The following is a 72,089-nucleotide window of genomic DNA, read 5'->3' on the forward strand; positions in this document are numbered from 1 at the left end:
GCGCCCACTTCTAAAAAAGCCCACTCTCGACCCCACGATGCCTAACAATTACAGACCTATAACAACTGTCCCCTTCCTTCTCAAGATTCTAGATAAAGTGGCACACAGCCAAATCCAACTATACCTCGAATCTAACTCCATCCTAGGCACCAGACAGTCAGGCTTCCGCAAAGGTCATGGAACAGAGACTGCTTTGCTGGACCTAAAAAACCAAATAACCAAGATATTGGACAAAGGTAAACCCGCCCTTTTACTTCTCCTCGACCTCTCTGCGGCATTCGACCTAGTGGACCACAAGACCCTCACCTCACACCTCTCCCACTCCGCACATTTCTCTGACCAAGCCACCTCCTGGATAACCTCATTTCTTGAAGGGAGGGCCATGAAAGTCTTTTCAAACATTTCGAGCGCAACACCATCCATAATACACTGTGGTGTCCCTCAAGGCTCCTGTACAGCACCTACGCTTTACAATCTATTCACTAAGCCCCTATTCGAGAAACTTGATGCACTTGGGATTGCCTACACCAACTACGCCGACGACACCCAAGTGCTCCTCCCTCTATCAGGCTCATACCACAAAGACGCCCTAGCTCTAAAACTCATATATGCCACCATTCAAGCCTGGATGGCCACTAACGGCCTATGTCTTAACGGGGATAAGACTGAAATCCTTATCCTCGGCCAAAAATCCACACTGGCCAGGCTAGACAGCTGCTATGCCAATTTCAACATCGACAACTGCACTATCCCAGTCCTATCCTCTGTGAAAACGCTAGGGGTCTACATTGATGCAACCCTGTCCATGGACAAACAAGTTAGTGCCATTGTCTCCGCATCTGCACTAAGCACTAAACTCATCAACGCCATTAAACCATTCCTTTCCAAAGAAAACTGCCTTTCAATAGCAAGAGCTACCATAGGCGCTAAACTTGACTATTGCAATGCACTTCTAGCCGGCACCTCTGAAAAAAACCTAAACAAACTCCAGGTCACCCAAAATAACGCTCTAAGAGCAGCATTAAACATCTCCAAAAGGGACCACATCTCACTGGCAAGGCATTCAGTTCACTGGCTCCCTGTCAAAGAACGCATCACCTTCAAGGTACTGACTACTACCCACAAATGTATCCACCACACTGCACCATCATATCTCTCAGACACCATTCTCAGACAGACCTCATCCAGACCTACCAGACTCTGCTACACTAACCAACTCACTGTACCACGCATCCACAAGATTACAGCCGGGGGGCTGGGTTTCCCCTACATAGCACCAAAACTTTGGAATAATCTCCCCCACGCTCTAAGAGCAGAAGGCTCCCTCACAGCGTTTAGAAAAAAACTCAAAACCTCTCTCTTTAACTAAAATTCCTCTACCTACTGCCATTCAGGCACACACTGCTAACTATTGCTACTGCCCAAACTGTATGCATGTATGCCTCTGTATGCTGTAACTAAGACGCGCTTTCCCTGTAACCAGCGCTATTCTGTAACCAGCGCCACGATGCCTCAGGGCTGATTCTGTGCGCTTAACAAATGCGAATAAATAAATAAATAAATAATAAATTGTAATGCTCCCGTAAGGACCGTTCCCATGCACTTCCAAGTACCTTCCATCTGTACAGTAGCGCGTTGCAGTACATGCACAATACAATGCCCTTTGCCGGGTAAGGGTCTGTAGCGCGGCATATGGTTTGCAAAGGTTGTTTTTTAAAGCTCTGCTGCCCTACAGGAGTGCCCCTCTTGTTGCCAGCAGCAGATGTGGCAAATGCTATACATGAAAGTACCCTACGTAATTGTTGGAAGAGCGGTAGCCTGCCCACTGGTCCCCTGTGCTTTCATTTCAGTTGTCGTCACATGAAGTACAAACACTTTATGCTACGCCATTAGTGTTAGGGGTAGCATTCACGGATATACATATATTGTGGAATATAAGAATGTTTACAACAAAAGGTGTTCCTGACTGTTAGTGAAGAAAAGCACCTGCCCTACTTATGGTAGTGACCAAAAACAGAGGGGGCCACACATGTGATGTCGTCAGTGATGTCATGAATGAGATTTGTGATGGTATCTTTGATGTCATGGGTTTTAGTCCTCGCAGTGCACACTGGTGGCACGAGTTATGGTTGGTTAACTTACCATAACTGTCGAATTTCGTTTTTTTTCACGGTTTTACCTGTAACCATAACGTCCCTGTAACAATGTTTTTCCATGGAATTTCGTAGGTTTTTGCTAGTGCAACTTAACCATAACGTCCCTTTAACAATGTTTTTGTTAGTATATATTACATGGACGTGGTAGCGTCCATGTAGTTATGGTTAAGTTGGTGTTTCAATAGGAAGAGCATTTTTTGGGCGGCTTATAACTTCACTCCCTCTGGACGAATCCTCACCAAACTTTGCAAAAAAAGTATATGGCCCACTCTGCAAAGTTTGGAGAGGTTTGGTCCAGGGGGCAAAGTTATAGGGGGGGTCCCAAAACTTTTGTTTTTTCCATAGACATAATGGGGAAAAAACTTTGCGCACGCCTACAGCCCAAACCGCTGGACGGATTTACACCAAATTTATGGCAGGAGTGGGGGCTTGGTCCCGAAAGCGTGCTTTTGCAAATTTGGTGTAAATCCGTCCAGTAGTTTTTTTTTAAATGACCAAAATGTAAGGCAAAAAAATTAGTGATATCTACATTCGCTTTGCGGACGGACTTCCCGGTTCGCTCGCGGACAGTGCCCTGATTGGCCGAGCGGATTGCGCGATGTCCGCGGACATCTGACGTGTTCGCTGATTGGACAGCGTGGGGCATGAAGCACGTCAGATTTTCTGTGGCGCCCACCATCTTGCATTCGCGGACGACCGCGGACAGCGCGGTGAAACTTGGATTAAAAATTGTATTTAATGGAGTGTGTTGGTGTGTAAGAGTGTTTGCGGAGGGTGGGGGAGTATGAGATAGGTGTAATGTTGTATTTTTTTTATGTGCTAGATGTTTTTGTTGTGTTCGATTTGTCTGCGGACAATACGGCTGTTCTGAAATATTCTTAAATAAGCAGAATGGATTCGGTGTCAAGTTGAAAGTGTTCTAAGAAGACTCGTGGGGTCCTGGAATGTTCGCAGGGGGTGTCCTGTAGACGTTGTCTGTATTGTTCGTTGTCAAGCTGAAAGTGTTCTAAGAACTCTTGCGGTGTCCTGAAATGTTCGTACATAAAGAAAATGGGGGTGTTCTGAGGACGTTGTCCGTATTGTTCGCTGGCAAGTTGAATGTGTTCTAAGAACACTCGCGGTGTCCTGAAATGTTCGAAAATAAACAAAATGAGGGTGTTCTGAGGACGTTCTCCGTATTGTGTGCCTGCTTAGCTGTATCCAATGAGGGACTGGCACAGAGAGTGAAGTGGAAATGGTAGAAGGGCTGTCTAAGAGTTATGCGGTCTGCGGTCAGGGCGTGCTACATCCGGGGTTTTCCAGCAAATACAGCATGGGAAGAAGACTGTAGGGATCAGCCAATCAGATGTTGAGGTTGTGGATTTGTGTTCAAAGAGACTGTATGTAGTGAAGATGGCAGAAGTGGAGAAAGTCAGGGTGTTGGTGCTCGGGGATATGTATGTGCATGGTTTACAACAGTATGCTCAAAGCAGGCATGTTGCAAAGAATTTCGATGTTAAAGGAGTGGAGGTGTTGGCAGATTTGGAACACTTGACATTTGTGATGTCATCTTTGATGTCCTGGGTGTTAGTGTTAGCAGTGCACGGTGGCGCGAGTTATGGTTGCTTATTTTACCATAACTGTCGAATTTCAGGGGTTTTTTCGGTTTTACTTTGAACAATTACGTCCCTTTAACAAAGTTTTTTTACTGAATTTGATAGGTTTTTAGTAGCGAAACTTAACCATAACGTCCCTTTTAACAAAGTTCTTTCACTGAATATATATATATATACTGAAATATATATATATATATACTGAAATATATATATATATATATATATATATATATATATATATATATATATATATATATATATATATATATATATATATATATATATATACATATAGTTCAGTTTGTTTGTACCGTGTTAGCCAAGGGTTGAATGGAATGTTGATCCAGAAGAAAACAACAAGCCAATACCTTAATCAGGATAACAAAGTCATGTACTTAGCATATTTGTGTGTTTTCGTGGAATGTCTCCACTTCCTCAGGCAGAGATGGAATGAAGCATTTGAAAAACGTCACAGCATCACAGCTTTCATAGGCCCTCCTGCAGATACCCTATTATCTGTGCCAGTATATTATATATCACAAAACCAAACTCAAAATGGAGGCACAATACAACAACCATAGATAGGCGGATGCCACTGTGTGTGAAAACACACTGATTTAACCCAAAACCAGGAAAGTAATGAACCTAGGAGTGCACCCGCCCCTGGAATATATATGAGAAACCCAAAGCCAAAATGTAGGTACAATACAACAACCACAGCGAGGCAGATGCCACTGTTTGTCAGAGCACACCGATTTAAACAAAGACCAGGAAAAAGTCAAAACACACCGATCTAGATGGAGACCAGAAAAGTAACCAACGAAAGGAGGGCACCCATTCCTGTAATCTACAGCAAAACACTGCAAACCAGTACCAAATCCGAAATGGAGGCTATAACCTACAACCATAGTGAGGCAAGCACCACCATATATTACAGCACAATGACCTACCACTAACCCCAAAAAGGAAATCAACCCAGGAGCACACCTGCCCTGGAATATACCACAAACCAAAATCCTAGACCAAGACATCTGGACCACAAACATACCACAATATAAGAAGGACAAAGAAATAAGAATGGAAAACAGAAATAGGAAGGACACCTCACCCCTGTGTAATGGAAACCACCTACCAGAATTAGAAACACCTAAAAATCCCCACCAACCACCACTTAACAGAATAACGATACGGACCAAGACAAGAACAAAAACAGAATACATGTCTCACTGCCCAGCAGACTGCCAACCGCACACCACAACACACAGAAACCAGCAACTCCAAAGACACTTTCGGTAAGACCCCAACAAGAATCAAAGCCAAGCTAAAATCTCTAACCATCCACACCCCTTACATAAACAAAGACTGGAAAAAAACACACCTACAAACAAACAACCCACTACTATTAACCAGAACAAAGAAACCCATCCCTCAGTTTAATCGAACTCCTTAATGAAGAACCAGATGCCACAACCATACTATCAGCAAATAACAGCCTCATCCAACAGAGAACCGAAAACCAGACTGAGACGCAGGAGAGGATATGCAACAATAATCAAGAAAAGTCCACACTCCTCACTAAAGCCTACTCAACGCAAAATCTATGTGCAGACATAAAACTGAAATGTATGACCACCTAAGTTATGGCGGCACTGACGCAGTCTTCTTCAAAGAAACATAGCTATCAGACAATTACAAAACAATTACCCATGAAGCCATAGCAGACAACTTCAAAGTAAGTAATACATTCCAACAGAAAAAAACAGAAGAGGAGGTGGAATCAAAATAATGCCCAAAGACCACATGTGCTCCACGCCACTCTGCCCAACTGACATAGAAGACAGCAAATCACTCCTAATCAACATCAACCTCAATGACCAAGCCAACCTACTGTGCCTCCTGATCTACAGACCGCCATCCTACAACCCCCCCAAGGTTGCAATGAAGCTCACTGACGCCATTGCCAACCTCTCAACTTATCATGATAACATAATTTACATAAGAAAATGAAACCACAACAAACTCCCTCAATAACCCTTCACTTCAAGCCAATAGTAAAAGAATACCCACCCACTGTGCTGGACATGCCTCAGAAGCAAGTTACTGCAGAGATGGACTCTCCAGCACCGACCCACAGGTACCAATCATATGGGGTGATCACCACTTGATCCCATTCACTGTCAAAATCCCAAACCGCATGATGCCCAGAAACGCAATTCTCCATCCTTCTAACAAAAGAAACTGGAAAAGTCTAGACCTGGAAACCCTAACAGACCTAATGGATTCAACCAACCAAACATCTCTGAGCAAAACAGAATGACCCCGGAATCAGCTCAAGTAAACTTGGCACCTGGATCACAGAGGCCCTGGACCAATTAGCACCTGCAAAACTCTTCAAAGCCACTGCCAAAACAATGGCAGCAAGATGGTTCACAGAAGAACTGACGGAACTCAAAAAAACAAACTGCAAACTGGAAAAACAATGGAGAAATCATTACAACCAATTGGACAAAAACAAATACTGACAACTCTGTATGTACAAATCAGCAGTCCAAAACGCAAAAAAACATACTACACCACAAAAATCCAATCAGCAATAAACCCACAAAAAGAACTATTCAAAATCATCGAGGAAATCAAAACCCCAACATCGTGCAACAAATACATCGTACCATCACAATCCCTATGTGACAACATCACAAACCACCTGTGAACAAATAAAGAAGCAATTCAACAGACCATCCATGCAAGCTGCCCTACAAAAAACACAACTCTAGAACCACCTAAAACCATCCCACCACCAACCACTACAATACTCGAATGATTCAAACCTATAAACAAAGAAACCTTCAACAAACTAATAAAAGAACCCAACCTCACCAGATCTCTCAGTGACCAATACCCACCCGGCATCTTCAAAGAAATCCTCAACCACATAACTCCAGCATCATACTTCTGGCTACAAATGATCCTATCCTTAAACACAGGAATAGTACCCAAAACTTTAAAATCACCATACATCAAGCCCCTCCTAAAAAATGAAACAGGAAATGTGGAATACCCCACCAACTACAGACCTATCTCAAACATACCCGACCCAGCAAAGCCGCTTGAGAACCAAATTTACAAAGTAGTACTCAACCATGTAGAAAGCAACAGAATACTCAACCACCCTCAAGTCGGCTTCAGACCCATGTGAGGAAGGGAATCATCACTTCTATCCATATGCAAAAGCCTAAAAATAAATGCAGGCAACAGTACTCAATCCACCCTCAAACTACTAGACATATCAGCTGCTTTCGACACAGTCAACACAGTCCGATGCACAGTCCTAATACAGAGACTGAAGGAATAAGGCATAAAAGAACCTGCCCTACAACAGCTGAAATCTTTCCTCACCAACCAAACTAAAAGAACATACTTACCACTCTTTCAGATCTAACACCAACAACATCACCTGAGTGTACCACAAGGATCTAGCCTTTCCCTACTTCTCTTCAACATTTAAATGTCCCCATTAATGAAACTCATTCAAACACATGGAATGACCACCTACAACTATGCAGACAATACCCAACTTATCTTCAAGATAACCTCAACCCATGACCTAAACAACACCCTTTTCAAATGTCTCACGGACATGTAAACCTGGATGACAATCAACAATCTCAAACTAAACCTGACCAAAACAGGAATTATGAACCCCCCTCCCCAGTCGACAATGCAGCACATACATACCTGAGCTGGCCACCATGCATGGGAACTCAACCGGAAACATCTTTCGTGATAATCAAACCTGGGAATTCTCATGGACATGGACAATGGACTCACACTAGAACCACAGGTTAGCGCAATAGCAAGGAAATGCGGTTATCTCCTGTGACTAATTAGAGTGATACTCCCATACCCCACCTTCCCACATAGAACCCTCTCAATCATCTCCATGGTGTGAGGAATTTGACCATCCGCACAGTGGGCGTGGGTTCGCCTGGGCTTTAAAAAATATGTTATTAAATGGATGGTGGTAGTCTGACCTCAGGAAAATGTGTGGGGCTAATCAACACACATTGGCCTATGCTCACATCAGGACAAATGCATAGACATGTGTACTCTGGCATGGGCACAGCCTGCAGGCACACTCTGCTGATGTCATATTTAGTTGGAATGTGGCAGCAGAGGAGGGCACAATGTCATCCCAAGGAGGGAAGGACAAGCTTCCCTCTGCAATGGTCAGCCTGATAAACTGACAAAGGCTTCATTGAACCATCCTGCTCCCTTGTTAGGCCCTGCAGCTGGTGGCAGCAAATATACCATCAGTGAGCACTTCAAACAGCACGGGACCTGGATGCAGAGGATAACAAAGGAGATAGGAAACCCAATAAACAATCATATGTAACATTGTTCAACCAGAAGCCAGCTCTCACTTCTCAGTATAAATGACAGTGAACTGAATTGTCTGGGTCTATTGTTGCAGTAGGCCACCCCGCTAGGTGGACCCAATTCATAAGGTGTGCAAATATGGTTTGTAGGAGCCAGAGAGTCTGGTCCCTCAGCATGTTCAAGGGAAACCCACTGCCTTCAACAGGAACCACCCAGGAAGGACCATTAACCACTCTTGACTCTTGATCACACCATACAAGCAGATGGGTGGGACTCAGTAAAACAAGGGAGTGAGCGCAGAGCTCTTTCTGCTGAGAGAAAGGTTCTGCCATATTAGTTCTGGGACAGCCCTTTTTCCTGTTTCACCCCTTTACCTTTTCCTGTTGCAAAGCATTCTGGTTATGATCTCACACTGACACAAACGTGTTGGTAGGGACCCCAGGATTGGTTCACTAAGGTAGGCTCAGCCTAAACCAATCAGTGTTGTCCATTCAGGAGCCCACTGCAGCACCTCCTTAAGCAGATCATCTGAAGACTTCAGAAGAAGCAGCAAGAAGAACTCATCCTTGCACCCTGGATGAAGGTACAGTCTGCCTTACAGCTTTTGCCAGTGAAGGAAGGCCAGGAGTATCCAAAGAGGGAAGCACAATCCCTCACCTTAACTTCTCCCAGGAACAGAGGGAGAAAGGAACTCAGAGGATCCTCCAGCAGATCACCTAACCTTTAGAAAATGGCTGAAAACCAATGCACTGAGACAAGCATAAAACCATGCAACACTACAACTCACACCCCGGGCCCAAGGCAATCATGGGACAGTATGGATTGTGGATCCAACAATAAAACAACCACACACCCTAAGTCGAAACAAACTAACCTACTAACCATCCCTGATCCTTGCCCCTCTCCAGAATAAGTCTGACTTACCACACATGCCCAAAATGCCAGCCATACGACACACAAAATAACACAAGCCAACATTCTCCACAAGAACAAACAGCCACAAACAACAAACAACCCAGACACTGGATGTTACCCCTCCATATACAACAAGCCCAGTGCACACAACCAGAGCACACTCAGAAAGCCGACATGCATAGAAGCCAGTTTCTCCTGGTTCTGCAATCATCAACAGACGAGCGCAACCTCTATCTCATTCCTCTTTGCTTACTGAACTACCCCACCAACTTTCTGACAGAGCCACGTGAGCGCCTGCAGGCCATGCAAATGACATCAGCGCACAGTAGAAATCAACATAACATCTTCAGGGAGACTTGGATGGGACTCACCCAGAAAAATGGTCAGGAGCAGCGGAAAAAATCAGCAAAGCGGACAGAAGTCCACCAAAGTGGTAAAAAGAGGACTTTTTACCTTTAGATCCTGTTAATCGCTGCCACAAAAGGAAGTATGCAGCAAGTGCATGGCCATAGAATCCCAGTCCAGATCCATATCATCTTGATCACTTTATCTCCCCCCAAACAAAAGCGGTAGGAGAATACTGTTGTCCCACCGCTCCCTAATGATACATCCATTTTAATTAAATAGTGTTAATTTCCACACCTCCCATTACACAACAACTTCTGTATCCCTATCCTTTTCTTATCTCTAGGACCGCCAATGTCCCACCACCAGTGAAATGTTGTTTGTTGTGCCATTTGGCTTTCAGGCTTTAAAGAGACTGCAAGTTCCAATGGTCCATCATGAGAAGGCAATAAATAAATAAATAAATATATTAAATACATAAATAACAAAATACAGAAACCATGAAAGAATCAATATTCAAATGTAAAAACCCACTTAATGTTTGTATCTATATAGTCAATTGTGCCTCATCATAGCCTTGACGGTATCCCGGTGGTAATTGTGCTGGCATACCATCAACGCTATTAGTGTTACCACTACTCGGTCCGGCGCTATTAGCGCTGGATCCCAAGTAGTGGTAAGGCAGTAATTCCAGATTTTTTTGAGAGTCCATAGGACTCTAAGAGGATTTTTGGCACCGTTACCTCCGGCGGTAATAGCGCCAAAAATGGACAGGAAGCTGGAGATTTACCTACAGCTGGGAGCTGGAGGCAAATCTCCAGCGCTTTCCAGCCAAACTCGGGATTGGGCAGAGAGGTAATGCAGCAGTAATAGCGATACTGCCGCATTTCTGACGCTCTGCCCAGCCCCTGATGAGGTATCTGCAATGACACATTTGACAAAAAACAGGGCAATTTTTCACAAGCTCAGGCTTTCCAGGCAGGCTGCAGACAAAGGTCAGAAAAAGGAAGAGAGGGAGTGCAAACAAAGCCTTACAGGTGGGAACCAGCAAGTGACTCGGAAATGATCCTGGAAAAATCCTATTTATCTATTACATTTAATGTTATGTGAATGTTAATGTTAAAGGATATTTGTACCGCGCACTATCACCACCGGAGTGGTCCCCTGGTAACGCCCAGACCCGGGGGTATCACAGCGTTTTGTACAGGGGTGAAACAGCGCAGGGTACTTCTTCCCAGTCATTACAAACGCTACATTGCTTTTGCTCTGACAGGCAAAGGGAAAGAAAACAAACACATGATGATGGCTGACATCCGGCATGTCACGCATGCAGCACTCATATCTCGCGCAGACTGCAGCGCTTTCAGCCGACGTCTGCAGCCCCCGGCAGCCTCCTAACAATGCAGATTGGCATCAAAGTCTGAAGCGTTTTTTATCCCAACAGACAACCCAGCCACAAAAGCTTGAATCATCTCCACTTATCTGCCTCTCCTGCTGCTAGTGGCTCTAACTCACTGTTCGGAAATGAATTGTTTCTAAATGTAGTCAATGCAGCACTGCAGAACTATTACAAATCATATGCAAGTTAAAAAAAGAATTGTCTAGTGTGAATCCATTTCTTTGAGCAAAAGGGAATATTGTTGGTAAGACATGTCTGGGAATAGTTGAGGCCCCTGGAACCTTTGGTTAATTTGGCTGAAAACATTTGCGATTCAACTAAGCAAGTGACATGTGCATGAGTGATGCCTGCCTTCCATTGTGGTTCCCTAAAATATGCCCAACTGCTCTGTGTGGACCAGGCAAGTACTTTATAGTTTGGGTTATGCCACCTGTAAGCCAAAACTATTGCATTAGAGTACAGATAGGTAGAAATGGCATATGAGGATGGACACACAGCTTGTAGATGTTGCTTGGTTAGTTGACCACCCATTGACTGCCCGTGGCCATGCTAATCCCTATGGCCATTCCCACCCAGTCCCTGCCCCTCATCGCCCCCCAAAACTCCTTAATGGGAAATATTTGAGCTTGCTATCATGAAGGCTTACAATCAAAGTTTGCACTCAAAATGCCTGCCAGTGTTTTTTCAAAGCAGTCTTCTGAGAGTCAATACAAGTGAGCCGGTCCAGGAAAAAGGTGCTGGTAGAGACTGTGAACTACCATCAGTCCTGACCTGATGGTAGTTCAGGCCCCTAACGGTAGATAATTCACTGAAGTGCCGGCACAAGTGCTCCCATTCCCGTTGAGTCGGGAATGGGAACTTACCGTTCCTCCAGCGCCCCTAATATCCCTGTAGGGATATCGGGCGGCTGAAACAGTAAGCTGCGGTTGTCGGTAGGCCACCAGTACTACTGGTGGCTGACCAACAACCTCGTCATTTATTTATTTAGGTATTGTTTGCTTGTTAGGTGCTTATACAGCAAGTAAATTCTGTTTTAGAGCGCCCAAAGGGTGACAAGAAGCAGACATGGGGATGGGAAACATTAAAATACATTAAAATATGAAATACAGTGGGGGTAGGGAGGACAAACCTACTATGCCTTTTGAGTGTTCAGAACGTGCAAGTGCAAAGGGAGGAGGAATGGGGGTAGGTGCTGGGGTGCTTGTGGGTGAGCAACAGGTGAAGTGCGATGTCTGGTAAGTGCGAGTCTCCAGGAAGGAGGGTGTGCCAAGGCAAGTGCTGAGCATAGACAGAGGCTGGGGCAATTCAGTGTGGGAGGTCAGGGTCCTAAGGATGCATAAGGGCCCTGGACACCAACCAAGCAGCTGTGAGATTAGCAAAGTAGAGAAGGGGGGAAGGAGGACGTACAGAGGAAAGTCTTGAGGAGCTTCTGCAATTTAAGAAAGTCCTGCTCAAGACGAAGAGGCTGTTCCAAAGAAGGGAGCCAGCTGAGGAAAGCAATCAACCTCCTGCCCTCTGTTTAGCGAAACGCTTTACACACAAAGAGTTGGTGGCAGAGGAGCGCAGATGTCTGGGGGGGAATATTTAGTGAGAGAGAGTTGAAGATAGAGTGGTCCCCAGTCCCAGACAGCCTTGTAGATGATACAGAGGGATTTGAATTGAGTCTGTGAAGCAACCGGAAGCCAATGGAGACCTTTTAGGACAGGAGAGATGCAGTGTCGGGGTTTGATGCCAAGGATAAGTCTTGCTGCCCTATTCAGGATTAGCTGGAGGGGTGGCAGAGTGGGAGAAGGTTGATTCAGGAGGAGGCTATTGCAATAGTCAAGCCTAGAGAGAACCAGGGCTCGGGTAACATTGAGCTTCTGGGGGAAGGTGAGAAAAGGTAGAAGTCCTTTGAGAAGGAAGAACTGAAAGTGTGAGGGAGGGAGGAAAGAGAGGAATCAAAGATGACTCCAAGGTTTCTGGATTCAGAAGAAGGAGCAGGTTAGAGCCGATGGAGGAAGTCCAGAGTGAAGGGAAGAAGTCGGAAGCAGGGGTCCCAACGGGAAAGATCTCCGTTTTACTGGCATTGAGGAAGAGATCATTGGAAGTGCACGAGGCCTGGATGACAGATAGGTAGTCAGGGATGATGGAAGGTGCAAGGGGGTCAGCAGGAAGTCTGAAGAAGAGTTGTGTGTCATCTGCATAACACTGTAAACTGGGGGAGAAGGAGGAGATGACGAGTGCCAGCTGAGTATGGTAGATGTTAAAGGGCCAAGGCGAGAGGATAGAGCCCTGGGGGCCACAACAGGTGGAGGAGGAAGTAGGCAAGGAGAAGGTGCCCAGGATGACTTGGGAGGAGCGGTCAGATAGGAATGTGGTCAGTCAGTCCAGTGTCCGCTCCGAGATACCAAGGGTTTTGTGGAGCCTTTGTAGGAGGATTGAGTGGTTTACTACGTCAAAGGCAGAGGAGAGATCCAGAAGGATGAGGACAGCTGGGGAGTTGGAATCCAGGGATGCAAGCAGTTCTTCACGGGTGTTCAGAAGAGCAGTTTCAGTGCCTCTGGATGCTCGAAATGCAGATTGATGGTCGTGGAGACCACCAAAAAGTTCAGTGTGAGAGTTGAATTGAGGCAAGGAACTTATCCAGCAGTTTCCCCAGGAAGGGGGTGATGGAGATGGGGCGGTAGTTGGCTGGACAGGTAGGGTCTGCTGAAGATTTTTGAATGCGGAGGCACACAAGGTTGTGCTTGAGGTAGGAGGGGAAAGAACCAGTGCCAAAGGAGTGGTTGCAGAGATCAGCGAGTGCAGGGACAAGAGAGCCAGTGTTGACCTTGATAGTTCTGGATGAGCAAGGGGAAACCTGTTTGGAAGAGACATTCATGGAGTGGACAACTCTGGTGACGTCATCAGGTGTGATAAGGGTGAAGGAGGAGAAGTAGGAAGGGTAGGGGGAGTGGCCAAGGGAGGCAAGGGGGTGTGGAATGGGTTGGGACGGTGAGTACCAAGGCTGTTGAGGATGTCTTGAGTTTTGGTGGTGAAGTGAGTGGCCAGTGCATTGCAGAGGGCCCGAGAAGGAATAGGGAAGGAGGAGACTGTGGAAGGGTTGGCTAGTTCCCTGCAGATTTGGAAAAGTTCAGCTCTGTTGTTGGATGCGCCACATACCCGTGCCTGAATGTGGGCCCTTTTCCTGCCACATATAGAGAGACTGCATTGCCTTTGGAGCAAGCGGCAGGCCAGTTTGTAAGAGGGTGAGCCAGAAGTTTGCTAATTCCGCTCCGCCGCTCTGCACTTTTGTTTCAGAGCTGCAAGTTCAGAGTCGTACCAAGTATTACGCTTACAGGCGGGTTTCAGGCGGTTCCTCATAACTGGGACAAGAATGTCAAGTGATGGACAGGTGGAAGTTGCTGAAAGTAGTGTAGGTGGAAGAGTCTGAGTTGGGGGGAAAGAGGGGATAAAGGTGGTAGTGAAAGCAGCAGCTGACACTCGTTTCATCAGGCGGATGTTTGTGAACAACTTTGGCTGGGCTTTTGGAGATGCGGTCAGAGGGGCATGAGGACCCAGGTGAGAGAAGAGAAGTGAGCGGTCTAACCAACAGAGAAGGGTGACCAGAGGAGATAAGAGAGGGAGGTCAGAGTGGATGAGGGCGTCCAGAGTGTGTGCAGCAGAGTGCGTTTGACCAGAAGGGAGAATGGAAAGGGACAGCGGGGATAGAGAAGTGCAGAGGTCATTGAAAAGAGTGGATGCTGTGCTAGGGGAGTCCAATTGGATGTTAAAGTCACCCAAGAGGAGCAGGTTGGAGGCAGTAAAAAGTAGGAGGAAGAGAAATTAGCCCATTCAGAGAGGAACAGAGAAGTAGCGCCTGGAGGTTGGTAAATGGTAGCAATGGTCAGGGTGGAGGAGGGAGAGATGACCAACTTTCATACCAGACTCTCAAAGGAATAGTAGAGCTGGGTGAGTATGATGGAAGAAGGAACCCACTCAGGGAAGATTAAGGCAACCCCACTGCCAGCACAGTGAGGACGCAGCTTGGAAATGATCTTAAAGTCGTCAGGTAGGAGCGAGTAAAAACAGTGACTTAGCTGGCTTTGAACCATGTCTCAATAAGAGCGAGAATGTCAAGGTCAGTGTCTTCAAGAAGGAGGCAGATGTTAGCAGAGTGTTTGTTGGCTGAGCGGGGTTAAATATCACCAGGTGAAGACAGTCTCTGCCTTTGATGGTTTTCTGAGGTGGAGTACATGGGTGTGGTATTCTAGTCAGAGGGGGGGACAAAGACAGTGGTAGGGGGAGAGGCAGGAGAAGGAAGAAAGTTAATGAGATAAGGCAGGATCCGATCAAAGCGAATGAGGTTGGCTTGAGGACCCTGAAACAGAATAATGCCAATGTGGTAGACATTAATGATGCAGCATGATGAGAAGAAGCCTGCCAAGAAGACTTCCCGCTTGGTGCCACAATTAATGGGAGAGGATGTGAAAGGAGAGAGAGTAGAGATGAGATGAGAAGTCCATAGGTCTGGAGAGGGGACAAAGAAGAGGATATCGGTGAAGATCTCTCTGGAAGATTCACTGACATAGGTGTCTGCGATGGGAAGGCCAGGATTTTCACCCAGGATGTCTTTTTTGAGCAGAGGATAGATGAGAGAAGGAAAAGAAGGGGGCTGCACTGCACAGTCCTGCCCCTTTCTCCAAGGCAGCCTAGTAGTTAAGGAGGGCACAAATACAAATGTAGAGCAATCGGTGGTGTGAAGGATTCCATTTTTAAAAGGATCACAATGCACAAAATGGATGCAAGATGTAAAGCAAACCCACCTAGATTCGATTAAAAAAAGGATCACAATGCAGTGCACAAAATGGATGCAAGGTATTATGCACAATTACAATGCAGAGCACACAAATGGATGCAAGATGTAAAACAAACCCACCTAGATTCGATTCTAAAAAAGATCACAATGCAGTGCACAAAATGGATGCAAGATGTTAAGCAGAATGACCATGCAGTGCACAAAATGGATGCACGACGTAAAGCAAACCCACCTAGATTTGATTTAAAAAAAGGATCACAATGCAGTGCAAAAAATGGATGCAAGGTGTTAAGCACAATCACAATGCAGTGCCCAAAATGGATGCAAGATGTAAAGCAAACCCACCCAGATTTCATTTTAAAAATAATCGTGCTACTGGTGTAATAGAAATGTTTCAACCAGGTCTGCCTTTAGCCACTTTACTTATAAGCACTATGCGTGTCCTTCACGGAAGTCCTGTTAAAATCAAGCACAACAGTTTTGGCTTGTGTATAAGTATTAGGAATTTGCCAGGCACTGCTATTAAATGCCCAGGTATTCACACCATTTTACACCATTTTGCACCTGCAACCACCAGTGGGCAGTTAATGCCACTATGGAAGTGCCTGGCAAGCGACTTTCCCATGCATACACAAAAGCCCAAAATGCTGGAATTTCCAATGCTTGTTTCAATTTGTAGAACTTTCGTTTGCAGTGGAAATAGGAAAAAAATTGCTGCCGCTGCTCTGAGAGTACTATATATAGAAGAACTACTTTTCTTATTTTTAGCACTAGTGGGACAGTCTCAACGAAAAAAGAAACATAATTGTTATATTTTTAGCGGAATCACTCATGCTACAAAAGGTCAAAAATATGTTTTATATTTCAAGGTCAGGAGGGTTTTTACGGTTGAATGGATCAGCTTGGTTAGAAGGAGTGGTGGAGGGCCCATGGAAGGAAAACTGCCTTCGAGTGGTCTGTGAATATTTGGCAGTCACCAGGTTATGAAGGAGTGTGTCATAAATATTTTCCAGCAACTTTGGAGGTTCTTCGACCATGTCAACTTGGGTACCCTGCACCTGAGGACATTATAAACAACAGTGTTGCAGGACAGCAAGGCATGCAACAGTTATCTTGTGGAAGGTGGCAGGTCGGGTATCGAACATGTGGTTCATGAGGTTGGCTGTGAAGCAGAGAAGCTTTTGGGGCAAGCATATCTTTTGGGAACAGGGAGAGGGGCTGATTTCTTCTAGTTTGCTAATCTAGGAATCTCGGAAACCTTTTCATATGTTTATGTTTCTCGTTAATCACAGGTGGATTGAGCCATCTGGGAAGATTGTTCTGCTGTAACTTACATTGCACAGCAATGATGATTCCATAAGTGCCATAAAAACTCTCTAACACTTTGCATACCCACCACCCAACCCAGACCTTCACCACAAAACAACCGAACAGCAGGCACTCTGCCAATTCTCCACAACACCCAAAATGCACACAACCACACACAAAGCATCACTCAATGACAGTCAACTAAAACCATACCAGCACAAAGTGTCTGTTTTTTTTTAACTGAAGCTACCACCAGTAGTTGAAAGCTCTCTTGTCCTGTTACCTCTCAACCCTACTAACTAACTAACCACCCTCTCTTCCTCTACCTCCTCCTCTACCACTCCTGGCTACCCTGTGGCTGTTGCTCCTCCTCCTTTCTCCTCCTTTCTCCTCCTTTCCCTTGTTCACCCCTAACAACGTTTCTACACAAGTCTGATCTATGAAAGTCTTGTCAAAGCAGGTTCTCCCCTGCTCATCCAGAACCATCAAGGATCACATCCACACCCTTGCCCCGGCCTTGGGTGATTTCTGCAATCACTCCTTCACCACTGGAACCTTCCGCTCCCCCCTTGAGCACTCCATTGTGCACCCCCTTCTTAAGAAGCCCTCTATTGCCCGATTTCCATCACTCCTTTCCTGGTCAAACTCCTGGAAAAGCTGGCCATCTCCCAGCTACATCTGCATACTGGATCTGTTGGTTGTCTCCACAACCGCCAGTTTGGCTTCAAAGCTGCCAGAAGCATGGAACTGCTCTTCTGAACACCCGTCAAGACCTGTTCTCTAATCTTGACTCTAATCTTCCTTCTGGCCTCATTCTCCTCGAGTTATCCTCTGCTTTTGATACGGTCAACCATGCCATCCTGCTCAATTGCCTCCGAGACAACGTGGGTATCAATGATCAGGCCCGGGCCTGGTTGACCTACTTTCTCACCGACTGACCTTCTGAGGTCCACCTGGGGTCTTTCCTCTCTTCCATCTCCCTCTCTACTTGCGGTTTCCCCCATGGGTCTAAGCTCTCTCCGTGGCTTTTAAACCACTGCCTGGCACCTCTTGACCACCACTTTGCTACTCTCTGTTCCAATTTTAAATGTTATGCAGATGACACCCAACTCTCTTTCAAGCTCCCCTCAGACACCTTTGCTCCTTCTCTCATACCAGACTGTTTGGCCACAATTCAGGAATGGTGTGGTGCCAATGACCTCTGCCTTAATGCCAGTAAGACTGAGATCCTCCTCATCGGGACACATAGTCCCTTTTATAGAAGGAGCCAAGTACCCCCACCTCAAGCATCGCTCCCATGCTGCCTATATGCTGGGAACCAGAGGGTGAAATATGTGCAGTGCCAGTAAAGATACCAATACCAAGGTGAATCCTGGAAGCAAGGTTCCCATTGAGAAAACCATACCTGCATACACGACAATATGATGGCCATTTGAGTGAAATCCCGGAAGAAGTGGGAAAAGTGAGCAAAAGGGAAGATTGGTGACGTCACACGGAGCAGGACTGACTCACCCAGAAGAAATAAAGAGGCAAGAGAAATTAAACATTCTAAAGGTGTTAAGAGAGTATTAAAGATAAGCAACATTTCAGGATCGAGATGAAGATGTTTATGCTACAGAAAAGATGAAGACATTAAGTTAATGTACACGTGTACAGATGCAAAGAAATGCCAGCAGACAAAGTATTCTTAAGGCTAGCTATGTAGTGAATAGATTGCGGCATTCGCCAACATATATACATATATATATATATATATATATATATATATATATATATATATATATATATATATATGTATATATATATATATATATATATATATATATAGGAGTGAATGAATTATGGACGATTCCACTATGCATTTTAGCAGAGCTGAACTACAAAAAGGAAGGCTTTTCCAGTGTGTCACAGTTGAAAAAGCAATTGAATTAAAGAGGTGAATCAAAGAAGGGTGAGGCTGGACCAGTCCCAAGAAGCCAAGGCCACTCTGGACCAGAATGATCAGACAGTAGCTACAAACGTGTGAAAAACAAGCTCCTGTTCAGAAGACGGGGACAAGGACATTGAAGACGTCAGAGGTTCATTAAATAAGAGTATTTTAAATGCACCAGAGCTCTAAAACATGGTCTTCAGTCACGTGGATGGGTGAAACAGATAATCGTGACGTTCTACACCAACGCAAAGAGTCAGAGCATGCTATACTCCCTTTTATTCTCAGGCACAAAGAACAAACTCAAGGCCAATCTTCAAAGGGCTAATTGACTGGCAGACAGCAGAGTGATGATGAATAGTAGGCTAATTGGTGGGAAGCAATGGTCAAGACCAACCCACCAGCACCTGGATGCCAGCCTGCATGCTGCTGGCGTATGTGGAAAAGTACTGACGAATGTAAGGGTGCCAACCAATTATAGAGGGCCACATAGTGAAGAGCCCTATAGTTTGTGTAACCAATGGGATGACGTGTATTTGATGACGTTCATAGTGACCTGTACTAGAGGAGGGCTTAGTTGCCACACCTGATGTTAGAGACCCCATCCCTCTCTTAGACAAGTATGGAATGTATACCTAGATGTTCCGTCTAATCCTATCACTTTCTCCAATGCGTTTTTGAAATTTTCCATGTAGGATGACATCAGCAATGACAAGCTTTTGCTATATAACCTGCTATTTCATGAAACTTGCTGAGCGACAAGATCGAAAGAATTCTTGATGTTCGTTGTAAATCCCTGTTTTAGACAAATGAAAATTAAACAGCTTTGATTTGCCAACTTCCTGAGTTAGTCTAATCACTGGCGTAACAGGGGCCCCCACATCCCCCGCAGTGCGGGGGGCCCCGGTAGCACATGTCCTGGGAGGGAGCCCCACTTGTAGAAAAAAAAAGATTTTTTTTCAACACATTTATTTTTTTCTTTTTGAATTCACTCTGCATTGATAAAGAAATTATTTCTGTAACAGAAATTATTTCTTTATGAATGCAGAGTGGCTGCAAAAAGAAACTTTCTTTTTGAAGTCTAAGGGCTGCCATGGGGTTGGGGGAGTCTTATGACTTCAAAAAGAAATAGCTTATTTTTGAAGTCACTCTGCCTTCACAAAGAAATTATTTTGGTTATGGTTCGATCCTTTACGGAAATAATTTCTTTATGAAGTCAGAGTGACTTCAAAAAGAAACGATGGGCCTCATTATGGGTTTGGCGGTAACCGTGCCGGTGCTACCAGCAGGTTGCCGCCGGACCGTAATGATTTACTGGTGCCTGACTTCCCGGTAACACTGGGGTATTGCAACCCCAGCGGTCTGGGAAGTCAGGCGCCGGCAAATGGTAAATCCCCATTTCCATAAAGTCCTATTGGACTGTATGGTAATGGGGACCACAGAAGCACCGGCACCTTTAACGGTGCCGTTGCTTCAGTGAAAACTATGCGGGTGAGTGCCGTTCTGCCTGGCAGGTCTGACCTGCCGGGGAGGACGGCAACCACCCGCAGAGCTGTAACATGCCACCCTGGAAACAATGGTGCTGGTAAGCTTACCAGCACCGTTGTTTCCAGTCCAGCATAGTTGTAATGAGGCCCAGTTTCTTTTTAAAGTGTTAGGGCTCCCCTCAACCCCATGGACATGTCCATGTGTGAGTGTATGTAGAAAGGGTGCATACTTCAATGTATGGGTGGGTGCCTGGGTGTGTGTGCCTGTATGGTGAAAGGATGCACATGTACATGTATGGATGGCTGCCTGGGTGTGCCTGTATGGTGAAAGGGCACACCCTTAAATGTATGGATGGCTGCCTGTGTGTGCCAGTATGGTGAAATAATGCACACTTTAATGTATGGATTGCTGGGTGTGCGTGTGTTTTTGTGGTGAATGGTGAGTGTTCTTGCGTTCAGGGGCGCAACAAAACCTAAATTTCGGGGGCTAACCCTTCAAATGTTGGGAGAGGCGCTAACTTCATGGGCAGTGGGGGAGGGGCAAACTTATTTGTTTGGGGCATCTAATTTCTTTACGCATTTTAATGAGACTATTCTAGTGCAGTTGCAATGTTACAAGTAGTTAACTCTCTCCTTTGAGGTTGAAAGCACCCACTTATGGACTGCTGTGAGAATGAGTGGTCTCCTGTTCCTTCTTGACCCTTCCAATCACTCCCCTGGCATGCAAGTATTAAACCCACATCACCATTTCAATTGACTAAAAAATGAGGCATTTGAATGCAGGTACTAACAGTGAAATGCTTTATGTTATTAATTGCTGGGTTCTTGTTAACAGCGAAACCCAGGTGCCGTTTAACATCTGTGTCCTGTTCTGTCTGACAACTGCACTGAAGGTCAGCCAGGTCGAGTCAACATAGCCCAACATTTCAGGGGGTGTAGAGGAGTTGCTGAATACCAGTCAACTCAATGGTGTTGCACCAATACTTGTGTTTAATGCCTGGATTACTTATTGCTAATCTTCATTACTCCTATCCCTATTCTTCCTCGTCCCGTGTGTATGAGACAGTACTTGTTTATAAGGCACTCTGCCTCATACACAAGTACTGGGATGAGGTAGAGGTACATGCAGGTAATGCCTGACTTAGCTACCTGTAATCCTCATTACTACTAGTCCCACTCTTCCTCATCCCAGTACTTAACTATGAGGCAAGGTGCCTCAACCGTAAGCTCTGGGGCAAGGAAGATGGCGGTGGAGGTACTTCTGGGCCAAGGAGCTGATTTTGGAGGTTGGGGTGGGAGGAAGAGGGAATGTGTGGGGGGAGGGAGGGCAGAATTGGACGACAAAACATAATGGCTGTCCATGTCCAGGCTAAGCAGGCATGATATGTGGTATTAGTGGCTAGCGAGGCATTTTGGTGCAGCCAGTCTAGTCATTCCTCAGTTTGGTATGACTTTTTTTTAACTGGGCGTTTTTGATAACGCAGTCCTGCTAAGTGAATGACCTGGCTATACTGCCATTTGGGTGCTGCCAGTCTAGCCGTGTCTTACTGCGGCACTGTATATTTTTCTGGGCATCTGTGATCAAATGATATGATATAAGTTATTTATAACTCGCCTGCACACAAGTGTTTCTAGGCACGACAGACAAGGGAGGGAAGACAGAGGGAGGACAAGACAAACGATGTCACTAGGCCTTGTGTCATTCAGATCGTGCAAGAGTGAGAACGAGAAGTGCAAGGGGAAAGGGAGGGGGGGAGTGCAAGGCAGAAGGGAGGGAAAAACAGGGCAGCAATGCTCTGAGTAAATGCAGCCAGGGCAGCATGGCTCTGGGTAGTGCAAGGAGAACAAGGGACTGTAGGGTTACAGTTACAGCCCCTAAGTGCATGGTAGGCCCAGAGACAGTGCCAGGGTGACTGATCAAGAAAGAGTCTGGACTCAGTGAGACTCTGAGGGTAGCCAAGCAACCAGTCGGTACAGCACACAGGTAGGTCAGGTAGGCCAGCAGGGGCAGGAGAGAGAGAAAGCAGAGGAGAAGGGGAAAGTTTTGAGCTGCTTCTGGAACTTCAGGTGGTCCGGCTCAAGTTTGAGAGGGGCAGGGAGGCTACTCTAGAGGGAGGTGCCTGCAGAGGAGAGAGATCTACCCCCCAATCTCTGCCTTGGAGAGTTGAAGGTAGCTGAGCGAAGGGCTCGAGAAGGAAGATATTTTGGAAGGGAGCGTTGGATGTAGTGCGGGCCCAGGCCCAAAAAGCCTTGTGGACAATACAAAGGGTCTTGAACTTTATACTTGCAGCAACTAGGAGCCAGTGGAGAGATTTCAAGGCTGAAGAGATACGATCCCTGGGCTTGAGGCCAAGGATAAGTCTTGCAGTCCTGTTCTGGATTAGTTGCAGATGCTGGAGAGTAGAGGAAGGCAGATTGAGAAAGAGGCTGTTGCAGTAGTCCAGCCTAGAGAGAACCAGGGCTCTGGAGACAGTGAGCTTCTGGGGGAAAGTGAGGAAGGGAAGAGTGCCTTTGAGGAGGAGCAGCTGGTAGTGGGACTTCTTGGCGATGTCCAAGATATGAGGAGAGAAAGAGAGAGTGGCGTCAAAGATGACACCAGGGTTTTTTGCCACACAGGAAGGTGAAGGAAGAGGGCCCAAGGCGTGCGGCCAGAGTGAGAGAGGGAAAGCAGGGGCAGGAATCCAAATGAGAAGGATCTCCATTTTCTTGACATTAAGGCAGTGATCGTTGGAAGCAGACCAATCCTGAATCTCGGACAGACAGTTGTGAATAAGCGAGAGAGTAGAGGAGTCTGAGGGGAGCCTGAAGGAAAGCGGTGTGTCATCCACATAACACTGAAAGTTAGAGGAGAATGTAGAGATCAGGTGGGCCAAAGGGGCCACGTAGAGGTTGAAAAACCATAGTGAGAGGATGGAGCGGAGAGAAAGGGACCAAGTTGGACCTGGGAGGGGCAGTCCAAGAGGAAGGAGGTCAGCCACTCAAGTGCCTGATCCGAGATGCCCAGGTTCTCATAGAGTCGATTGATCAGGATTGATCAGGATGGCATGGTTGACCGTGTCGAAAGCAGAGGACAGAAGGAATGTTAGAATCAAGGTTAGAAACCAAATCTTCACAAGTGTTCAGGACAGCATTTTCCATGCCTATGGCAGCTCTGAAGCCAGACTGATGGTCATGCAGACAACCAACAGATTCCGTGTGGAGGATAAGCAGGGAGATGGCCAGCTTTTCCAACAGTTTGCCCAGGAAAGGGATGATGGAGATTGGGCAATAATTTGCCCGGCAGGCAGGATCGGCAGACGGCTTCTTGAGGAGTGGGTGCATAAGGGAGTGCTTAACAGGAGAGAGGGACGTTCCAGTGGTGAAAGAGTGATTACAGAAATCGGTCAAGACTGGAGCAAGGGTGTCAATATGGTTCTTGACGGTTCTGGTGGAGCATGAGAGCACCTGTTTGGATGACACTTTCATAGATCGGACTTGTCTAGAAACCTTGTTAGGTGTTGTCAGAGAGAAAGAGGAGAAAGGAGGAAGAGAGGTAGAGATGGCCAAAGGGGGGCCGAGAGAGGAAGCGGGAGAGGAAGAGGAGATGGAGGACAGGATGTCCTGAGTTTCAGCAGAGAAGTGAGATGACAGAGCCATACAGAGGGCATGGGAGGGAACAGGAGAGGTAAAGACCGCAACAGGATTGACCAGTTCCTTTCAGATTGTAAAGAGTTTGGTCATGTTGTTAGAGGCCAGAGAGACACGGGCTTGAATGTGTGTTCTCTTCTTGATGTGTGTTGTTGCTTCGACTGGCATTTTGGTGCAACCAGTCTAGATATGTCTAAATGTGGCCTGGCAAGCTTTACTATATTGTGATTACGTGTCTAGAATGGTCTACATTGTGCAGCCAGTGGGACATGTGTTCATTGTGGCATGGCATTTTTAATAGCAAAGCATTAATGTTACTGTGCACTGTTGGTGACTTGCTTGTATTGGATTGGTGTTACCCTACAAAATAATTGCAATATTAAAACACATATTTATATCTTTCTCCTAGTGCAGTGTGTGGCATATCCCTTCAGCAGCACCTTTGTGTGTATTGCGCAAGTGTGATAATCTAGGCCGGCACAGAGTGTGGCGCGACCCTTGATTTGTTGCTGAGTGGGGGGGCCCCCTCAGCATGGCTCGCAGGGGGGCCTCCACATTTTGTGTTACGCCACTGAGTCTGATTATTGATGTTTGAGTAACTTCTTCATCCCCATCCATCTCAAAGTATTGCTACCTTGTCTTAAAGGTCTGGGTCGATAACCCCAGTTTACGTGGTAGCAGAGAGAGGATGGTTAAAGAAGTGTCGACCTAGTAAGCTCTGGGGTCCTGGAAATATCAGACGTCCTCCGTCATTTCGCTGAAAGGATGTGAAGCTCACTGTGGATAGCGGTAGTTCGTTTAAAAGTCTTACAAGCGCAGATGGGACGGGTCCCTCAGTTTCAAACGGAATCCCCTCTCAATTTCTACAGGAAGATGAGCAAACTGAAGGCTGAAGCAGCTGATTGAGGAGGTGACGATCCCGAGGGTCGGAAGTCGGAAATGCGAATGGTGAGTAGACTGAATGAGGTGGCAAAACATGAGTGGGTATTGAGTGGAGAGAGTGATAAGGGGAAATAAGTAACCAAGGGTTGGTTGGAGTAAACAACATGAGACAATGAACGTCAAGTTAGTAAGTGAATAGCTTGAGACAATGAGCATCGAGTTATTAAATAATTGACTTGAGACGAGGACCGTCAAGCAATTAAGGACTGTGAGACGAGGACCATCACAGTAAGCTTAAGCCCAGAGTCCTACATCAATGGATGTCTAGAAGGGGTCGTATCCAGAGTCCTAAAAGTGGATGACGTAGACTACCGAAGATTTAAGATTGTCTAAAGGGAACGACTCACACTCCATCAGAGTATTTTATTAGCGGCAAGGATAATCACAAAGAGTGTGAAAAGAGAGTAGTCATGAAGATTGTGGACTAAGATATACATAGGCCGGCCAAGTCTGTCAGTTCATCTGTTTGTTTTATGTGTTGAATAATGTATATGTGGTTCAGAAATAGTAAACATTTAAGAAATGTGAAGGAAAGCACGAAGATTTGAAAAATGTATTATTTATTTATTTAGTTGAACTGATGATGTTTAGTGAATAAATAGATTGAAATAGAACATGATATGAGAGGTTTTGAGCTGCGAGGGTGGGGCACGCTCATATTGTGTTATTTTTCTGAAACGTATTTCTAAAGTGTAAACACAATGGTGAGTATTGACAGTCAAGTGTGACGAGTCAAAATGGAGGATATTACTTTGCTTATACATCTATGCAAGCAGTTGCCAAAACATGCACCCAAGCTTAAGCAGTACAGTGTGGCATGGGTTAAGGGCATTGCAGATAAGATGTTCATGCCATGGCCACTAGGGGGATCATTAGAAAAAGCAGTTTTGCAACACATGACGACATACTTGCACGCAGCATACACAGGAAATGAGTTAGAAAAGAGGCTAGCAAGCTTAGAACTCTGGAATATGTACCAGGAGGAAAGGGAAGACCCACCTCCTGAAGATTGGATGCTTAACCAGTGCAAAGAGGAGGATGAGGAGCCTTTTGCCCCCCGCCGTGCTTGAAATAAATGACGATAGTACGAAGGATGACGGAGTGTACTCATTGAGAGAGCTTAAGGCAGCAATAGCGTACAATCCAGCATATGAGTCGCCTGCGCATAGCAGCAACAAAAGTGCAGAAAGAGATGTGATTCCTAAAGTCCCACGGGATAAGGAGAGAAGTGATCGACCAAGTACATCCTTAGACATAGGGCGAGAGATAAAAAGATGGAAAGGAGAGAAAGATAAGGCTGATGATGTGGCGCTTATACAGAACGAATGGATGGGCGGTCAGATTTTGCTCAAACTTGATGGAAAGACCATTGAGGAAGTAAGGCAGAGGGAAGATCAGGATGAGCAAGATAAATAAGACAGAGAACGAGAGAAACGAATAAAAGAAGATGAAGCTAAAAGAAAGGACAGACAAAGATGGAAACAGCTGTCTCAAGATGAGCAGCTAAGAAAGCGGGAAAGGGCAGAGGAGCAAAGAAAATATGATAATAGGCAGAAAGCAATTGAAGAACGAGACAAACTAGAAAGGAAGAGAGAGGAAGAGGAAGAATACAAATTAAGAGATAAAAGAATGCAAAGACGCAGAGATGAAGAAATACATAGGGCAAACGAAAGAAGAGAGATGAAAAGACAGGAAGAGGAAAGGGTAAGAGAAGAAGCAAGGAAACGAAGAGAGCTTGACGAAGAAATAGAACAAAAGAGCAAGCAAAGGGAATGTGACATTGATCGCATAGAGGAAGGGTTAATGGAGCCTAATTCAGTAGTAGCATGGGAGGACATAGAAGAATTCTTACCGACACATGAGACAATGCTAGGTCTATCTAGAGTAAATCTATAGGATGAATTTGATATTAGAAGCATTGGAGACAAAATCGATAAGGTCTATCATGAGATGAGGACCAAGAAAGAATCAAAATGAAAGGGAAACAACGTTTGTCTTGAGAGTATGCAGTCACAAGGCAAGGAGGGAAGTTTGTACAATCTCGAGCATAGAGCTTTGTCTTTGGACAGGTTAACTCTGAACAGAGACGTGAAAGAAGGAAATCAGACAAGTTGAAGAAAGGATATGTCAGATGAGGACAGGGAGACCTTCTGTGGGGAGGAGGGTGCTAGTGCATGTGGTCCTGAGGAGTGTTCTCCGACAGACAGAGAAGTAAGATGGTCAAATCTAGACCTACCGAAATCTCGGGCGTCAGAGTCTTTGATGCGACTAGATCGACAAAGGGCAACCCCATGGTGAGAGGGGGGACTGACCACATTATGTCAGCAGGCTAAGGTCACTACCAGGAAGAAAGCGATGAAGAACCATTGTCCCTGCTATGGACAGACAGACGACGGGGGATGAAGTTGAATTTGGGATCTCGCAGTTTCCTTTGTTAGAGAAGGAAGGAGCCAGACCGCAGTAAATACCTTGGCCACAGATGGATAAGGATAATTTAAGGTGTAAACTCCCGAGTTTAACTTCCAACACTGGGAAATTGATACATGAATTAGAGAAAATTACAGGAGGAAACACGTTAGCTATACGAGAAATCAAAGGTCTTCTAGCTGCCATCCTTGGGGAGAGAGCTGATGACATTTGGTCGAGAGCCGGATACGCGAGTGTTACCGCAAAGAACACTGCTCGTGACAGAGCGCTGTTTAATAATTGTAGAGTGGCAGTCTGGAAACGATTAAAGTGCAATATCCAGATATGTCAGATATGGGAACTATAATGGCACGAAAGATGCAGGAAGGGGAGGATCCTCTTGTTTACATTCAGAATTTTCAGGAGGAATGGAGTTTGGAAATGCGAGAACCGTGGGGGAAATCTATACCTGTATTCTACCATATATTATGTCAAGGGCTGCCAGACCAAGTGCAGAAACAGCTCAAGAAATTGGTGGGTATGGAGGCAAAACCATGGTCAGAAATACAGTTGACCATTGCACATTATTGCAGATTGCTGCAGGAGAAAAATCGAAGGAAAGATGAAATTGTCAAAATATGCCATAGAAGGGACGGTGTTGACTAGTAGAGAAGGGCCAGGATCGCAGCAAGTAGCAGGCATGCCTCAGGTGAATAACCAAAAGCAGTTTGATCAAGGAAATAATGGATTTGTACCATGGGGTAAGGGAGGTTTCTGGGGAAGAGTCTTCCAGAATAATCAAGGAGGCTTCCAGAATAATCAAGGACATTTCCAGAATAATCAAGGTGGGTTTCAGAATATGCAGAATGATAACCAAGGCATGGAGGGAGGGCAAATTAGGAGGCTTCCTCCTGTATGTTGGACATGTGGAATGACACAAGAAACTTCACTGGCTTCCTGTATCCAGCCGGATCCTGTTCAAATCATTGTGTTTGGTGCATCGTGCCTTCTACGGCGTGGGTGCAGAGTATCTCCAAGCAAAGTTTTCTCATTACACTCTTTCCCGTGTGCTGCGCTCTCAGTCTGCGTGTCTGCTTACTGTTCCCCGCTATCGCTTGTCGCGTATGGGAGGCTGTGCCTTTTTGGTGGCGGCTGCCAGAGCCTGGAACAAGTTGCCTATTGCTCTCTGTGCAACTGAAGACCATTTTAGCTTCCGTCGGTTGCTCTTTTGGTGCTGTCGGCCGCTCCAGATTTTCATTCCCCTCAGTGACTAGCACCAAGATGCCCTTGGGTGTACGTGCGCTTTATCAAGTTTATATAACATAACATAACATGGCACATAGCGTGCACATATGGGAGCCAAGAGTTTGTGCAGAATGGGCAGTTCTCAAGAGGGGGGACCGCTTATCCACCTGCATATGGCCAACAAAGTAGGAATGGGTTTGCTCAAAATCAGACAGTGCAACAAGCAGAAGCGCTGAGAACACAGCAGGCTTTGCAACCAAAGCAAGCATCATTGAATCCACTACAAGGGCAGTCAAAGCATGCACCCATACAAATACAGTAGGGCCCAAACATGGACAGTTAATGACTCCTAGAATAGGGGGTTTCACCATCAAGGGAGGGAATCCTTTCATGGGTACGGGTATAAGCATGTGCCCACAACAGTACAGCTCACTGGGTGACTTGATGTGTTCAGTGCTATCTGGGTCTCCCAACACTCAAGAGAAACCGATGGTTGATGTCACTGTAGGAGGCAAATCATTTTCATTTTTTGGTAGACATGGGTGCTACATGCTCATGTATACGAGAGGGGAAATTTACATTATCAGGAAATGTCAAGGTTTCACAGGAGCTACAAGTAGAGTTCCTTTCACTGAAAGACTTTCAATCTCTATAGGAGAATGTGATATGTCTGTGCCATCATTGTATTCAAGACAAACACCAGTTAACATACTAGGTCGAGATTTAATGACAAAGTTAAACATGACGATTTTGTTTACTGATGAAGGCATAGCGTATTCGACACCAGTAATGCATTATTTAAACGTGAGTGAATTTATCATGGAATTTACAGAGCGAATGGCCATACGAGGGGTACCGTTAGAACCAGAGGTCTTTCACTATGGGGTATGCATTTTGTTGACATGGCTACCTGGTTTAGTGGATAAGATTATGCGAATATCTGATGAGGTTTTTTTCAGGCCGAGGATAGCTATGGATGAAGAGTCTTTCCCCTAGAATTACAAGCAGCTATAGTACGAGGAGAGTTAGCTATGCTTGATGGGGTTGATGAAGGCAGACAATGGAGCACAGTGATTGTCATTGGAGAAGGTTACAGGTTGACTGACATCACTGATGAGGATATGTTTAGAGATCACCCGTCAGATGACAAAGTAGTATTTGAAATGAGTATCACTTATTGGGTGAGGACAATAAAATGTGAGGTTCCACAGAAAATTATGTTAGTACAACAGCGTTCTGAATTTTTTGATGAAGACATGGCGAAAGTGCCAGTTTCATCATGGACACTCCTGTACTTCTGGCCCTACGTGTTTGATACATAATAGAGAAATAATTTAGAACCAGACACACATCCCGGACCTGGGATGTTTATTTGGTTCTAAATTATTTCTGCTTTATGTATAAAACACGTAGCATTGGCATATATTGAGTTTGCCAGGATATTAGGTAGATATGGCCAGAAGTACAGGAGTAGGACTGTGCATCTATGAATTGGTTTGCCCTATATCCACAGCGTGGCATGGTTACATTGCCTGCCCCTAGCATTATATGGATTGAGGAATCAGCCAGGCTCTGACCATCATCTAACGCCCCATGAAATAGTGAAAGGGAGGCAAATGAGTACAACCCTCACTCCTCCATCAAGAACAAGAAGTGATGCCCAGGCAACAGCAGAATTGTTAGGAAATGAGTTACATGCCTATTTAACATGTTTGACTACAAGTATCTCTGTCATTTCAGAACAACTCAAGCGGACGGGGTGTCAGGCTCAGAATACAGGTGAAGACCATACAGCAACCAGACAAACAGAACTACTACTGCCTAAGATCTTTCTGGGAGATCAGGTGTTAATTAGGAACTTTGTTCGTAAGTTGCATGAACCACGTTTTCATGGTCCCTTCATTGTGGAAGATGTCACACCATCAACAGTAAAACTCTTCAGAAGATGAGCTTAGATATTCTTCAGTGACGTGAAGGTCTACACCGAACACTCCCCCTCACCCCCACCCCATTCCAAAGCAAGCATTGGAGAAGAAGTTCAGCACATGCAGACTAGATCGATGACGCAGAAGAAGGACGCAGAGACTGTCCAATAGACAGATAAAGAGTATACTGGAATATGGTTCCACTGGGACACTCTTTGAAATTGCTAAACTGAAAGTGAAAGAAAAGCTATTTGTTCTTGAGCCACAGGAGTTTGTTAACATTGGACTGAGACGCATTTAAGCCTTGATTGAGAAGGAAAAGATGCCAGATCTGGAATTCCTTTTCGACGACTGCAAGAGGGAACAGTTCCCAGATTCCTTTCTTACTGAGTTTCCTTTTGGAGTCACCCATGGTAGTTCCTGATGGCCACGTTCACTGGATCATTCTAACTGTTTTTCTCTTCATTTTACGTGCCTACCCTGCGCGTGTGCGGAGAACTGTTAGTGTTCATCGGTTCCTGTAGGATCCTAAAAATGGTCCAATCATGTGGAGATTGATTTCAGCCATAATAGAACAGGTTCTCCAGCTTCCTGGGTAATGTTTGGAAAACACAAATGCCCCTATTGGAGGACAACGCTAATAGACTAGTTGGAATGGCCTTTTATTTCTTTATTGAAGAACTCCCTCATCTTGTTCGAAGACAAACTGACGTTCGTACTTTCCGAAGAGATCCAATGAATCTAGTGGTAATCAATCAATTGCTAAGTGACATCATAGAGCAAGTAGATTTATTTTCTGAGAGAAGGCAGAGAACATCCTGAATGAGGCTGTTGGGAGAAGACATTCAGAATTTACTGTCCATGGTTTTCTATTACTCATTGGAAACACGTCCTCACTTCATTTGGTGAAAGGACGACTCCTTTGTGTAAATCACGAATCCTGTTAATCATCCTGCAATCAGCCAGCTGCTTCAAGAGCTTGTGGGGCAGACCCAGAGGCTGCCAAAGTATTTCATGATGTTCCCCAAATAAAGTTTGTTTTTTCCTTCCACAAAAAAGATTGAGAATGGGCAACATCGACAGTAATAAAAATGTGGCTAACAAAGAGAGGCCACCACGACGAGCAAGGAGCTATTGCTGCATCAAGTGGGCCTACTGGTTATATCATTTATACCTGCATCTTATTCATTGTGATTCTTCTTTCACTCACAGTATGTACTGTTTATTATGTGGACCCCAATAAAGCAAGGGTCCCTGTGTATCTTCCTATGCAGCAGGAGGGTACAGATGTGGCAACTACAAGACAACCAACTTATATAAAGGTGCCTGACTCCGTGGCAAGTGTCACTAGACATCCCAATGCAGGAAATAATTTTTGGGATAATGTGGTTGAGCACCAGATACAGATTCTTGAAGAAAGGCAAAAGAGGAGATCTTATGTAAATGTTCCTACACAAGTAGCACATGTAATGACACCAAGTTCACTAAGAAATGTTTCTATGATTCACTTAGTGAGAAGGAATTATGCTGAAATACCTGATGAGAGGATAAAAAAATCTCATGAGACAAGAGGGAGACCTAAGAGAAGTACTAGGGAGGATGATCAGGAGCTGAATGATTACCTGTATAGTACAGAACATTTGGGAAACAACATGTAGTATCAGCACATGAATGAAGTGGGAAGGAGGACACCAAAGGAGGAATGCTATGTATGTGCACTCCTGCCTTATAGTATGGGGAAGTCTAAGATTCTCATATCTATTGAAACAGATGTCCAGACTGCACATTATCTATCACACATTGCACTCTGCCGAACAAAAGGTCAATTCATGGGCCGAACAGCCTATCTAAAATGGGCAACTGAATGGACAGATCCAGAAGAAGATGACTATGTCCAAGACACAAAGACAAGGCTAAGAGTGCATACCAAAAATCATGTGATAAGATAGGAACAGCCCGGAGTGAAAGGAGCTGGAATCAGATGGGAAGTAAACAGAAGACTTGAGAGTCCAGTAAAATCTGCAGAAGAAATTCGAAATTGGAAGAATAGAGGCCAGATACAGATTTGGGGATCAGTGCTTTCTCCAGATGGATGGAAAGAAGTTGTGGTTATCTGCAGAGTGTGGGTAGTGATGGGACGCTATCAACCAACCATTGACATAGTACAGAATGGATCCAAACCTTGATATCTGAGACTTGCTAAACTACTGACATGGATCGGAGACAAAGGAGGGCCTTTGCAGATAGTGCCTCTGGAAAGTGCAAAGCTGTGTTTCAGAAACAATGGCACAAGAAATGTGGGAGAGAACCATAATTGTGGTTGAATCTTTGACATACAAGGAATGAGCATTGGAACAGCAGTGATAATGGATCACTATTAGACTTCCAGAGCTTGAAGCTGCCCAAAGATTGGGGAGGACGGTGTTCTATAGTAAACGTTCATGTTCCAGCGTTGGTGGTTCCTAAGAGTGAATTGAACATTGGAAGTTTCCAAAAGCAGATGCTCATCTGAGGAAGAAGAGATCTGTGGAGCTGATAAATTGAATAAAGAGAGATAACTACATCTCAGCTAAGTCAATAGAAGCTTTTGAATCCATTCCCTATGAGCACAGATTATTCAGTCAGACTTCATCGATATTCACGATTATCTTCATGACAAGGATCCAGACAGCAGCAAATATTAAGTGGTTACAAATAACCAGATGGGACGTGTTGCAGACGATCAACACTACCATAAAGGGATTCAATGCTATCAAGGAAGAACTGAGAGCCATACGACTGATGACTCTTTAGAATAGATATGTCCTGGACATGATCAAAGCCATGGATGGAGGTGTTTGTGCCAAAATTGAAGAATCATGTTGCACGTTCATACCATCTCATGATGATGAGAATGGCACCTTGACAGAGGCCATAGAGATGCTGACGAAGCTACACATCCAGATGCTAGGCGATGTGGAAGACATTGCTGATGACAGTTGGTTTGGATCACTCTTTTCGTGGGTTTCACAATGGATGGCAGATATGTTCAAATTCCTTGGAGCCCTGATAGGGATGTTGTTGCTTGGATTCTGTGTAATCAAATTGGCTATCTCACAATGCAAGAAGACTGCAAAGAAAGCAATAGGAATTAAGATCATGATTGATATCGAATCAGGATGGACTACTAAAGAGCTAAATGATGAAGAAAACCGAGATTATATGAAAGCCAGCATCCATGCACCTTAGCGAACGAAGTTCGTGTACCCAAAGAACCATAAGAAGGTGTAGAGGAGGTCCAAACCATGATTCGCACCCCCAAGGCCCATTTTGAAGTACCGAGAATGTTCACGCCAAAATATGTGACGTATGATGCACAAGTAAACCAGCAGAGAGCCGCAGCGGGGCTCTGCCCAGTACCTATCAGACTGACAGCACCTATTGAAGTACCTGCACCTAAGAAATCGTGGACAGTAAGGTACCTATTGAGAAAACCCTATCGACAAATGAAACAGAATGAAGAGTGTCAGAGCACAGTCCCTAAAGAAGCAAAAAAGGTCCTAAACAAGGACGAATGGTGACGTCACAAGAACACGGACTGACTCATATAACAGATATGACGACCTATGAATGATGAAAAGAGACAAAACACCATGGATAAGTGACATCCTGAGTTTAAAGCGAAATAACAATGTCAAATGTTAGATGCTTATACCGTGAGCGTGATGAAGATATTCAGCCAGCTTACACGTATAAATATGCAAGGAACCGCAAGAAGCTAAGAAAATCATGAGGCTTGCTAAAGTTTCCTAGTAAAATAGATTGCAAAAAGCACCACTTATACATATCTACCTCAAGAAACGAACTTTAAATAAGTATACTTCCACTATGCACCAAAGCAGAACGGACCAAAGGTTACTTAAGGTCTTACGAGGAGAGCTTTGCAGCAGGGAAATCGAGAATTAAGGACAGACAGAAACCAGACGAAGGCAAGTCATGCCAAGAAGTGAAGGTCGTACCAGCTGAAGTAGGCAAACAATAGATACATTTAATGAAGAGAAGAACAGAGTATCCCATTCTGAAAGGGCACGATAAACCACAGGAGGCAGATGGCTGACAAAATTAATTCAAAAGCATGAATTACATGAAGAGTAAAACGACTTTCACAGTTTCTGAATTACGTGACCAAGCCAGCAGAAAGGATGAAACCTTCACACCTACGCATGGAATTGTGCCTTCGCTTTTCCAGTCCAAGAAGCAGTTTCAGGGCCAAAATACAAATAAATAATTGACACATGACCACTGAAGTGATGATTGATTGTTGCAATAATTGGAGAGAGACTGGGGGAGCAGACGAGCTCCCTGCACCTGGCCGGATATTCTGCACGCTGCTAGGCTGGTGGAAAAGTATGAGTGCGGTTGATGCCAACCCAATCATCGTGGACCAAGTAATGTAGGGTCCCATAGTCAGTAGAACCAATGACACATCGTACATTTAGTGATGTCTGCAGTAGCCATTTTGAAGGATGCCCCACCTGACCAACATTTTAAGCATTACACTTCAGTGATGACGAGTTTACAGTATAAAAGATGAGTTTTTTTTTATGGTCGCTGGAGTTGTGAAGTGAGAAGGAAGATCGAGCGATTGCTGATGTTCATGAACTCCCTGTTTTTTGTACTTGTCATTAAACAAACTCCCTTTGCCAAACTATTGAGTTGCCTTTATTGATTCCAGGCAAGAGTATTAATCTGCATCCCCATCTATCTCACATTTGCTGCTACTCATCTTAAAGTGCTATTGTGCAACCCCCAGCTATATGGGCCGGTTGGGGTTCTAGTGCACACTTGGTAACAGGGATAGGATGGTTTATCGATTATCGATTAGATAAGACACCCATTGACCGTCAACATAAGTAACTTTAGGTCCTTGGCAATATCACAAGTCCTTTGCCATCCGGCTTAGTAGACCGAGAAGATCCCTGTAGACAGTGGCTAGAGTAAATTATAGAATCTGCAGTTGAGGTCTGAAGGAACCCATGTTTTCACCCACAAATCCCTTCCCACTTCTACAAGCAGCCTTCTGGAAGAAAAGCAGGAGAGGCGGTGACGAAGGCGGTGATCCTGAGGATCCAGAGAGGAAAAACATGCAAACGGTGAGTGAAAAAGACTGAATGGTTTTGAAGGTACGCATACATATGTAATGTTGTGCTCACACTTGGAGTTTGTACTAATCACCATATGTGTTAAAAGAATGTACCCTTTGTTAAAAGAAGAGGCCTTCTCTTTACACAGCGGCATTTAAGACCTGCTGACCTGGCAAGAACTTGTTTTTAACAGAAGAATTGTGTTTGGTCACTGTATGTCGAAGCATGCTGAGCCTGCTAAAACTATCTGCAGATTACGGGTGGGGGAAGGAATGAGTAAGCATGGCCTTGAGCACAGAGATACGGGCACAAAGGGGCACGAAAGAATGTGAAGACCGGGATAACAGGAAACCACGATAAACCACGATAGCAAATGTGCAATGGTTGTTCGTTAAACTCCAACTGGATACTTCAGATAAACTCCAACTGGAGATCCGCCCTGGGGTGGACGTGTTCTATGTGCAAGGCAATGTAAACAGGAAAGTATAAAAGAGCATGATGTGTAGAGGAAGGCGCGGCACTTCGACGACTTGCTTAGCGAGACGTTTGAACTTGCAGCCCATTCGCGAATGCTTGTGCATTAATAAAGTAATGTTTACTTGGCTCTTTTCTGTCTGAGTTATTGCAGGGTCCCTCATTGTACTGGTTATGGTGACGGCGAGAAATCGCACCCACAATTTTGGTGTCAGAAGTGGGACGCGAAGGAGCGACAGTCCGTCACTGGGTGAGGAACGCCGCGGCGGAACCGGAGAAGGAATTGATCACGGGGCCCCAACAACTGAATCTGCACCTTTGATTGCAACCAACGCGTCATCCTTGTTTTTCCGGCTCCGTCGGCGGTGGAACAGCAGGCTGTCGCCCTTCGGGTCCGGCACACTCTGGCGGGACCCTTAAGATAAGTGGTATGGACGGATGCATGATGGAATAAGGAAATAATGATTCAGGGTTTGTGAAGAGGACGGTGGTAAGTCCGTCTATGAAGAAGTAATGTTGAAATGATGATATGATATGTTAGATACGCCAGGAGGATGTATTATTATTGTTAGCCAATAGGTGCATATTTGGGAAAGGTGAGTGTTTTAGGCAATTGCGGTATACCGCCAAGATGGGTCAAACGGCTTCCCACAAGGGAGGTATAGGCAAGAGACACTATGCCCCCCTTGAAGGAACCCCTGCATTTGATATGTTGATTAAACATGGATTGAACTCGACATTGTTTTTAAGGGAGTGGTCTGAATATACAAAAGATTCGATTGAACATAATTGGCCAGATACCGGGTCCTTTGACATAGACCGCATATCCAAAATAGAAATAGAGTTAGTAAAAAGACGGGTTAGACCCGCACAGTTTGAGGCTATACGACTATGGAGGGTAGAAGCAATGCGCAGGCGCAATGCTCAGAATAAACAAAAAGCAAAGGAGCAGAAGAGAACGGTAAATCAAAAATTACATGATCTAGAGATAAAAGAGAAGGGTGAGAGGCTAGATCAGTTGGATAGACATATGATGATTAAGAACAGTGGGGGTATGTATCCTGCCGTGCCGGTGCCTCGATATGAAGATGTGATAGGGCTAGAAGCAGAACAAACAACGACTGAATTATTGTTTCCAGGAGCTACAGCTCCACCGGCAGACAGTGAGGGTGAAAGGGTGGAATTCCCAATGAAGTATGGAGACCCAGATAGGTTGATAGACCATAGGAGAACGACTACTGTAGAAAAGGATAGAGATGGAGACTTGCAAATCCTTATGACCGGGCTGTATGGCACACCCCTCAATGACAGCCTACGGGACCAATTGGGGCGTTTGACACCTTTGGAATTTAGGACAGTGGCCACTAAACTATATACCTTTTATGAGGGTAACTGTAAATTGAGAGGACAGAGTACTGCGGATCTGCCCTCAGCATATCAGGACGCTGTCGCGTTACTACCAGTGACTGCGTCCAGTGTTCAGTTATGGGGATGTATGTCCGACATAATAGCGGAAGTCATAAGGGGAGGTGTTGAATGGGAGAAGGAAAAGAGGGCATGGGAAAGAGAGGTGAAGGAAAGAGAGGCTAAACTCAAAGATGCAGACCAGGCGGGCCAAAACGTAGCTAATCGTATGATAGCATCCATACACTCGCAGTCCATGTCCACCCTGGTGAGTCTGATGGAGGGCCTTGGCTGGCCTATACAAGTAAACGTAATTAAATATCTTCTTATTAGGGTGGATGATATAGAAGAGGAAAAGGAGCCTAGATATGTGTCCCAGTGGAATAGGATTAGGACGGAATTGGATAAGAAACTGCTATCTAATATAAGAGTGGATGATTCAGGGGCGGAAGAATGGAGGATGGCTAAGGTGGAGAAACTATTAAAAGATTATAAAAAAATAAAAGAGAAAGCTCTTAGTCATCAATCCTCTGTTTCGCCACCAGCGCAGGCCCCTGTGAGTGAACAAACAAATACGGAAAAGTTACTATTAATGCCAATGAGAGAGTGCCAACCCACCATAGAGGCAGCCACTGGTAACATGATGCGCACCTATATGTATGTCCCTTTATCCCGAATTGAATTAATGCATATCACCAAGTCCATCCCCGACCCCCGTATAGACCCGGCAGGATTCTACAAAGAAGTAGGAAAGTTATTCAGACCAGGGTTATTTACCGTAGAGGATGTAGATAACATATTGTTAGCCATTGTCCCAGAAGAAATATGGACCCCCTTTCGTGCCAAAGACAATGATACAATAAAATGGAAAGATGTAATGGAGGCGAGTAAAAATAGGAAACTGCATGAGGAATATCCCGAACCCCTAAGGGGGCATGGCATGGCAGTCCTGAGGGCTCTAGAAAAGGTATTACCCCCATTTGATGTGAATGTGGAGAAACTGTCTGCTGTGATACAGGGCGCAAGTGAGGAAGTAGCACAGTACTTCCTGCGTTACGAAGCAGCATTTAAAGCACACAGTGGGCTAGAGATAGGGTCTGAGACGGGCCAACGGTACTTTGCCACAAACTTTATAGAAGGGCTCCACGGGCCAATCCAGGAGAACATTAGGAAGGCAGAAAGTACGTGGATGACTAGAAACCCCCGGGATCTCCTCGAAATGGCCAGGTATTATGAAAGAGGAGAAAGAGTGAAGGGACAACAAAAGGCACAACAAGAGAAGGATTTAAAAACCAAAGTGTTGATGCAACAGTTGCATCAAGGGCCCCAAGGCAGGTATAACTACAATTATAACGGCCCGTCACAGGGCTATAGTAGCAACATGATAGGGGGCCAAGGGACAGGAAGAGGTACAGTGCAAGGAGGTGCGCTATATGGGAGGAGGGATGGGCTACCCCAAGATGTATGTGCCTTCTGCAAGAGACCCGGACACTGGAAATCCCAGTGTCCCCAGAGTGGTGGGAGAGGAAGGGGCGTACGGCCCCCTTCACAGACAACATTTGCCCCAGGAAATAGGACTGGTGGGTACGGCAACCAAGACAATAGAATGTTTAAACCCCCTCAACCCAATGCCTTTGACGGACAAGCAAGAGGGGATGTTCCCTGGCCGGCCCCGCCTCCCCCCAATCTACTGTATCAGCCACGACAAACGACACAAGTGCAAGGTGTATGCCAGGGTGAAGAATGTGGAGAAGGGGTATACTATAACGATGATTTTCAGGATAACACAAGCGATATGTCCTGAGGATGCCGGAATGAGATAGCGGGAGTGGTGCAGGTTCCTATAGACTAAAGGGGGCCTTATGCCTCTATTAGGATCGGCCCCCACCGAAACTTGAGATGTCTGGTAGACACGGGAGCTGGAAACAGTTCCGTGAATATCAGAGCCGTCCCTGCTGTCCCATTATCGGATAAAAGCAAGGTATCAGTTGGATTTGGGGGAAATCCAATAAAGACTCCTGTAAGTGAAATAGTAGAAGCGGAACTTCATGGGGTAAAATGGGAGAATGGGTGGCTATTGACCAATCCCTGCCCAGAAAACTTGTTAGGTATTGATGCATTAAAAACGCTAGGGGCCACAATATATTGCTCCCCCCAGGGAGTGAGAATGACCATAAGCAAACCTATGAGTATGATAGGAGTAATGCAAACCCTGCCCCCGGAACTCCAAGACATCCCCAATGAACTATGGGCCACTCATGGGAATGATGTAGGAGTGTTGGATGTTTCCCCAGTAGTAATCAAACTAAAGCCCGGTGCCAGGTTGCCCAGGATAAAACAATATCGCATATCACACGAGGGAGAGCAGGCACTATATCAAATAGTACAGGACATGATACGGTTAGGGGTGGTAGAGCCAACAAATGATAGCCCTTGTAACTCTCCGATCCTTCCAGTACACAAGAAAGGTGATGAAGCCTTACCCTATCGTTTTATTATTGATTTGAGAGAAATAAACAAAATAGTAGAACCCAGATATCCAGTTGTCCCTAATATTTCAAGTGTACTCACTTTAATTCCCAAAACAGCGAAATGGTTTACGGTAATTGATTTGAAAAATGCCTTCTTCAGCATTCCTATTGCCGAAGGAAGCAGGTACCTGTTTAGTTTCACTCTTCGAGATAGACAGTATCGATTTACTAGAGCCCCGCAGGGATATACAGAAAGTCCCGCCATATTCAGCCAAGCACTAAAAACACAGATGGATAACCTAGCCCTACCCGCTAACACTGCTCTGATACAATATGTTGATGATTTGCTATTATGTGCAGCCACCGAAGAGGAATACCATTATGTGACCAGATTGGTGCTAATGCACTTAGCAGAGAATAAGCACAAGGTAGCCCTAGCCAAAATGCAGTATGTAAAACAAAAGGTCCATTATTTAGGCTTTGAGCTGTCCGAAGAGGGGCGAACCCTGTCTACTGATCGCATTGCTTTGATACAGTCCATAAAAGGTCCAGACACGGCAAAGGGTCTCCGAAGGATAATTGGTGTTTTATCCTACTGTAGGCACTGGATTCCTGAATTCTCTGTATTGATCCAGCCCATGCTAAAAGCCTTAAAAGAAGTACAAGAAAACGGCCCATTAGAATGGACACCTGAGATGGAAAAAGCCCTGACAGCTATGAAAGATGTTCTATGCCACACACCGGCCTTAGGCACACCTGATTATACTAAGAGATTTTGCCTTTTTGTTGATGAACAGGAAGGTTGCGCTGTGTCAGTCTTGACACAGGAACAAGGGGGTAAACAGAGACCATGTGCATATTTTTCTAGCACTCTGGACTCAGTAGCTCAAGGCCTACCCCCATGCATGAGAGCAGTAGCTGCAGCAGCGACAGCCCTAAAACAAAGTGCAGGTATCATCCTAGGGAGTGAAGTAACAGTAAAGGTTCCACATACGGTAGATGTTCTTCTGAATAGAGTGCATACACAGCATTTGACTACAGCTAGACTCACACAGTATGAGATGATTCTGTTTGCCAGTAATGTAAAAATCGAACGATGTAACACTTTGAATCCAGCGACACTGCTTCCTTTGCCCGTCTCACCTAATGACATTAGGCATGATTGTGTGATCCAAATGGAAGAACACACTAAGGGTAGAGCAGACCTGCAAGACACCCCGCTGGTTGATAATGAGGGTATATTATTCTGTGATGGTTCCTGTTTCAAACTGCCAAATGGGGAGACAACAGCAGGGTATGCTGTAACCACAGGGGAGCGGTTGATTGAGAGTGGGAAAGTGTGTGAAAAATCGGCCCAGGCAGCAGAATTAATTGCGCTAACGAGAGCATTAGTGTTAAGCAGCGGTATGAAAGTGACAATTTATACTGATTCAGCCTACGCTCATGGGGTGGTTTCCAGTTTTGGTAAACTCTGGGGAGAGCGTGGGTTTTTAACCTCCCAAGGTGATACTATTAAACATGCCCGATTGATTGCTGAATTATTGCAAGCCCTTACGCTGCCCAAAATGGTGGCCGTAGTGAAGTGCTCAGCGCATAAAAAAACACTGGATTATGTCATGCAGGGAAATTCTTTGGCTGACCAGATGGCTAAACTAGCTGCCACAAGGGACACTCGGTGGGAAGCCCGACAGCTCATAGTGGGGAGGGATGTGACTATGGAAGGGACGAAGGAGCGCGTAAAGGAAATCCAAGCAGATGCAACCATTGAAGAAAGACTATCTTGGCACAAGGATGATCAATATGAGGAGACGGTAGATGGGCTATGGGCACATACCAAAACGAACACCTGGGTACTACCTGACGCATACTTACCTGTGATAGTGAGCGTGGCTCATGGTCCAACCCACGTTAACGCAAGAACTATGGAAGAAGTTTTAAGTACTGTGTGGTACAACAAAAGATTGGGAATGTATTGTCGCCAATGGGCAAAACAATGTGAAATATGTGTTTTATATAATGTGGGGAAAGGTGTACCGGCCCCGGCGGGCCACAGTAAGTTACCCACCTGCCCTTTTGAGGTGGTGTATATGGACTTTATACAGCTGGAGCCTGTAAATAAACATTCCTACTGTTTGGTGATGAAATGTGGGTTCTCAGGATGGGTGGAAGCATATCCCCTGCGGGACAATAGTGCCACCTCCACAGCACAATGCATATTGAAACACTGGGTGCCCTTGTATACGGTCCCCAGATATCTATGGTCTGACAATGGGACTCATTTTACTGGTGAAGTAGTACGCAAAGTTTGCAAGGCCCTTGGTATTGATCAACGTTTCCACGCAGTTTTTCATCCTCAATCAGCTGGGATTATAGAGGGCACAAATAAGGTACTGAAGAACAAACTGGCAAAGGCTTGTGCTGAAACGGGACTGAAATGGCCGGATGCATTGCCTATTGCATTATTGAGTATGCGTACTATGCCTAAGCGTACACATGGTTTATCTCCTTTCGAAATTGTTATGGGGCGCCCACCAAGTATTGGGACCCCCATATCACCTAAGAGATTGTCTGAGCAAGCATGGCCTGCATTACAACAGTACTGTATTGGGTTAACTAATAGACTGATTTCTATTAATGCACAGGTGAACGCAGTAGCTCCATCTCCTCTGATAGGAGAAGGTCACGACGTGCAGCCCGGTGACTGGGTTGTTATAAAAGCCTTCGATCGCACCAGCGGACTGCAACCCAGATGGAGGGGCCCGTTTCAGGTGCTCCTCGCAACACAAACTGCGGTAAAAGTTGATGGCAAACCGCACTGGTACCACGTGAATCACGTCAAGAAGACGCTTCCATTACTGATTCCTCCGGAAAAGGGAACCAACCAACCCCAGGTTGCAACAGTACTGCCAGACGCCATTAGTAGGTGTGCCCATCGTCTCCGATCCCGTGACGTGTATGTGCCAAGCAACGTGTAAGGACACTGTTTTGAACTTTGATCATTAGGGAGATGAACATTTGGACTCTCTTGTTGGTTTTAGCAGAATTGTGCCTTACTGAAGACGACGGGCTTGTAGCCTGAAGGGCCTCCGGCGTTCCCCTCATGGGACAGGCACTACGAGACGTGGGACAGATCGGATGAAGGTTTTCAGTGAGACCTACCACTATTAGAGTAATAAGGACACTGGTGCTTTAAATAGGGAATACAGCTATATCGCTAGGTTGCATCTGATACGCATACGTACCTATAATTGAGCCACATACTGAATTATGTCTGCACCCGTATATGCTGGTTTAATCCCTGAGCAGATAAATGTATGCTCCCCAATAAAACTGATTGCTGGATCTGCACCGACATGCCCCGACATAGCAGTGAAGGCATCCCAGTGTACGCGTCGCCAGTTACTGAGGATGCCGGGTGTACATTAATTTACATGAGAATAGTGTCAGCACAGCAATACATGATACCGAATACCGCTTGTTATGTTAGAGGAGAGAACAAAACCCTTCTAAAGGAAAAGATACGCTATAAAATCAAAACTGAGGGAATCGGGCTTGCACCTGCTATGGTACAGATAGTAAGAGAACCTTCTCCCCCTATCACCATCACACAAGAGTTTAGGCCAAAGAATATATGTTTTAAGAGGAGCGCAAGAGGTAATCAAAGAATGATCTCGGGGTGCAGTCAAATGGTGAATCTAAATAACTACACGAAGGGATTGTTACAGATTGAAGGACATGCCTACGTCTGTAACAAGAGGGCTTATTTGTGGTTAGCCAAAGATTTTGTTGGGGTATGTTACATAGCCAGAATAATGCCGGCTGTGATGGTACATGCCCCGTCTACTCTGCATAAAGAAATACACAGCAGAAATAAACGAGCAGTAAACCCAAAAATTCCTACGTATCAACCTACAGGATGGGAAACGTTTATAGATCTGATGGGGGCCCTGGTTCCTCCAGCGGGCATCTTTATGAACAGTCAAGAAATCCAAAAGCTAAGCAGGGCCCTTGAGTTCGTAATCGAAGAATCTGCAGACATAATGGAAAACATCACTTATGAAATGAAAGCAATTCGGCTAGTGGCTCTCCAAAATAGGTATGTCTTAGACATACTCACTGCAGAAAGGGGCGGAGTCTGTTTTTTGGTGGGATCCCAATGCTGTGTTTACATACCAGAAGGGAGTACAGGAATCCTGGATGGAGTAAACAAACTTCATAAAGTGGCGGATAGCATCCACCAGGAGGAAGGGTCAGGAGATAGCTGGTGGATGAAGCTCCTGAAAGAAATTGGATGGCAACTTCTTACGCCCATACTGGTTCTAGCGGCAATAGTTGTAGGAATTTGTCTCTGCATCCAATGCTTCCCGGTATGTGTGTCGTGCTGTGTTTCCATGTGTTCTTCCAGCATAACGCGCCTAAATCCAATGGATAAAAGCCATGTACAACAGGAATTTTTTGACATGGGAGGCCTGGAGAAGATTATGGTACATACAGTATGTAATGATGTTGCCTTCCTGCCATCTGCTTATGCTAGGACTGTTTAGATTGATGCTCAAGTGTGAGCAAAGGGTGGATTGAAGGTACGCATACATATGTAGTGTTGTGCTCACACTTGGAGTTTGTACTAATCACCATATGTGTTAAAAGAATGTACCCTTTGTTAAAAGAAGAGGCCTTCTCTTTATACAGCGGCATTTAAGACCTGCTGACCTGGCAAGAACTTGTTTTTAACAGAAGAATTGTGTTTGGTCACTGTATGTCGAAGCATGCTGAGCCTGCTAAAACTATCTGCAGATTACGGGTGGGGGAAGGAATGAGTAAGCATGGCCTTGAGCACAGAGATACGGGCACAAAGGGGCACAAAAGAATGTGAAGACCGGGATAACAGGAAACCACGATAAACCACGATAGCAAATGTGCAATGGTTGTTCGTTAAACTCCAACTGGATACTTCAGATAAACTCCAACTGGAGATCCGCCCTGGGGTGGACGTGTTCTATGTGCAAGGCAATGTAAACAGGAAAGTATAAAAGAGCATGATGTGTAGAGGAAGGCGCGGCACTTCGACGACTTGCTTAGCGAGACGTTTGAACTTGCAGCCCATTCGCGAATGCTTGTGCATTAATAAAGTAATGTTTACTTGACTCTTTTCTGTCTGAGTTATTGCAGGGTCCCTCATTGTACTGGTTATGGTGACGGCGAGAAATCGCACCCACAGTTTGGCAAAAAGTTGCATGCCTTAGAACAAGTAAGGGAAGGTAACGGACGGAGGTGGGAAAAAAATAAAGTCAGAAGTAGAGTAGAATGTATATATATAAGAGGAAGGTAATATAGGCTCGAAGGTGACCGTGCAAAGCATAGAGGATACGGGAGGATACCCGAGCTAGAGAGAGGATACCGGGAGGCTACCCGAGCAGAGAGAGGATACGCCTAAATACCTACACTTTAATATAGCGGCTAAAAGAAGTCTGAATCCAAAGTCCTGAAAAGATAGGAGACCGACACGGTTAAAGAAGCTTTGAAAGGGATGGGTTACACTCTATGTCAGAGTAAATCATAGGGGCAGGGGATCTATGTAGCCAGCTGGAGTCTGTCTAGACTGTCTAGCCTGTCACATCTGTCTTATGATTTTTTCTCCCTTCTGACGTAATAGAAAAAATAAATAATAAGACATTTTTGGAAGAAGTAGCGTGACAATTACACGATTGTTTAATTAAGATATTGTATAATGTGAATTGATGGTTATTGTGTAAAAAATATTTTTTATTAAAAAAACGGGTTTGGAGCTTGCCACGATTGGTGTTCGCTCATAATGTTGATTTGGTTTAAAACGTAACAAGGTGTTGTGTGAGGAGAAGATAAACAATTTTAAGTATGGAAGATGTTACACCACTAATACACTTGTGAACCAGTTGCCGAAACATGCACCTAATCTGAAAAAGTACAGTGCAGCATGGGCCAAAGGAACTGCCCACAAAATGTTTATGCCCCATATTTGCACGCCACATATACTGGGAAAAACTTAAACAAATGCCTAGCTAGTTTAGAGCTTTGGAAGATGTACCAAGAGGACAAGGAGGAGGAGCCACCAGTAGATTGGATACTTAATATATTCAAAGCGGGGGGTGAAATGCCTTCCAAGCCACCCGCCCCGTCTGAAACAAAAAGTGAAGCCAGTAAAGACAAAGGATTATATCCATTGAGGGAACTTAAAGCAGCCACGGGATATAGAAACCCGGCATGTGAGTCACCTACGCAAAGTAGTGACGAAAACCCAGACAAAGACAGAGGTAGAGATATCAACCCCAAAGTCCCGAGGGACAAGGAGAGACCCGAGAAAGAAAAAGGAGATCAGGCACAAGCAAGTACATCTCCAGATATGAATAGAGAGGGAAAAAGATGAAAAGGAGATTAGGACAGAACTAATGAGATGGCATTCACACAGAACGAATGGATGGGAGGCCAGATTCTATTGAAACTCAATGGTAAAGGCATTGAGGATGTGAGACAAAAGGGAGAGCTAGACGATTCACAAAGAAAAGAGAAGGAAAAGGAAAAAGGATTGAGAGATGAAATAATTGGGAAAAAAGATAGAGACGAGAACAGCTGTATCGCGAAGAGCAAGAAAGGAAACGCGATCATAAGCCAAGAGCAGCTAATGATCAGAATCAGAATAGGAACAACAGAGAATAGAGGAAGAAGAATGAAAGATAAGGGAGAAGAGAATAAAAGGATGAAGGGATGAGGAAATACAAAGGGCAAATGAACGTAGAGATGCAAAGAAACAGGAAGAACATAGGATCAGAGAGGAAGCGAGGAAGCGCAGAGAGTTTGGTGATGACATAGAAAGTAAGTAAAGACAGAGAGCACGCGATCCTGAATGTCTGGAAAGAGAGGTTAAAAAACCTGATCCAGTAGTAGAGTGGGAAGACATAGAAGTACCAGGCATGTCTAGGGCAAATATTGAAGATGACTTCGACACCAGAATCATCAGAGAGACAATCAATAGAATATATGATGAAATGGAGCTAGAACAAGTACCCCAAGGGAGAAGGGAGGACGATCGTCTTGAGAACACTCAGTTGTATGGCACTGAGGACACCTCCCGAAGTAGTAGAAATAGAGAACTGTCCCTAGATAGGTTGACGCTACACAGAAATGAGGAAGATGAGAGGAGTTACACGAGTTGGGCACAGACAATATCAGATGCAGAAAGAGAGGAATAGGAGGAAAAGGAAGAAGAGAGAAGATGCGAAAAACGCTTCTCCGGAGGAAAAGGGATAAGATGGTCAGATTCTAGTGAGTCTGCGCCTAAGGCATCAGAGTCAGCCACACAGTCAGACCGACACAAAGTAGCATGTTACGGTCAGAGGGTGGTGTCTCCATCACCCTATGTGAACCGACTAAGGACATTGCCAGGTAGACAGCGATGCAGGACTATCACCCCTGCACTGGATAGAAAATTGATGAGAGAAGAAAAGGAGTATCATGTATTACAATTCCCATTGCTCAAAAAAGGAGGAACAAGGCCACAGTATATTCCCTGGCCACACATGGATCGAGAAAATCTGAAAAACAAGCTCCCAATGTTAACATCGGGAGCCGGAAAATGGATACATGAACTGGAAAAAATGACGGGAGGGAACACGTTGGCCATAGGTGATATTAAGGGTCTTTTAATCGCCATACTCGGTGATCGAGCTGACAACGTGTGACACATGCATGTTACCCTGGCGTGACTACAGTTAACACTGTACACGATGAAGCTCCATTTAATAATTGCAGAGTTGCGATATGGAAAGTGCTACTATTGCTATACCCGGATACGTCTGCCATGGGAGCTATAATTATCTGCAAAATGAAAGAGTCAGAAGATCCTTTGCTTTATATTCAGAATTTCCAAGAAGCATGGGTGCTGGAGAATCGTGAATCTTGGGGGAAATCCATACCTGTGTTTTACAGGTACAGAAGCAGCTCAAGAAATTGGTGGGAATCGAGGCCAAGCCATGGTCTGAGATACAATTGACCATAGCTCACTATTGCAAACTTCTGCAAGAAAAGAATGGCAAGAAAGAGACTACTCGAAAAGCTGAAGAGGCAAAGTTAGTGCAGAAGAAATTGTCAAAATATGCCATTGAAGGGGCAATGATAACTAGCACAGACGGATCAAACATACAGCAGGTCAATAATCAACAGCAGGGTAATCAGGGCAGTAATGGGTTCTACCCCAGAGGGAGAAGCTTTAGAGGATGAGGATGGCTGAGTAATCAGGGAGGTTTCCAAGGTAATCAGGGAGGTTTTCAAAACATGCAAAATGGCAATCAGGATATGTCAAATGGGCAAATAATCAGACCACCACCAGTATGTTGGACGTGTGGGATGACAGGGCATCTAGCGTGCACATTCAGAAGTCAAGGCATGATGCAAACAGACCAAGGAATCAGAGGAGGAATGGTGACTCCACCTGTGTTTTTATAACAGGGTGGAAATGGAGTTGCATAGAATCACACGGTGCAACAGGAAATGCCAGGAGCACAGCAAAGCTTGTAACCGCAGAACTTGATACATTTTCTACAAGGACAGTCTCAACAGTCGCCGATGCAACTGTCACAGACAAGTGCAGGACAGGCATTGAACTCTGGAATGAGAGCCAACACTGGTGATGAGGAAGTCCATTCATGCAGCATGGGACAGGGTTATATATGGACTAGGACCGCTCACTGGGAAACCTGATGTGTTCTATCCTATCAGTGACACCAGACCCTCACAAGGAAAAAGGGTGGATGTCGTTATAGTGGATAAAGAATGTTCCTTCCTAGTAGACACAGGTGCAACACGCTCGTGTATACGTGAAGGCATGTTTTTCTTGTCCGGCGATGCCATATGATAGGCCCCTATAATGTAGGCTTATTAAAAGGAGCCGAAGAAGTAAGGATTAAATTCAAACCAGGAGGAATTTTGCCAAAAGCACAACAATATCCCATGTCGAGGGAAGCAGATGAAGGGATTTTTAAGACAATTTCTGCTATGATGAAGCAGGGCATCTTAGTGATGTCAGAGTCGTCATGCAATACCGCAGTTTATCCGATTAAGAAATCAAAAGGAGGTTTGTGCAGACTAATTCAAGATTTACGCCCGATAAATGATATTGTAGAGGCTGATTTCCCTCTAGTCCCTAACCCGGCCACAATCCTATGTAATATACCTGTTGAGGCTCAATATTTCATGGTGATTGGGCCTCATTCTGAGTATGGCGGTAGGGGGTTAACGGCACCGGTAAGGATGCCGGTGCCATTAACCCCCTACCGCCACATTCCAAGGTCCCTTAGCGGGTCCCACCAGGAACGGCTGGTCTGACCATGGAGCTAATAACGGGCCCGCAATCTGCGGGCCCGTTATTAGCTCCTTCCCCATTCCCATTGAGCCCTATGGGAGCTCAAATGGAAATGGGGAATGGTTTTCTGAATGGGGATTTACCGGGTCCTCCAAGGTTGGAATAACCGGTAAGTCCCCATTCAGAGACACAGGACCTGGACCCGGGTTTGGAGGCAGCCATGGCGCTAACAGCACCATGGCTACCTCCAAACTCGGAATGACCTCCATTGACTTGAAAAATGCATTTTTCTCAATCCCACAGCACAAAGACTCACAAGATCTGATGTCATTTACATTCAGACAGATGCATCTGAAAAGCAGGAGGCTACCCCAGGGGTACTGTGAGTCTCTGTCGATTTTTAACAGAGTCCTGCAAATGGACTTAAGCAATATTGCATTAGAGAGTGTTGTCTTACAATATGTGGATGACATCTTAATTTGCAGCATGATAGAGGAGAGATGCAGACACGATTCTATTCAGCTGTTGACTATATTGGCTGAGAAAGGATATAAGGTTGACAAAGAAAAGTTACAATATTGTCAGCAATAAGTGCTGTACATAGGCCAGCTGATCTCACATGAGGGGAAAAGGGTTACCCCTGAAAGGGCTGAGGCCATATTGAACACAGCCAAGCCACACACGATAAAACAGATGCAGAGTTTTTTAGGACTTTGCAATTATGCCAGGGCATGGGTCTTTGACTATAGTTCATACACTAGGCCCTTGTTACAAGCCCAGAAGAAGGCACAGGGGACGAAAGAAAAAATGGAATGGTCTAAGGCCATGGAAGAAGGCTTCATTGAACTCAAGAAAGCCATTTGCATGGCACCAGTTTTAGGGATATCCAATTATGCAGAGGAATTCTACCTGTTTTCACACACGAATGGCAGTGTTAAGAGGCAGTACTCACACAGAGGGCCACATTGGTCTACAGTGGGAATTTGGACCCAGTGATGACAGATCATTTCCCTTGCGAACAGTGTTTGGCTGCCGCATTGTTCGCCAAAGAAAAGGCTACAACCATTGTGATGGGATGCTCCATGACGTTGTTCATCGAGCATGCACTATTTGCCATTCTAGAGAAACCGAAAGGCACACTGACATCTCAGAGACCTTCTGCTTATGAAGTGATCATATTGAATCCATTGATTAAGATAGTTCAGTGCAAAATAGTGAACCCAGGTATGTTCATAGCAGAGCCAGTCACTGAAGGAGAGCCGATCCATGAATGCGCAAACTATGAAGAATGTTATGATGAAATTCCCAGAGTTACAGAGAACACATTACGACCCTGGCGCTAATGGTTTAACGGCGCCGTAAAGAGCGTCGGCGCCGTTAAACCATTAGCACCTGATTACAAGGTCCCTTAGCGGGTTGGAGGCTTTAATGCCTGCTTTTTGCAGGTGTTAAAATTCAACCCGCTAAGGGACCTTGGAGCTAATTACGGCAACTGTAATTTACGGTGCCGTAATTAGCGCCTTCCCCATCCCCATTATGCCCTATGGGGCAAAATGGGAATGGGGAAGGGCAAATGGTGAATGGGGAATTACCGCCCCCGCCAACCTTGTGATGGGGCGGTAATTCTGCCATCCACCATGCCGTAGACCGGCATGGACCATGGTACTATTAGCAGAATTACCGCCCCCATCACAAGGTTGGCGGGGCAGTAATTCCCCATTCACCATTTGCCCTTCCCCATTCTCATTTTGCCCCATAGAGCATAATGGGGATGGTGAAGGCGCTAATTACGGCACCGTAAATTACGATTGCCGTAATTAGCTCCAAGGTCCCTTAGCGGGTTGGATTTTAACGCCTGCAAAAAGCAGGCGTTAAAGCCTCCAACCCGCTAAGGGACCTTGTAATCAGGCGCTAATGGTTTAACAGCGCCGACGCTCTTTACGGCACCGTTAAACCATTAGCGCCAGGGTGGTAATGAGGCCCATTGTCTTCGTTAACGATTCTTCAAGAATCGATCAAAATGATGGGCAAAGATATACAGGTGCCGCTGTAATGAAGCATATGGCAAATGGAGAATTTTGAGTATTCATTAGTGCACGATTACCATCTTATTATTCAGCACAGGCTGCAGAATTATTGGCATTGATACTCGACATTGAGAATCACGCAGACCAGGAAGTGACAGTATTCAGTGACTCCGCCTATGTAACATCAATGGTGCATGCAGGCTTAGCGTGCTGGAAAAGGAGGGGCTACCTCTGAGCGGATGGCACGCCAGTGCAGCATGCAGGCCTATTGGATAGGCTCATTAAGGCACTGCAGCTCCCAGTGGGCATAGCGGTCATGAAATGCACTGCCCACACGAAAGTGACAGATTTGATCTCCAGTGGAAATCTAGCAGCAGACGCAGAAGCCAAGCGTGTGTCTACCAAAGGCGAAGTTGTAATGGATGTGGAAACAACTGATGTGCATGAGAGAATGATTGTTGCACGAAATGAACCTGATAGTTATAGTAGCGAGGGGCAAACCCAGTTAATGGAACTCAAAGGGGAAGCACCACAGGAGGAGCAAAACCTCTGGAAGCAGCGAGGGTGTTCTTGAAACCCCTCCAAAAGCGTGTGGTGACAAGACAGCACTGGTAAACCGGTGATGCCTATAACCCTATTGAAGATAGCAATGGAGCAATTGCATTATCCAGCACATATTACAAAAGAGAATCTAGCAGCAACGATCGCTGAAGACTGGTTCATAACGAACTTAGCGGAGCAAGATGCAGTTTTTATGATGAACTGTATAATATGCCATCAGTTCATGGCTGGGCACACACTAAGAGTAATTAGAGGAGTCATCCCAAGGCCTAAAGGACCTTTTCAGCATTTACATGTCTGTTATGTCGATATGATTCAAGTATCTAACGGGTACAGGTACCTAATTGTTGTGGTGTTTCCATTCTCTAGATGGATAGAAGCAGGTCCATGCACACACCCAGACTCTACCTGTGCGGCCAAATTTCTGGTGAGAGAGGTATTTCCCACATGGGGAGTATGTGAAGTCATGAGGTCAGATAATGGTCCTCACTTTGTCAACACAGTATTTGAGCAGATCAGCTTGCTGCTTGGTATAAAGCACAAGTTCTCATTGGCGTATCACCCGCAAGGTAATGGGATCTGTGAGGAGCTCAACGGCTTGTTAAAAGAAAGGATAGCCAAGTTGAAGCTTACTTTAAAGAAGGGATGGCTACACTGTCTTCCACTGGAACTGTACATGCTCAGAAACCAGCCTGGTTCTGACCGTCATTTTACGCCGCATGAAATAGCAACAGGCATAAGAATGCGCACTCCAATGACCCCCTGAGCTGGAGCTAGATGCGATGCCCAGCCAACAGGAGAAAGTTTAGGGTCTGAAATGCAAAATTACTTGAACTGCATGACATCTTGTCTTACTGTAACTTCAGGACAGCTGCAGTGACAACAAAAAGGGTGTGGGGCAGCACAGAACACGGAAGGAGATACTACAACAGACCCAACTGAAGGTCTACATCTTCCACCAATATTTCCTGGACAACCGGTCCTGGTGAGAAACCACACGAGAAAAAGGTGGGACAAGCCAAAGTTCAATGGTCCATTCGAGAGGAGAACATCACTCCCTCTGCAGTCAAGCTAGAAGGAAGAAGAGCTTGGCTCTTTCTGGATGATATCAAACCATACATCGGAGAAGGCCCCCTGCCAGAAACCCCAATGCGTAGAGACTACAGACAATGGGGAAGAACTACAGCATGTGCAGATGAGAACCATGACGAAGAAGAAGGACGCATGACCAGCAAGACAAAGAGGAGAAACTCTTATGCAAGTTGTGGTTTAAAATTGGACATTTCCTCTGAGCAAAGAAAAAAAAAGGGAATAAGGACATAAACAATACAGGCACTCTGTGCATCCTAGTTGCAGGGTGAAGATGAGAATTGCATGTATAAACTACAACTTATTCTTTTAACTTTGAACTTTGGACTGAGGCATGGTGAAGCCTTGATAAGAAAAGGATTTGCCAAATTTTTATCGAGGACACTCAAATTAGAAGAAAATACAGTATCCAGACTTGTTCCAAACAGAAGCATTATTTGGACTCACTTATGGTGTCCCACAGTAGCGACATCACTAAAGACGTTCTGAACTATTTTGATCTAGTCTTGAGGTTATACCCATCACTAGTGAGAAGGCTCACTAGCATCACTGAATTTCTTCAAGACCCTGAAAACGAAAAGACAATAAGGAGGTTGCTCACCGTGATCGCCGAGCAGTTCCTCCTGTTTCCGGAATACAGGGAGGACAAGACAAATGTCCCAAGCAGAAGAAGAAGCGAATAGGCTTGTCAGCATACTATTCTTTCGCTTAATTGAAGACTGCCTAGATCTTGTTGGGAGACACACGGACATCTTGACATTTCTTCGAGATCCTGCAAACACAGAACGTCTGAGCATAATCCTGAACAGAATCATAATCCAAGTTGCTCTTGAAGCTTACCGAAATCACAGAATCTGCCCACAGTGCAGCAAGGACAAGACCAATGTCCCTGTCACCAGAAGATAGCAGATTGGCGAGCAATGTCTTCTTTTGCCTAATTGAAGATTTTCCTGAACTTGTGGGGAGGCCTTCTGGTGTCGACATCATCACTTCCATCAGAGACCCAGCAAACTCTACACAGATGAGCATGCTCCTGCATGGTATTGTGATGCAGGTTGAATTATCTGATCATCATCAGAATTTCCGAAGGAGACTGTAAGACTTTTCGCTGAGGGACTGATCAAGAGGTTTTACCAGAAACTTCACTCTTGTTTATACTGCCAAGGAGCAGACATGTCTTCCGGAGTGAAACAGAAAAGAGGAATCGACTGGGAACTTGTGTATTTTGAACATGTACAGTAAACAAAGGACTTGCCAAACTTATTATCTTAATTTTGAATACAAAAATGAGAACTGTATCCAGAGACAATAGACAATCCACTGTCTAGACAAAGGAGGACAATTGTTCCTGTACCTACAACCAACAACCAGAAGCAGCAGACTCCAGAGATATTGTTGCATAAGGATATATATTAAACGATTAGTCTCCTTTTCTTAAATGATAGAGATGAGCAATTTAAACAGTAATGTTGTCATCCATCAGGAGGAGAGACATACCCATTGTTCCAGAACTAAGTGTTGCCGCCTAACCTACAGAGGCATAATGTACCTATGTATTGTATTTATCATTGTTCAACTGTCACTGACGATTCGAACCGCATTTTTGATTGGTGCACAAAGTGTTCTGATTTCAGTACACCCACCTAATGATGTACGCATGACGCCCACAAAAATACCAAGACCTTTTATAGTCCTTCCCGTTCCTAGACAATCTTACAAAGGGGTGAGTGAGTTTGAAATGGATGTGATTAGCTATGACACGCACACACATATGGTAACAAACAAACTAAAAAGCCGGAGACAGGGTTGGCAGAGAAAGCATGGGAAAAGGTTAATGGAAAATACACACGCCCAAACAGTGAATGCACTTGCACCAGGTCTAGTGTCAATAACTGCAGAACCACAATCCAAAGCATGGGAGAAAAATGGACTGTCTACTATGAGAAGTTCTACTACAAGTGAAGTGAAGGGGAAAATGGAAAAGAATGAACTTTTTAAGAGACTTTAGGAGTTGGAGAATAAGCCAACCGAGACAGCATTGACAAGCACATATGTTCCAGGGGACAAGTACAAGCTCTACACTACAACCATATACTGAGCCAAAGGCAGAATGTATATGGACATTTATAAGCAAGAGAAAAAGGATGCAAGAAGAAAAGGAAAGGATTGCCAGACTTTTGCCTACTCCATTAGTACAGATGAAGAGACCTGAACCATTGATTGAGGTGACTGAGAATGCTCCAAGGAGAAAAATCTACATGGATGCTATTAAAGATGTAATAATAGCAAACTACAGGAAAACCTTGAGAATAAAGAGGAGCATACAGGGAGATGACAATGAACTAAGCACTCTTGGGAAATAACATATGGTACCAACATATGAAAGAAGTTGGACGATGGAATTCAGAGGGGGAATGCTTTGTTTGTGCACTCCTACCTTACAGCATGGGGAAATCAAAGATCTTCGAAGCTGTGGAAATTGAGGTCCAGACAGCACACTGTCTATCACGCGTAGCAATGTGCACGACCAGAGGCCAGTTCATGGGAAGTGATGCCTCACTGAAATGGGCAACTGAAGCAACTGATCCAAATGAAGATGATTATGTCAAGTGCATAAAGACAAGAAACAATGGAAAAACAAAGCACATTGTGATCAGATACGAGAAGCCTGGAGTTAAAGGGGCAGAAATGAGAAGAGAAGCAAATCACAAACTACACGATCAAGGGAAAATGCCAGAAGAGGGTCGAAAGTGGAAAAACATGGGCCAAATGAAAATTTGGGGAACAGTGCTTTCACCAGATGGGTGGGAGAAAGGAGGAGTGATATGCAGAGCATGGATGGTCTTCGGTCACTACAAGACCATCATCAACATAGTGCGAAATTGATGCAGGCCATTATGGCCAAAACTTGCTAAACTATTGATATGGGTCGAAGACAGAGGAGGTCCCTTGCAAATAGTGCCATTGGAGAATCCAAAACTGTGCTTCAGAAACAATGGTACAAAGAAAATGGGAGAGAATCAGAACTGTGGACGAGTCTTTGACGCTCCAGGAATGGTACACGGTACGGCAGTAATCATGGATCATTATTGGGCATGTGGATCCACAGCATATATCAGACTGCCGAGAAACTGGGGAGGTATATGCACAATAGTAAATGTCCATGTTCCAGCACTGGTGATCCCAAAAAGTGATCTGAATATTGACAGTTTCCCAAAAGCAGATGCTCACCTGAGGAAAAGAAGATCTGTGGAACTGATGAGCCGAATGAAGCGAGAGAATTACTTTTCTGCCAAATCCATAGAAGCTTTTGATGCTATCCCATATAAACATATGCTGTTCAGCCAGACTTCTTCAGTGTTCACGACAATTTTCATGCTGAGAATTCAAGTCAGAGCAAATACTAAATGGTTGCAGATAACCAGATGGGAGTTACTGCAGACCATCAATACGGCCATAAAAGGGTTCAGTGCAATCAAGGAAGAGTTAAGGGTGATTCAACTAACTACAGAACAGGTATGTCCTTGACATGATCACAGCTATGGATGGAGGAGTTTGTGCAAAAATTGGAGAATCATGTTGCACATTTTTACCATCTAACGACGAAGAAAATGGAACGTTAACAGAGGCCATAGTTATGTTGACAAAGTTACAGAATCAGATGATCGATGAAGCTGACGAAGTAGATGACGACAGCTGGTTTGGATCACTATTTTCCTGGGTTCCACAACAGATGGCAGATGCAATCAAGTTTCTAGGAGCTCTACTAGTGATGATATTACTTGGATTCTGTATTATCAAAATAATAATCTCTCAGTGCCTGAAAACTGTGAAAAAGACCATAGGGATGAAGATCATGATCGAAATTGAACTAGGATGGAAGCCCAAAGACCTGACTGATGAAGAAATAAGAGACTTTGTGAAAGCTAGCATTCATGCACCAGAAGGAACCAAGTTTCAGTATCCAAGGAAACACAGAAACTATGTGGGAAGATGGATCTGTTGCAGTCCAAATGGGCAATGTCAACTTCTGACATGGAATAAGGACGAGCACGTGAGAACAGCAGGAAGCCTGAAGGGAATCATAAAAATATGGACTCCAAAGAGACATTTCTTCAGACCTTCATGTGTGGACCCAGAAGACGAAGAAAAAATTGATCCAGAAGATGAAGTGAAAGTGAACACAGAGGATGCAGGAAAGATGGATACAAAAGAAGAAGGGAAAGTGGTCGATAAATCGCCCAGAAGGGGGAGTGTAGAGGAGGTCCCAATCATGATTTTCACCCCCACTGCGCATTTTGAAGTACCGGGAATGTTCACGCCAAAATATGTGACGTATGATGAGCAAGTAAACCAGCAGAGAGCCACAGCGGGGCTCTGCCCTGTACCTATCAGTCTGACAGCACCTATTGAAGTACCTGTACCTAAGAGACTGTGGACAGTAAGGTACCCATTGAGAAAACCCTATCGACAAATGAAACAGAATGAAGAGTGTCAGAGCACAGTCCGTAAAGAAGTAAAAAAAGTCCTAAACAAGGACGAATGGCGACGTCACAAGAACCCAGACTGACTCACATACCAGATATGATGACCTATGAATAATGAAAAGAGACGAAACACCATGGATAAGCGACATCCTGAGTTGAAAGCAAAATAACGATATCAAATGTTAGATGCTTATGCCATTAGATTGATGAAGATATTCAGCCAGCTTACACGTGTACATATGCAAGGAACCACAAGAAGCTAACAAAATTGTTAGGCTTGCTAAAGCTTAGTAGATAAATAGAGTGCGGCAAGCACCACCTATACATATCTACCTCAAGAAAAGAACTGTATATAAGTATACTTCCACTAAGCACCAAAGCAGAACGGACCAAAGGTTACTTAAGGTCTCACCAGGAGAGCTTTGCAGCAGGTAAATCGAGAATTAAGGACAGACAGAAACTCAGATGAAGGCAAGTCATGCCAAGAAGCCATGGTTGTACCAGCTGAAGTAGGCCAACAGTAGATACATTTAATGAAGAGAAGAACAGAGTATCCTATTCTGAAAGTCAAGATAAGCCACAGGAGGCAGATGGCTAACAAAATTAAATCAAATGCACGAATTACATGAAGAATAAGACGACTTTCACAGTGTCTGAATTACTTGACCGAGCCAGCAGAAGGGATGAAACCTTCACACCTATGCATGGAATTGTGCCAGGCCCAGGCGCCTTCACTTTTCCAGACCAAGAAGCAGTTTTGAGGCCAAAAGACAAAGAAATAATTGACCCATGACCACTGAAGTGATGATTGATTGTTGCAGTAATTGGAGAGAGACTGGGGGAGCGGACGAACTCCCTGCACCTGGCCGGCTATTCTGCACGCTAATAGGCTGGTGGAAAAGTCTGAGTGGGGTTGATGCCAACTCAATCATAGTGGACCAAGTAATCTAGGGTCCCATAGTCAGTAGAACCAATGAGACGTTGTACTTTTAGTGACGCCTGCAGTAGAGTAGCCATTTTGAAGGAAGGGCTCAGGTGCCCCACCTGACACTGTTTATCTAGTCCTCTCACGTCGTTACCATATAAAGTTATAATACCTATATTAAAGTTACCTTCCTATAGCCAATAGAATTGCATGCAACATTTTAAGCATTACACGTCAGTAGTGACGTGTTTATAGCATAAAAGATTTGTTTTTTATGAAGTTTGTTGGAGTTGTGAAGCGAGAAGGAAGATCGAGTGATTGCTGATGTTCATGAACTCCCTGTTTTTTGTACTTGTCATTAAACGGACTCCCTTTGCCAAACTATTGAGTTGTCATTATTGATTTGATGCGAGAGTATAAATCTGCATCCCCATCCATCTCACGGCTGATGCTACTCATCTTAAAGTGCTATTGGGCAACACCCAGCTAAAGGGGCCGGTTGGGCTCCAAGTGCACAAAGTATGTGGGAAAGTGGATCTACTGCAGTCCAAGTGGACAGTGCATGCTTATGACATGGAACAACGATGAGCATGTGAAATCAGCTGGGTGCCTCAAAGGAGTAATACAAATATAGGTCCTGAAGAAGCATTTCTTCAGACAAGGATGTATTGATGTGAAGGATGATGGGAGAGTGGTCGATGAATCCCCCAGAGGGGTGAGTGGTGAGAAGGAGCCAAGTACCCTCACTTCAAGCATTGCTCCCATGCTGCTTATATGTTGGGAACCAGAGTGTGAAATACGTGCAGTGCCAGTAAAGATACCAATACCAAGGAGAATCCTGGAAGCAAGCTTCCCATTGAGAAAACCATACCTGCATACAAGACAATATGATGGTCATTTGAATGAAATCCCGGAAGAAGTGGGAAAAGTGAGCAATAGGGAAGATTGGTGATGCCACACGAAGCAGGATTGACGCACCCAGAAGAAATAAAGAGGCAAGAGAACATAAACATTCTATAATTGTTAAGAAAGTATCAAAGATAAGAAACATTTCAGGATTGAGATGATGATGTTTATGCTACAGAAAACTGAAGACATTAAGTCATTTTACACATGTACAGATGCAAAGAAACGCAAGCAGACAAAGTATTCTTAAGGCTCGATATGTAGTGAATAGATTGTGGCATGCGCCAACATATAGATAGATAGATAGATAGATAGATAGATAGATAGATAGATAGATAGATAGATAGATAGATAGATAGATGTGAATAAACTATGGACAATTCCACTATGCATTTTAGCAGAGCTGGACCAGAAAAAGGAAGGCTTTTCCAGTGTGTCGCACTTGGAAAATCTATTGAATTACAGAGGTGAATCAAAGAAGGGCGAGGCTGGACCAGTCCTTAGAAGCAAAGGAAACTCTGGACTGGAATGATCAGACAGTAGCTACAAACATGTGAAAGAACAAACTCCTGTTCAGAAGATGGGCTCAAGAACACTGAAGACGTCAGAAGTTCATTAAATAAGAGTATTTTAAATACACCAGAGCTCTAAAACATGGTCTTCAGTCACGTGGATGGGTGAAAACAGATAATCGTGCGTGATGTGTTACACCAACGGGAGGAGACAAAGTATACTATAATCCCTTTTATTCTCAGGCACGAAAAACAAAACTCAAGGCCAATCTTCAAAGGGCTAATTGTCTGGCAGACAGCAGAGTGATGATGAATAGTAGGCTAATCGGTGGGAAGCTATGGTCAAGACCAACCGACCAGCACCTGGATGCCAGCCTGCATCCTGCTGGAGTATGTGGTAAAGTACTGACGCATGTAAGGGTGCCAACCAATTATAGAGGGCCACATAGTGAAGAGCCCTATAGTTTGTGTAACCAATGGGACGTTGTGTATTTGATGATGTTCGTAATGACCTGTACTAGAGGAGGACTTAGTTTCCCCACCTGATGTTAGAGACCCTATCACTCTCTTAGACAAGTATGGAATGTATACCTAGATGTTCCCTCTAATCCTATCACTTTCTCCAATACGTTTTTGAAGTTTGCCATGTAGGATGACATCAGCAATGATGAGTTTTTGCTATATAGCCTGCTTTTTTATGAAGCTTGCTGAGTGAGAAGATCGAAAGAATTGTCGATGTTTGTTGTAACTCCCTGTTTTAGACAATTGAAAATAAAACAGCTCTGATTTGCCAACTTCCTGAGTTAGTCTGATTATTGATGTTTGAGCAACTTCTGCATCCCCATCCATCTCAAAGTATTGCTACCTCTTCTTAAAGGGCTGGGTTGTTAACCTCCTGTTCACCCTACTTTCCTCTCTCTCTCTGGCCACCCACTATGGGCCCTCTTCCTGCTCCTTCCTGTGAGGCTAAGAACCTTGGTGTCATCTTCGACTCCACCCTCTCCTTCTCGCCTCACATCACTGACGTCTCTAAGAAGTCAAACTATCAGCTACACCTCCTCAGAGGTATTCTATTCTTCCTTTTCTCACTTTCCCCCAGTAGCTCATTGTCTCCAGAGCCCTGGGCCTCTATAGGTTAGACTACTGCAACAGACTCTTTCTAAACCTGCCTGCCTCTACTCTTCGACCTGTACAACTTATCCAGAACAGGAATGCGAGACTTGTCCTTGGCCTCAAGCCCAGGGATCATATCTCTCCAGTTCTGAAATCTTTTCACTGTCTTCCTGTGGCTGCAAGTATCAAGTTCAAGACCCTTTGCATTGTTCACAAGGCTTTCTGGGACCTGGGACTGCACTTCCTCCAACTTTCTCTTCCTAAACATCTTCCTTCTCGAGTTCCCCGCTCATCCACCTCCAACTGTCTGAGGGTTAGACGCTTCTCCAAGCAGAGAGTGGGTGGAAGATCTCGCTCCTTGGCTGGGGCCTCCCTCTGGAACAGCCTCCCTGCCTCTCTCAAATTTGAGTAGAACCACCTCCAGTTCTGGAAACAACTCAAGACCTTCATTTTCACTTCTGCTTTCTCTCTTCCTCTCCCTGCTGATGTCCCTGTCTGCTCCACGCACTAGTCACCTGGCTACCCTCTGAACACAGGCCCAGGGTCCTGCATGTCCAGTTTCCCTTGCACTTCCTTGGGGCTCCCCCAGCACTTAAGGGTATGTACCTGCAACCCTACAGTCCCCTCTCTCCGCACTTACAAGCCACGCACTGGCTGCACTTATTGAGTTACCTGCAATTCTCCCGTCCCACCCGCTCTCCCTCTTCCCCACACTTGCACGATCTGAATGACACAAGGCCTAGTAAGATCGTTGTTTTGTCTTCCCCTTCTTTTCCCCTCCTTTTCTTGTCGCGCCTAGAAACACTTGTGTACAGGCGCATTATAAATGTCACATCATTTCATAACCCCCTTCCTTTTCAGATCAGCCTGAGCGCCTGGAGGTCATAACAAATGATAGCGGTGCAAGTCACAATAACATATAATAACAGTACATAAACAAGCATGCTCATGTTAATGTCTGTCAGATGCAGGCATTTTATGATGCTCCTGTGCATTGAGGAATGAGTATGTACACAGCCATCCTTACCCTGAAACCTGGCTCAATTTCTCCAGATAGCCTTTGGTCACAAATGGAGTGACTAGTATCAAAGGCGTTCTATCCGAGCATCCACATCCCCAGGGGGCCCAAATTATATAACTGGTTCTACCTTCCAGACATTTTAATGTTAGGGTAAGTATTGTGTGGGGGGGAGCAGAAAGTCCAGTGTTCATTGTTTTCCTAGTGATCCAAGCATATGACCCTTTTACCGCAAATATACTTTAAATATAACGTACATGCTCCCATAGAGTATGCTGTTTCCTTTCCCCTTTCACATACTGGTATTTACAAAGTTTGTCTTGCATATTGACGATGGAACTTCTGAGGATTGGCCATGGGACCTAAAATGACACAAGTGCATTGTCTTCAGTGCAGATCTGGAGAACACTAAGGAAGCAATTAAGAAGACAGAAAAGATCATCCAAAAATGTATTTGACCCATTATACATCATACTTTGGGTATGCTGCTATCACTGTCCCACACTCCTTTTACAATTAAGCCTTATCACCCACCTACTACCATCCGAGTGCCATCGTTTCTGATTAATTTTGGACCCCCAAGTGTTGGCTTGAGGCAAAGAACCAGTTGGGACACGACCCTAAAGGACTGTCTTCCATCCTTTGCAACAATCCCAGAGTGCCTTTCCCTCAGTGCCAAGTAGGCCAATAATTTGTAGAATGGCGAGAGGGATCTTCCATGTCCAGGTGCTCACATGCTGCCTTTGCTCTACCATATCCTACATTCTAGAGAACAAAGGACTTTCACTGCAAGTGAATTCCATTACTTTAAAGACCTCTTTCGGTCCAGACTCCAGAGGCGTATTTTGGGTTCAGCCCAGACCTTAGAAGATGTCCCTTCATATATGAATGGAGTGTGAAAATGAGTCATTGAGAGAACAAAGGTTAACCTGGTATAGGCCAAAGCAGGCGGTTTGTCAATTCTGTGAAAAGTGGCTGCAGGAGGACCCATTCACACACTAGCTATGTCTCAATCACAGACATCCACTCTTTAGCACATATAAATGACTAGCATACCCCACAGCAGATCCGAGAGTTCTGCTAAATACTGGGGCCTACTGTGCTCTCTCCCACCTGTTGCATCACCCTGGCATGGTGCAGTTTGTTGCGGTGCAGTGCAGTGCAAATGTCTCAGAAACTGTACATTCTAGGGTTGAGGACCGTTCCTTCTACGACCACATTGATGTTTCGTCCATTACAGGCAACCGTCTCATGTGTGAAGGTGCTGGAATCTAAACAAAGGGGTGAGGTGTCCACATATCATGTAGCCAGTAGGGTTCAGAGGGTCCTAACAGGTGACTGTGCAAAGTTTGGTGAAGCAGTGTGGAACTGTACAGGAAACATATGTGAAGCCACAAACCCACAAACCCGGAGACTTTTGCTGATATCTGGGGAAATGGGTGGGGTGTCCAAATGTCATGTAGCCAGTAATGTCTGGAGGATCCTAACAGGTGACACCGCAAAATTTGGTGAAGATTTCAGATTGTGAAATGGTGTGGAAATGTATAGGAAACATACCCGAAGCCACAAACCCACACCCACATCTACACTTTTTCTGAAATCTGGGGAAAGGGGTGGAGTTTCCAGATGTAATGTAGGCAGCAATGTCTGGGGTGTCCTAATAGGTGACTGTGCAAAATCTGGTACAGATTGGTGAAATGGTGTGGAATTGTATAGCGAGCATAAGTGAAGCCACAAACCCACACCCACGTTATCACTTTTGATGAAATCCCGGGAAAGGGATGGGGTGTCCAGATGCCACGTAGGCAATAATGTCCGGAGGGTCCTAACAGGTGAATGTGTAAAATTTGGTGCAGATTGGTGAAACGGTGTGGAGTTGTATAAGGAACATAAGCGAAGCCACAAGCCCATACCCAAATTTGCACTTTTGCTGGAATCTGGAGAAAGGGGTGAGGTTTCCAGATGTCATGTAGCCAGTAATGTCCGGAGGCTCCTATCACGTGACTGTGCAAAATGTGGTGCAGATTGGTGAAGCAGTGTGGAATTGTATAGGGAAAATACGCCAAGCCACAAACTCAGAGACTTTTGCCAAAATCCGGGGAAAGGGGTGGGTGTCCAAATGTCGTGTAGCCAGTAATGTCCAGAGGATTCTAACAGGTGACTGTGCAACATTTGGTTTAGATTGGTGAAACGGTGTGGAATTGTATATAGAACATATGCAAAGCCACAAACTCACAAACCCACACCCAAAGTGTAACGTTTGCTGAAATCAAGGGAAAGGGGTGGGGTTTCCAGATTTCATGTAGCCAGTAATGCCCAGAGGGTCTTTACAGGTGACTATGTAGAATTTCGTCCTGATTGATGAAACAGTGTGCAACTGTACAGGGAACATACGTGCAGCCACAAACCTACACCCGCATTTGTACTTTTTCTGAAATCCTGACGTCATGTAGCCTGTATGGTCCGGAGGGTCCTAATAGGCAACTGTGCAAAATGTGGTGCAGATTGGTAAAACAGCATGGAATTGTATAGGGAACATACCCAAGCCACAAACCCACACCCACATTTTCACTTATGCTGAAATCTGGAAAAAGCAGTGAGGTTTCCAGATGTCATGTAGCCAGTAATGTCTGGAGGGTCCTAATAGGTAATTTTGCAAAATTTGGTGCAGACTGGTTAAACGGTGTGTAATTGTATAGGGAACATACAGGAAGCCACAAATCCAGAGACTTTTGCTGAAATCAGAGGAAAGGGGTAGGCTGTCCAAATGTCTTGGAGCCAATAATGTCCAGAGGGTTCTGACAGGTGCCTGTGCAAAATTTGGTGCAGATTGGTGAAACGGTGTGGAATTGTATAGGAAACATACTCAAAGCCACAAAGCCACAAAACCACACCCAAAGTGTAACTTTTGCTGAAATCTGGATAAAGGGGTGGAGTTTCCAGATGTCAAGTAGTCATTAATGCCCGGGGGTGGGGAGAGGGGGTCCTAACAGGTGATTGTGAAACATTTTGTGCAGATTGATAAAGCAGTGTGGAATTGTATGGAGCACATACTCAAAGCCCCAAACCCAAAAATCCACACCCAAATGTTCACTTTTGCTGAAATACGGGGAAAGGGGTGGGGTGTCCAAATGTCATGTAGCCAGTAATGTCCAGAGGGTACTAACAGGTGGCTGTGCAACATTTGAGGCAGATTGGTGAAACAGTGTGGAATTGTATAGGGAACATAGGTGAAGCCATAAACCCAGAGACCTTTGCTGACATCTGGGGAAAGGGGTGGGATGTCTAGATGTCATGTAATCAGTAATATCCGGTGGGTCCTACCAGGCTACTGTGCAAAATTTGGTGTAGATTGGTGAAACAGTGTGGAATTGTATAGGGAACATACGCGAAGCCACAAATCCACAGCCACATTTGTACTTTTTCTAAAATCCAGGGAAAGGGGTGGGGTTTCCCGATGTCATGTAGCCTGTAACATCCGGGTCATCCTAATATGTGACTTTGCAAAATGTGGTGCAGATTGGTGAAACGGTGTGGAATTGTATGGGGAATATACGCAAAGCCACAAACCCACACTCACAATTTCACTTTTGCTGAAATCTGGGAAAAGTGGTGGGGTGTCCAGATGTCATGTAACCAGTAATGTCCAGAGGGTCCTATAAGGTGACCATGCATGCAAAATTTGGTGTAGATGGATGAAACAGTGTGGAATTGTATAGGGAACATACTTGAACTCACAAACCAACACCCACATATTTACCTTTTCTGAAATCTGGGGAAAGGGCTGGGGTTTCCAGATGTCATGTAGCTAGTAATGTCTGGGGTCCTAATAGGTGACTGTGCACAATTTGGTGCAGATTGGTGAAACGCTGTGGCATTGTATAGGGAACATACGTGAAGCCACAAACTTACAAACCCACACACACATTTTCACTTTTGCTGAAAACTGGGGAAAGGTGTGTGGTGTCCAGATGTCATGTAGCCAGTAATGTCCAGAAGGTCCAAATAGGTGACTGTGTAAAATCTGGTGCAGATTGGTGAAACAGTGTGGAATTGCATAGGGAACATACGCGAAGCTCCAAACCCACACCCACATTTTCACTTTTGCTGAAATCCAGCGAAAGGGGTGGGGTGTCCAGATATCATGCAGCCAGTAATGTCCAGAGGGTCGCAATAGATGACTGCAAAATTTGGTGCAGATTGGTGAAACTGTGTAATTGTATAGGGAATATACGTTAAGCCACAAATCCACACCAACATTTTCACTTTTGCTGAAATTCAGGGAAAGGGGTGGGGTGTACAGATGTCGTGTAACCAGTAATGTGTGGAGGGTCCTACCAGATGACAATGCCAAATTTGGTGCAGTTTGGTGAAACGGTGTGGAATTGTATAGGGAACATAGGCGAACCCACAAACACACACCCACATTTGCACTTTTGCTGAAATCCAGGGAAAGGGGTGCAGTTTCCAAATGTCATGTAGCCAGTAATGTCCAGGGTAACTGTAGGTGACTGTACAACATTTGGTGCAGATTGGTGAAACAGTGAGGTATTGTATAAGGGCCATATGTGAAGCCACAAATACACACATATTCACTATGCACCAGAAAGCCGTGTCACCGGCAGGCGCCGCCGCGCTGTAGTCCGTGCAGCATTTCCATGAAGTAAACCTTAGAGAGTATTACCACGCATTTCAACACTAAGGTGTTAAGATGGATTTTTGAACTCTGACCTGGTGGGCAGAGGTCGGAAGGCCAGCCTAGTTTCTTGGACAGGGTAACCTTCTGGACAAGCCAGACCAATCAAGGTAGCATTGGTGGTGGCAGTCAAGACTAGGTCTCCGGAGGGGTGAGGGTGATCAAAAGTCCACAAAGAGCACACAGAGTAAACAACACGACAAATGACTCTCAGTCAGGTGTATGTATCAAAAATACAAATCCATTTATTAAATGCATTTCAAATCAAATACAAGATGAAACCACAGCAATATTAACAATACTAACACAACCTTGTACTAGGGAACATATATACATTAACTATTGGCCTAAAGTAATGTTAAACAAGTACAGATCCACAACCTATAACAGAAGAGGGTCAGACAGTGCAAATATACTTTAGGCAATTCTTCAAGAGTCTGAACCCTAACTAATAGGCAGTCCAATCCCTATGAAGTGTGGAGCCTTGTGCTCAAAAGTACGTTCAGCGCGGCAGCACTCTACCGCCCGTTTAAGTACAAAAACAGGTCTCTTCAAGGGCCTGTAGTGTCTCAGGAAAAGGGATAAGGCGATGAAGAATAGAGTTCCACTATTCGAGGAGGGTCTCCACAAGGGCACAGGGCTATTTCCAGGAATTGGGAAAAGGATGGTAGTTCAGACTATCCTTACAAAGGAGAGAGCCCTTGAGGGACAATCATACGTAAAAGTTTATGGATGTACCAGGGGCCACTGGTAAGTGTTGCAAGTACTCACTGACCCCAGAGGCAGTCTGGACCAAACTTTGCTGGTCAAATCATGATCGCTTGCAGGTTTGAATCCAATGGTTGAGCAGCACTTCCAGCTTTCAGGAGCTGCATTCGGGTACTTCAGTCCATGGCAGGACGGTGGCGATTTCTCTGCTTCTTGAGAAGGTATCGGACCAGTTTCACTGCTGCTCATTTTAGGACACAGGGGGCCACAGCAGCAAGGCACCCACAAAACTCGTCACCACAGTGGGGCGACACGGGTACCGCATAGGCTTGGGTTCAGGTGGACTCTCCTAATTCCAGACCTATGAATGCTAGATGTACGAAACTCAGCGGCAGAGAGCCTACTATCAAGAGCTTACGGTTCCCAAAGTGTCCGGTTGAAACTGGAGACAGCAGCGATTCCAAAGCAAAGGTCCCGTATGAGCTGGTCAGTTCACTGGGCGGTCCAGGAACATTTCCAAAGGGGCTCGTTTGCAGGTTAAGCAGGAGGTGCCGAGAATAGTTAGTCCCACTACTCCAATGGGTCGAAGCGCCCTTGCAGGCCTTCTGTGATCGATGAGAAACAGAGGCTGTGACAGACTACAGCAGGGTCAGGATGCAAAACCTTTCAGCGGGTCACCAGCGGGTCCACGGATCTGTTTCTTCAGTTCAGGATACTTGGCTCCTTTACTAATTTCGGTGTGAACCCAGAAGATCGACCTGGAATAGGTCAAGGGTGCTTTCTCTTATCCAAAATCTCCTTCGCGCCAAAACAAATAGAAATCAATAGGAGATTTGGTCAGATTCAACCATTCCAGACGTGGACCAATCATGACCACAGTGGTCCCAGTCATCCCTGCACACCAGACATTCTGGCACTGTGTATTGGAACTAGACAGCTCTAGCCCACATCCTGGGTGCACACACACAAAGCATGCAGAAGTCTGCGAAAGCTTCAGTTAGCGTGGGGGTCTGCATGACCAAATAAGGAATTTCGCAGGTCTGCTCGCCCTGGGGAAAGCAAAGGAACAAAATGACCAAAGGACAGCAGAAAAGACCTTGCGGTATGGCCGTTTTAGGCACTGTGCACTTTCCTGGCCAAACACAGTAAATGCGGTTTGGACCATTGAAAAGAGTCAGAAATGCTTTAAAAGTAACTGCTGCCACCGCCTCTATCCTGGACACACTTGTACATTCACCAAAAATCCTTTGGGGGTGTCTAGGGCCTTAAAAGTGAAAAAGAGACCCAGTGCACTATACTGGAAGGTACTATGTGCACTGATAAAATGTTGCCAAGAAATGGCAACAAAGTGAAAGGCTAAGGGAAACAAAGTCTCCCAGCACTGACAGTCTCGAGGGCATGCCAGTTTCCCCTTAACAAGATGAGCAAAAGCCCAGTGGAGTACAGCAGAAGGCTTTTCTCCAGTGGTAAAAGTAAGGCTAGGATGGTCAGACAAAAGCAAAAGCAAAATGTTGAGGGGGATCACAACGGGAGCGAAAATTATACATAAATGAAAATCTTTCCTAACATAAGGTAACTGTGGCACCTCCAGCTCAGCACTGCTTGTTCCCAAGCATTTCTGTGTTCCTTGTTGGTTTGTTGTTTGTTTCGTTCCTCTCTGCTGCTGTGTTGTGTAGGGGAGGCATGGTATCACAAGTATAACACAGACACAATGGGTGCAATTTGGAAAACCGTTGTTGAAATCATTGGGGTTGGAGAAACTCCTACTTTGCCCTATAAATAAGATGGGAGTAGTCTTGACCATAAAATAATAAATAACGCAGTCCTAGTAGTAACAAAACCTAATGCCTGCCCTATCTCTTGTACAAAAAGTTTAAAAAGTAGAAATGTAGGCAAAAGGAATAATCAGTGTTCAAATGAATATATGTGGATGAACCAGCACTCCTCATGTTAAAACTCATGGAGTAAGGTTGGTCTCTCTAGGCAGGATCACACACTCTGGCTCGGCTTCCAACACAATACACAGTTCAAAATTGTGGATCGATGCTCGCCTGGCCTTCCACGATAAAGTCTCATCCTTTGGCTTTCAAAATTAATGTTTCAACCAAAATGTACACCAAGATCCTCCTCTGTCAGGCTCAGATCTTTCATCACTCAGTTTTCGAAGGTCCCCCTCTGTTGGGTTCAGACCGCTCTCAATAAATTTCAACACAAACTTGCAAGGGAGCTCCCTTCCCCAAGCTTATTATACTTCGGGTCTCCCTCAGGCTCGGACCACTGTCGGATGTCAAAAACATTTGAATGTGCGTGTCTTTCTTTATAGACCAACGCATGACCACTTTGACTCAAAGTTCACGGTTTAACTTTCACTCTTCTTTTCTCTAGGAATTAACCTTCTTTATTTCACGTTTGCTCTACATTCGTTTTTCTTGCTTCAAACAAAGTATCTTTCACCGAGACTTTCGAGTGGGCTACTTCCCTTCATGGACCACTCCATTACATAGTTTCGCTGATTTCACAGCTGGCCTTTATATCAAAGTTCACTCACAGGTCTGCCTTTCTTCGTGTGTCATCCAAACGCATGCAGCCTGATATACTGTTTCTGTTTCAAACGTTAACACACACCAATCTCTCAGGTCGCTTGCCAACTCAACAGCTGTATGCGTTTTTTCCTGTGTTTTGTGATTTCTATTTCACGAGTGAAGGTTAGTACCACAGGCTTGGCCTTGCCTCCCCAACTCTGCCTTTCACCTGGGAGGCTTGCAGCCTTCAGTTGTGGGATCTGGCCTTCTTCACATATTTTTTGTGGCCTGTCGGAGGCAACTACCTCCAGTAGGGAGCTCTTGGGGTTTTCTACCTGCATCGTCTCTTGGTCTGCTCCAGTAGGTGAGCCTTCGACCCAGAAGTTCTGGTCGTACGTGTGTTCCACCTTGCTCAGAATGTGTATTTAGGTGTTGGCTTTTATCAGTGTGCAGAGAGCTAACTGGTATCAGGTGTATGTACTTGAAGTCAAGTGCTTGACTTCACCTGATCCAATTAATGCGACATGTCCAGTATGATGTATGAGAGTTAGTCTTGTTACTCTCAGTCATCCTCTTCTTTGGCCCAGTGTTGGTGTAAAAGGGGGGTGTGGGGTTGGGACTTCAGAGTATCCTACAAAATAGGATGGGTACATGAACAAAAAAGGGGGGAATACCATGTCTCACCATCGGCTGCCTCACCCCCATAACCTGAAGACCTCTCACCCAGGTGATACTCACGCACAGGTCACTGTTCCCATTGTTTGTCTTCCTCCTTTGAAATGTCCCTTCATCCTTGGACTGCCTTTCTATGCTTCTACATGGATCTTATCAGACTGCAATGTTTCTCACAGCCTTCATTCACATGATGGTCATCTATTGGGATACTACTCTTGTTAGGACACTTACACAGGAATAACCATCTGTGGGTTTTTCCCTTTTCCTTTGGGGTGCACTGTGGGAGTCATGCCGGCTGTAGCAGCCGGTGCTGGGCAGTGTGGCTACTGGAGAGAACCGCCCTTACCTGCAGAAATCACGTCTGTGGGACAAACTTAAAAGCAGAACCTCATCTACGTCTGCACAAACATCTCACAGAGAACCGTTTCTCAGCTTGTGGAAGGCATAGACAGAAGACCATTGTCTTCTGGGCCTATAATGTTGCAAACATAAGAACTGAGAATGGAAGTGGCTCGACATACCAAATTGATATGTTTTGATCTTATAAAGGTGGCTCACTTCCCCCTGGTATTGGGCATTACATGGCTCCAGCTACATAACCCCTATATAAACTGGCCTGCGGGGACCTTGTTTTTGGGCTCTGAGTATTGCACCCAGAATGGTTAATCTTCAGTGCAGGTGTTCCTGGTGCACTGTATAGAACCTTCTACCAGAAATATTTATCTGTTGATTTCCCATTTACAGATGATACCCCCAGAATATCAGGAGTTACCAAAGTATTTTCTGAAGACAATGAGAAAACCTCATCCCGAACAGACCTTACGACAGTGCCATTGATGTTTTTTCACTCTCCATCATTCCATTTGGCCAGAAGTTTATTCTATCTACACCTGAAAAAGAGGGTCTGACAGGGTACGACATCTTAATCTACTCCTCATATTTGCCTGGCCCCCGCCATCATGTACGTCAAGTGCTAACCAGACTCCAAGACAACCATCTTCTGGCCAAGACCGAAATATGCCAATTCCATCAGACAACAATCCACTATTTGGGCTATGTGATCTCACAAGTTGGCATTTCCATGGACTTACGAAAAGTCAAAGTGATACTGGACTGGCCCAGTCTCCAAAGCTTTAAAAAAATACGGGGACTGGCAAACTTTTATAGGAAGTTTATACCAGACTTTTCTAGTCTAGTCCTGCCAATAACTCACCTGTTGAAAAAGAACATACCTCATGTCTGGTCTGCAGATTGTGAAACAGCTTTTAACATCCTCAAGAGGGCCTTTACTCAAGCTCCATTCCTTTGCCAACCTGATGCCAACAAGAGCTTCATCGTGGAAACAGACACTTCAGACCATGCTATCAGAGCTGTCTCAAAACAGATACAGAAAGATGGGGAAGGACATGGTTTGGTCGTTCTGTCCAAGACCTTGGGTGATAGTGAAATACACTATTCTGCCCAGGAGGATGAGTTGCTCGCTATATGACAAGCATGTCTTGAGTGGAGGCATTTGCTGCTTGGAGTTGCAGAACCAGTACAAATGCACCCCCATCACCGGAAATTACAAGCCCTTCAGAATATGGAAAGTCGCAACAGACGACAGA

The sequence above is a fragment of the Ambystoma mexicanum genome, chromosome 7q, assembly GCF_040938575.1.
Source record: "Ambystoma mexicanum isolate Mex_15411 chromosome 7q, UKY_AmexF1_1, whole genome shotgun sequence".
In the NCBI taxonomy this organism is placed as follows: domain Eukaryota; kingdom Metazoa; phylum Chordata; class Amphibia; order Caudata; family Ambystomatidae; genus Ambystoma; species Ambystoma mexicanum.